Raw genomic sequence first — 60,233 nt, 5'->3', positions numbered from 1 at the left:
TTAAGATCTACAGCAAAATTAAAACTGAACTGTCAGAAAATATCTAGGACACTATAGGGAAAACTGTGTTTAAAGCAACTTGCTGTGCTCTCCCTGAGATTCCTGTGAGGGCAGAAAAGCCAAACAAACTAAACAAAGAAAAATAATAAAGTAGCCCAGCCCAGATTTAACAGAGCAGAAATTATATTCTTATATATTATTCTTGTACATTATTATTGTATTATTCTTCACAATATCTGCTGACTTCAGATAATACCAGTAGAGTAAATCATCCTCCTTTAGAGGGCCACGGCTTTTTGGCCATGGGTGGCATCACTGAACAATCTTGCACCTCAAGAACTTTGCCTCCACCATGCTTCACCCAGGGCGGTTGAATGAGGCTGCAACACACTCTCAATTACCAAAGCTACTTTAGTCTTCCTTCTTGACCCATTTTTCCTCCCTTCTCTCCTTTTTTGTGCCTTGTCAGTCCCTTTTCACTCCCTACTACAGACTGCAGGGCTGTGCCAGCCCCTTCCCACTCACAGTTTTTTTTTGGGGGATAACTTTGGGGGATATCATCACTGCCTCCCACAGGGCAAACTTCTAGTCCTGGAATTGAAGAGCAAGGGAGGAGGAAACTACAGAAACTAAACACAGCCTCTTCTGGTCACACACTGGAACAGGCCTTAGAGCTTCCCTGGTTGCTGAACTGCAGAGTTGTGCCTGGCAGATCCAGGAACAGCCAAGGAAAACAATGGAGGTTTTTCCTAAACATAATAAAAATGCATCAGCATCTTAAACAAACATTTAGGGAGATTTTATTGCTCTGCAGCCCTTGTGGCAAATATAATATTGCTGTTTAATGCACACATAGCTTGCTGAGAACCACGCCTCTTTTGATGGTCATGAATTAGGTCCTTCCAGAATTTTTCTTTGAAATATTTTGTGTTCATTCAAATAATTAAAAAGGTTACAGCCATTGTAGTAATTATCTCAAACAGAGGCATTAATGAATCATTCATCAAAAGGAAGGGAACAAGTGTTATATAAAATGCTTTAGAAAACTTGCCTTTGTTCCTGTAATTTAGCAGCTGGCAGCTGCCTCATCTTCATGCACACACACACAGGGATTAAAACAGTAAGGGAAAAAATGGCCTTAGAGGTATCATGGACAAAGGCTAAGGGGTAAAATTTTCAAAAGACTCTGTGTGGCTTACACACTCACATCCTACCCAAGAGCACAGCTTTGAATTTCCATGACACTTTTCTTGCAAAATTATCATGCAGAAATCCAGTTCCCCTGTTGGCACTGCAGCCCCAAGGCACAAAGGATACAGGGACATCCCCACCCACAACCATACTGCACAGGCCCAGGAGTATGGGATCTTCTCAGAGACTGGTCCCTACAGAGAAAAACCACTGTGACTGTTGTACTGCACTAAATAGTTATTTAGCACAAAAGCACCCCAAGCCCACAGCTGCTTGTCCAGGCTGAATGTGAGAGAATTTCAATCCAATACCGCAACTGAAATGCTCCCTCTGCCAAAGGGTCAGAGCTGCCCACTTATCCAGTCATATTTGTTTGCCTCATACCTGTGCTCTATCATCATTAGCTGCTTAAACAGAAGGCAGATGGCTGCCATTGTGCTGGCTGGGGATTTTTCCATTTCTCCCCTTAGTGTGATGGGTAGCGTGTTATTGAATAAACAGACAAGACAGATCCTGGGAAAGGTCAGAATTCATTATGAGTAAGAGGAAACAACTTATCCCCCACATGCATCTAATTGGGGCTGACTTCCATTAACACCAGGCAAACAGGCAGCTTCCGACCGGGTGCCTCGAGGCACTGCTCTAAAAATAGCTGCAGGCTCCATCAAGTTTTTTCAGCCAGGAGTGAAGGCTAACACAATAGCTAACAGGGAACCACAAAGGAGATTAGCAAGATGTGCAAAGCAGACTGCAGGTGATTGCCTGCACTCCAGACAAACATTTCCTCCATTCATTTTTACTGAAACAATATTACTTCTTGCTAGTACTCACACGTTTTTGACATTATTCTTTCCCTGCTGTTAGTTTTCAGACAGTCAGAGTCCAATTCAGTAGTCAGCATCCCAGGAGGATCAGCTGGTCAGATGCCTGTTGGCTTTTGGAGAACAGGAGCACCAGCACGATTGTTGGTACAGCCAACCTTCCACACTGGTGGGGCAAAGGCAATTGAAACTTTAAAAAGTTAATTGAAGCCTTAGGAGGCCCCTGGAGAAGGTGATAGGTGATGGCAACGTTTCACCAGCATGTTTCCGATTTGAACTGAGACAAAAGGGAGTGAAACTCAGGCATGACTCACCACAGAGTTTGCAAGGTGCCCAAATCCAGCTCAGATCAGGCACTAAATGCACTATTGTAACTCCCAGGATAAACAGCTGCCCCTGCTTAAGCTGTTTTAATTTAAGTTTGCTCAGCAGATGTTTCAAAACAGTGCAAGCACTCGGTATGGTCAAACCAGCCTGGCTTTGTACCAACACATCGGAACCGTTCTCACTGAGAGAGTCAGTCGTGGGAGGACAGGGCAACTCAGTGTCAAAGGTCTGGGCTTTTCCTGGCATTCTCAAAATCTCTTCTGCCTCTCCACTGATTTATTTTGGACAAGGACAAATGCAGCAGACTGGATTTCACTCTGCATGGGTCAGAGGGACTGCAGCTATTGTGATGTGATATTGTGGGAATTGTGAGCTCGCCCACTTCCCTGGGCATAGAAGTGGCACCAAAGGAAAGTGGAAGCACTAATCAATTGGCAAGACTGGTAATTACAATTGACAAAATGGGTGATAAAATGATGGGAGTAAAGTACAAGCCCTGACTCCTCTCTTAGCTACTACAGGGAAGATTCTCAACATTGCGAAAGCTGTTGAGATGAGAGCTTCCTGCAAGTTTCTCACTGACAACAGAACTGGTAGATTGGACGAAAAAAAAAAGTGTGTGTATCTATGTATATATATATATGTATATATCTGTCTTATAAAAATGTCATAAGAAATCCAACACAACAGTATGCCAATGGTAATTGATTTGAGATATTACTCTTCCCTCCAAAGCACTTTGGTAGCTTTCCCAAGAGAGGTGTGATTTTTTTTTTAAATCTTTAATGACTCTCAAGTCACACAACAGGCAGTTCATGTAATTCATTAAGTTACATTGCTGCTTGTCTTGCCAGCAGCAGGCAGAAAAACACAGACTTGCCCTTGCTCCATTTCTGTGCCTATTGATTATATCATTAGGTAAGCAAATTGGTTACCTCACTTCAGACTTGATGCTAAATTACAGTCACTAAGGTTTGCTATCACCTTAATAGGGTATTGACTGCCATGAAAGTAATATGTTGAAAACCCCTGCATCCCAGGAGAAGTGATTGTGAAGGAGTACTCCAAGCTCAGATACACTCTCCAGCATGAGACACGTTGTAATAAGTTGTCATTTATATCAAGGTCAAAATTCAAGTCATTGTATGTACTGCAAGCGTTCATTTTAACAGATCAAGTAAGCTACCCATCAAATAGAGATTTCCCTTGGTTAAATTGCTCTGTCAATGGATAGGACACTGGCCTCTCTGCAGAGAGAAGCCCTCACATTGTGCAAGTGATGGCTGAACATCCTAAGAAACAGACATAGAGCAGATTTATGGGAGCCTCCATCTGCAGGGATTCTTCTCTGATCCTGCAAGTCTGACTCTTGGGTTTTATCTCCAGCTCTGCCACTCCGTTTGCTGAGAGTTTTTGGCTCTGATCACCTCTGTCCTGGTGAGACAAGGGGACTGTACTGCTTTCACCCACCTGTGAAATAGTCTCAGTGAGGGAAAAATTGGTCCAAGTGACTAAACCTTACCAGGTACAGGAGTGGTCTAACCCCAGGTCTGGCTCTTCCTCCTTCCTTATCTCCTTTGAGCTGGAGATATAGCCAGCAAATAATCTACTCCAACCAGTCCTCAGACCCAATTTTCACCTTATAGCATACATATATATAATGGGACCGTTTGGTTTGGGGTTTTTTCTAGTCTAGTCTGCTTAAAATCTTTTAGCAGCCCCAGAAGGATAGAGCAAGTCTGGGCTGAAAGCACATTGTCATTGCTCTGCAAAATGCTCCAGCCTGCATTAAAGGGACAAAGTCACAAGGCCACTTTTGTTAGGTCCTGACAGGAGAAAGACGGGCAGAGATGGCTTTTGATTGGGCTAGGATGATGCCAGCATCCCAGAGGTAATGTCTCCATGCAAAGCAAACACACACCCTTCTTCTGCTGGGTTCCTAGTGAGAAAAAGGTAGATAGAGTCTTCTGAGAGGACCTCTGTGTTAGTCACAGAAAGTGTTCATTGATTTCCATCGGCTTCTAGATTAGGCCTTTAATTATTATTAATTTTGGCTGGGGATTGTAAAGCAGCTTAGAAAAGCAGCTTAGCAGCAAAAAGGCTGGCAAATACTCAAACTGCACTGTCCCTTCCTGATTAGGCTCAGTTCAAGTTTGGGGCAAACATTCAGTTTATTGCCTGCTTAACCTAAAGAACACAGGTTGTCTGCTTTCTGGCCCTGCTGTGCATCTCACAAATCAGCATTCCTTCTCCATGTACACATCCATGTACTGTTTTCCTGGAGTTCTAGCTGTACAAGAGTTAGCCAGTGAGTTGTTTGCATTTCCCAGGAAGCAGCATCAACAGTGTGTGACACCCCTGCCTGCAGCCTGGGATTACAGTGCCCCCCAGAAGGCTTCACAAGCAGGTTATACACCACAAACCCCACAGAGAAAGCAAGATGTAGAGGAAAGAGGTGGACATGGAGAACTTTGCACAGCTGTGCTGCTAAGCCTGGAGGAAAGCAGCCCCTTTGGCATTCTCCAGGATCTCAACCTCCTTTTTTTCCAAGAAAGAAGCAAAACTGTGATTTTCCCGGTGCAGTTAGAAAAATTGGTGGAAGACAACAAACGAGTAGCTCCCACCATGAGAGAGGCCACATGTCCAAGGCAGGATGTTGAAATGAATACACCAGGGAGGTGCCTCATCCCCTGCAGCTTCTCCCCATGCTCAGAACAGACATTAGGAAAACCCATCAAGAGCCTTATCACAACTACATAAGCCCTGAGTAGTTTATTGCAGGATAAATATAGCCTTGGCTCTCTGAACCACACTAACTGGATGATTATAAGTATAGTTTCTTTGTAAAGGTATTAAAAACTCTTGTCATCATCTCAGGCATTGAATTCAATGAAAGATTCACTCAAGCACAAACAAAATTCTAAGTAGCTTCAAGGAAAATAGATAACTTAGAAGACCTGACCTGGACCACAAGAATTTAAGTGTTTGAGGCATATTTATTAGTGGAACATATACTCCCAAAAGAGTGGCCTAGTATTTATTGAACTAGTGTCTAAATAGCTTTATCAATACTGGGTGTACTTAATGGATATCTTTTATGATTAAATTTCCAGGCAAGGATCTGTGGATCCTGTCAGAAAACAATTCTGAATGTCAAGTTGATACATATCAGATGTGCTTATTTCCCTGACATTTGAATTCCAAAGGAAATGCATTTTTTATGCCCCTCATTTTGTTTGTTTCCACATTTCCAAGAAGTTGCAAAGCTCAGTGCTTTTTCTGGCAGGGCAACCTCAGCCCAGAGCAGGGAGAGTGTCCTTCGTGCAGTCTAGAAAGGAAAATGCAGGCAAGAGCACCTGCGCAGACAATCTGCAAACACTAACTTCTCTCTTAAAAATACAGCAGGAGACAGCAGTTGTAAGAACTGTGCTGCTGCCTGGGGACGTGATTGTTCCTCAGGCTTCAGCAACACTCTGTGCCTGAGCCTGAGTGGTTCTGTAAGGAAGCCATCTCACTCACAGTTCATTGCTGCCCTGAGGAAGATTGCAAGGACACTTAACCCACTAACTGGGCACTGGCATGAGGAATTCATCTGTCACAGACATCTTTTGTGAAAAATCCTTTCTTGGGATTTTGCTCCCTTCTGAGAAGCTGTGGCCTCAGCAACAAGATGTAAACAATGGTTATGTGCTGCTGTGGAATGCAACAGGTGGATCTGTGACTGGTCTCCTGTGGATGTCTGGATTTACTGACCACTCACGGCAGAGCTGGGTCTCGCTCTCTGCCGGGACGCAGATCTTTGTTATTCATTCTTTTCTATTCTTAGCTTAGCTAGCATTCTGAGAACTTTTCCTTCTATTTCTTTTTAGTATAGTTATAATGTAGTATATATATCATAAAATAATAAATCAAGCCTTCTGAACATGAGGTCAACATTCTCGTCTCCTCTCTTCAACTGCAACGCTTGTGACCACAGTCACATTCATCCCTGCTGGAACGTGGGCCAAGGCTCCCTGTGTGCAAGAGTGGTCATTCTGCCACCTGACACAGTGGTTTCCATGAGCCACCAGTGGTTTCCATGAATCCCTGTTTGCAGTGAGGAAGCTCCTTCCCCAGCTCCAGCCAAGGACAGTGCACAGGTCTGGCCAGGCTGAGCTGCCTGGCTTCTGAGGGAAACCTCTTTACATTCCTGTAATGTCAAAGGCTCCAGGATCCAACCTGCTCACTGGGCTGGTGGGCCACAGTTGAGCTCACAAAGCCTGAAGCTGCACATTCTTCATGTATGCTGAAGACCTCACAGCATTTTCCACTCCAGGTGCTCTTTGCTGAAAGAGTCCTTAGAAAAAATCACAGCGAGCATCTTTCTCAACAGCGTCTTGGGATGTTTCACAAGTCCCAGTTTCACAAAGTGACATGATTTGGTGTGTCTAGGCCACTGAGGTGCTTTAGAATTCTCCATCAAGAGATTTTTTTATTTCCAATCTTAGGAAGCAGAAATTACAGCAGCAGGGGGGTGCCTGCCCCTGGATGACAAGGGATGATGTGAAAGGGATGCAGGAGTAAACAGTGCTTGCAACTCAAGTCCTGAGAACCCTGTGCGGAGAAAGTGCCGGCCTCAAAACTCACATTGCCAGGAGAAAATTAACAAGAGTCCACAGATTTTGCCCAAGACAACCATCAGGTGGATCAAACAGAAATGGATAGGGAATTCTATAGACTTGAGGAAAGGCATCAGCTTGGAATCAACTGTGAAAGATGGATGAAAATTCACAGGACTGGGATGAGAATGGTCACAGCAGCAGGTAAACTTCAGTTCAGCATTGCCAGAGAGTTACAAGAGTTAATTATAGGAGGAAGTTTAGGCACTTTTAGACTCTAATTAGCATCTTGAAAGTATCTAGTCCCATGGTTTACCTGTCATGCTGCCGATACTAATGCTCACCAATTGTTGGTTTACTAGATAACCATCAGTGCTTCGATCCTGATTTGATTTAAACCATGTGAGCCAAGAAGTTGTTCCCTACAACACACCAGAAACTTTCTTGACTGCAGGGGACAGCATAAGAGGAGGAACAGGCTTCTGGGTCCAAATCCCAAATCCTTAATCATTTCTGAAAGCATGACTCACCCAGCAGTAATTGTCCCCATCATCTGGAAGTTTAGAGCACCATTTCAGTGCTTCATGGAGTGCTTTGAGATAGAAGATGCCATATAAAAATATTTTATGTTTAACACTTTGGCAGGTGTGACATTCCTTCTCATAAAGGATAATCAGAGTGGTAGGCAGGATAACATATTACAATTTTACCTTATGAGTCACCCAATCAGAATTTAAGTGCTTATCTAGCAAATAGGATAGAGCAAAACCAGAAACAACCCAGAAGGGTTGTTTTAATGTTATATTTCTCTTTCAAATCCTTTTTTTTTTTTTAATTTTTTAAAAGCTGAAAGAATTTGATATGTAGAATAGATACACAAACTCAGATGTCTTTTCAAATGGGAGCAGATAAATTCAGAGCTCAGATTTTAAAACCTACATAAACATTAGGGGTTTCTGGAGCTTCAAGTAGAACCATATCACCATTTATGCTCCATTCATGGCAAGACAGATGCAGTCTCAAACCCAAAAAGGCCTGGATAATACAGATTGCTCCCATTCAGACATTTTCTGGACTTGTGCAATCAGCTGTTTCTCTAACAGAAACTACTTGGCAGGCTTTTTTAACACACATAAATGACCCAATCTCAAAATTTTATTCTTGTGAATTTGTGAGTGTGGCTGATCTCAACCCTCGTAACTATGTGTTGAGGTTCTTTTCCTTCAGTTAGTTCCTTACTCTCAATATTTTGGGTAGGTTTTCTTTTTTTGTTTTTGTTAGGGTGTTTTGTTTTGCTTTTCCTTCCAGGGCATTTATAAAACTAACATTAAAAAAAAAAAGAAGGAAGGGAGAAATTTGTACACATAAGGCAGTGTATCCACTAACTATCCACCCAGATTTGAAATGTGATGCAGTGATATCTGCAGGTTTTTCCATGTTGGAAACAAACTGCAGGAGAAATCTGGCTCAAGGCTATGTCTGCATCACAGGGGCAGGGATAAACATTGGGAAAGCACAGGAGTCTCTGGTTTGTCTTCTGAAGCTTCTCTGTGTCCTTCAAGATTGTAACCAGACCCCAGGTAATGGAGTGCAACAAAATTTGTTTGTTCCCACAATTCTTTCTTAAGGTAAGGCCTAAAGCTCTACAGTCTTGGATGCACTTCCATAAAAAAAGAGAGTGTCTTTCCAAAAGGCTTCCTTCCAAAATGTCTTCCTTGGCTTCCTACAGAACTAAATGCTATGCATGGTCTATAAAGCTGGATACCAAACCCACATTTCAGTGGTGAACAAAAGGAACAGACCCCCTATTTGCTCACAGATCATGGATGTACACAAATGCTCAATGCATTGCCAAGCCCACTAGAGACACAAGGTCACGTCTGATACCTGTCAGCTACCAACAAACTTTCAAATCACCTCTTTTTGGACAAAATCAGCACAGCAGATCTAGAAAATTCATCCTTATTCTCTTGATCGGAACATTCAGACCAGCTGGCCACCACTAACAGAAGAAACACTTTTTATTTTTCATGGTTTCATGGAGTTCTGGCCATTTCTTTTCCTTGACTTGTGCAAAGCAAATTACATTTAATGTGTAGCTTTTTTCCTTCAAGCTATGCATGTGAACAGCTTTTGCAACTCTTTCAAGAACATCTTCAGAGCATAAGTTCTTGATAAAATATTTTTTAGACAGGAAATCTACTTTAAAGATAACTACTTACCAACAATTCAAGGCAGCCCATTTAGTGTCCAGGACACCAAATTAGAGAAATTATCATCCTTTTCAGTACCCAAGTGTCCTTTTATTTATACCATTATTCCTCTGGTGTAATCCCTTACCTGTGCACACACAGTCTCCCACATCCATAGCTATTAATGCCCACAAGAGGATTTCTCAGACAACAGCCTATTTAGAGAGCCCAACATCTTGTGCCTTTTTCTAAGAAACAGCCAGTAGTGCCAAGAAAACTCACACCAAGGAAGAGACAGCAGTGCCAGCCCAGAGCAAACCTCCCTGGGAGCTCAGGGACCAGCTCTGGCAGGGGAAGCAGCTCATCCCCAGGGCCTTCCCAGTGTCACACAGGGCCCCCAGGACTCTGTCCTTCAGGCACTGCCAGCACAACAAGGACTCCAACTTCCACCCACAGATGAGCAGAGAAAACATAAAGAAAATAATTCCCATTTTACTTGGTGCCTTCATGGAACTTCATCTCCCCTTGCTTACCCCTTATTTTTGAGACAAGCACGTTCACAAGAAAAAGAACTACCCATGAGGAGTGCTACAGCCCATGGTCCACCTCAGGTCACAAATTCCTGCCTCTGATTTCTTCACTCCTACATCAGACTCCCTTCTGGTGCATGGTTTCCACCAGAAATGCTGATAGTCCAGGGTCTTGGGTTCTGCTTTTTTGGCACATACCACAACTAGCAGCAAAGCACAAGGCAGAGAGGTGCAGAAAAACCAAGCAGCGTATTTGAAACTGCTTACAACCCAAACAAGTTCCAGCTGCTACATAGCCAGCAACACTGTCATTTTGGTAGTTCACATTTCTGGGAATAAGACAAATTTTTTTTAATTGTTGTTTCTGTTCTTGTTGTTGCAACAGAATAGTACACTTAACCCCAGGAACTGGAAAGTTTTGATCTCCTATAAGAAGGAGAGGGTCTAGCAGATCCCATAATGTATTTCCTTTCCAAGCATGATCACTTCAATTCCATTTGATTTTTAAATCCAGCAATTTTAATGGTATATGTTGCTAGAAAAGGTGGTCTAGGAAAAGAAAAACAAAAATAATAGGACGTTTTCCCTGTCCTAGTCTGGCACCATTTTATGTATCCAAAGCATTTTTTAAAAATAATAATAATAATCTGCAGAGGGGCTCTCTCATAGCTGAACTTTTTATTAGCAAATTCATCTCTCCCAAGCTTTGGAAGACAGCAGAGAGACCTCTTGTGAAAGAAGGATGCACTGCAAGCACACACACCAGAACACCTTCTAGGCAACCTCCTTGGCTTTTCCCTCTTTCCATACTAATGGGCTCTTAAAGTGAACAACCCACCACAGTCTTGTCCTCAAATAACGGAATGAAACAACCTCCTACTTCTCCCTGTCTGCCTGTTTGTTAGGACATCCCTAGAGGAATGTCAGTTTAACTCAAGAAAGGGAATGAATCCATCATAAAAATTTAGATTTATTTCTACAGACTTGAAATCAGACCCATGTACATTTGCAAAGTGTACCCTGCCAAGCCCAGTGAGGCCATTTCTGACACAGGCTCAAACCCTGGATTCAAGAGCACTAAATGTGGGACAGGGACCTGCAGTCTGTCCCTCAGTGCTGCCCTGCAGCAGCAGTACAACAGCTGGAATCCATGACTTGGGCGATCAGGTCCCAAAACTTTGGCTAAAATAACCCAGCGGAATTCCTGACGTGGCCCAAATAATCAGGAACCAGAGGTGGCTGTAACTGTTTTACTAGACATTGCAAGGGGAAAATACATACCTGAGGATCCCCAAATACACTCTGGAAATAAAGAAATAGATTTGTTGTCAGACTCTGGCTGTTCATCACTTAAGAGCAGCAATGAGCCATTAAAGGATGGCTTCACACAGACAGTCTAGTGTTTCATGTTGGTGTCTTGTTTGGTTTTGTTAGTGTCACCTGTTACAACAGTAACACCAGTGATTGATTGGTTTGGTTGGGTGTTTTTTTGGTTTGGTTCTGGTTTTTGCTTTTTTAATATAGGGGCAGCTGGTTCCTGCAGTAATTTGGAGAGGCCAGTGCTGTTGCAGCACCCGTGCCATGCCCAAAATGAAAGGTGGTGACCTCGTACTGGGCTGCCAGCAGGAAGAGAATTGCTCACCAGCACCTCAAAAGGTTTTGCTCTGCCTTTTGAGCAAAGTGCCTCACCTTCTCGTGAGGGTGCTGGGGACCATGAGAAGAAGCTGAGTAACTTGAGAGGAACTTGAAGAAGCAAAGTGCTATAAAAATTCAGTATCTCACCTGAAGAGAAGTAAAACATCAGGGGAAAAAATAACCAAAGGCTGAGGAAAGGGAGGTTGCTGAGGTCCCAAGTCCTGCTCTGGCACTCTGCCTAGCAACAAGCTCCCATTTCAGCTGAACTCCTGCCTATCCCAGCAGTTTCAGCTGCTAGGGAATGGCTGGTCCAGGACCAGTAGCAGAGGTCAGCTTTAGTAATAGAGGAACAAAGCTCCTCTGCTCTGACTCAGAGGAAAGCAAACAGCCCACTCTGCTCAGTAAGACAGAGAACAAAATAACACATTTTATCTCCAGCATCTCCACCCACCCTCAATCTATTTGTCACTTGGGGACATGACTTACAAGACTGTCCCCTGTTCATCTCCTCTTGGATCCTTCTTTGTATTCTGAGGTGTCAGATGGCACATCAGTGACAACAGCTCTACTCATCTCAGCCATAGGCACGAATCTTGGATTTCATCTCCAAAACAGACAAGCTGAATGGGAGGTGAGAGCAAAACAGTGGCCAAAACAGCCAACTCTTCAAATTGTGAAAAACACAGGGTGCCATTTGCTGCCAAAGGGTGACTACTATATGTCGCAGACATCTTTTCACTAAAAATCCTTTCTTCGATTTTTTTTCCCTTCTGAGGGGCTGAGGCCTCAGAAACAAAATGTAAGCAATGGTTATCTGCTGCTGTGGAATGCAACAGGTGCGTCCATGATTAGTCTCCTGTGGATATTTGGATTTAGTGACCAGTCACGGCAGAGCTGGCTCTCGGTCTGAGCCAGCTGCCTTTGTTATCATTCATCCCTTTCTATTTTCAGCTAGCCATCTGAGAGGAAACCTTTCCTTCTATTCCTTTTTGTTAGTTATAATGTAACTTATGTATCATAAAATAATAAATCAAGCCTTCTGAATATGGAGTCAGATCTACATCTCTCCCCTCATCCTGAAAACCCCTGTGACCACAGTCACAGCTACAGGCGCGGTTCGCAATGGGAAACCATGCCAGGAAAAAAAAAAGGGCTGTAGAGTTTTCCAGCCGGGAAGACTTAAAGGATTCTCAGTAGGAAAAGGAGAGAAGACTACCTTCATTCAGGGTGTCAGCCCAGCTCCCACAAAGGCAGCCAAGGGCTGTAACTGAGCACTGGCTGCAGGGACAGCTGGGCCATCCCTGCTGGGAGTTCCCCCAGGGCAAACCCTTGGGCCAGAACACCAGAGAGCTTTCCCAGGGAAGCAGGCAGAAGGAAGACATCTCTGCATCTTTCCCCTGGGGAGATTTCAAACAAAACCACCAAATTTCCACACCCACCACCCATGGCAGCTATGGTGCACAAAACAAAGTTATGCCAGCACAACTGATCTCCCAGACCTCTCTTATGCATGAGTCAAGGCATCATCAGAGCCACCACACTCTTTCTGAGGGGGTGTCAAGAAGATTCCCATTTCAAAACTGGTCTTTTTTTCCCCTTTGGGAGACATTGTAAGAAGATATCTATATTTAAAATTATTTTCCTGGACTAATTTCAAAATCGAGAAACTTCTGTGCATCCTGGAGAGGAACAGCTGTTGGTGTCGAAGTTCATTTGTAAATTTTTGCTGCAGCCAAGCCCAAACATTTACAGGGAGCTCAATCCAGAGTGGAGAGCAGCATCCCAGGCTCCTCATTTCTATGCCAAGAGCACCACCCGGTGGCATCCCCGGCCATCTCTCCCTCAGAAACCTTGATAAAACTGAAACATTTGAAGGGGAAGAGAAAAACAGAAGCCTGTAGCTGCGCACAGAGCTGTATGGGTAAGGTGAATATAAACCCTGGTGTGCATATTGAATGAAACACAGCCAGAATAAGAGCAAATTAAAAAATCCTGTGTTACAGGTGTCTTGAAGAAGAGGAAAGTGTCACAGGGTGGGTTTTGCTGGGACCAGGTGAATGTGCAGGGCTGCAGAGGCTTTGGGAGAGCAAGCCATGGTCCTGATGTGGCTGTCACTCTCCTCCTCCTCCTCCTCCTCCTCCACCTTGCCTCTCCAGACAGCAGCCCTGCTGCTCGTGGGGGGCAAGTACCAGCCCCCCAAAGGTGCTGCACTGCACAGCAGCTGTCCCTGCTCCCTGCACCCTCAGCCAGCCACGACAGCTCTGGTATTGCTGACCCGGGCAGCGATGGGCCACCACCTCCCCTTTCCTACCCTCCCTTCACTATCAGTTTACTCCTACCCAGTGTGTTTAACAGGGTCACATCAAGTTTTTGTGAAGCCTTGATGATCCTGACACCTAAAAGTGAGGATTTAACACAAGTTCATGAGTAATTTTCCACATACTGCTCACAGGCTTTGGCTGTAGTTGTGCACTCATTGGGTTCCCTGGGGCATGCTCACCAGAGAAGGCCTCCCTGAGCGCTGTGGGATCTCTGTGTGCATCCTCTGCTGCCTGGAGCAGGAATACATTAAATAATTCAGTGCTGGCAAGGAAGACAGCCCTGTGGGAAACAATTTATACAAGGGTTATTGGCTCTTAATGGGAATCTTTGGGAAGGAAAGGAAAATGTACACTTCTATTTGGATGAAAAAGGAGCTTGTCCATATAACAAATAATTCCCAGTAGCTATGCCTTGAGGCCCATGTGCAAAGGATAAGAAAGGTCCATTGCTTTTAGTACTCTGTTCTGAAGGTTTTATATAAGAGCTGAATGGATCAGAGAGAAAATTAGAGAGTGTTGAAAAAAGTCATGTTCTGTCTGGCACTATAGACCTTCTCAAGCAGGCAAGTGAACTCACCAGCTACCTGAAATATTAACAAATAAAAAGAGCTCACCACAACATGAGCAGGAAGGAGGGAAGGGTCAGACATGGCTAATTTGGGAGTGAGCAGCCTACACCAAAAGCCCATGGGCCCAGCCTGGCAGCACAGCCTGATGTGTAGGACCGGATCACCCGAGGCACCTTTAGCTCAAAGATCAAAAGCCACCTGTCAGCTGAGACAGTCCTTCACCTCTCTTCCTGCTCTCACTTCTTTTATTTTCCTCATGGGTTTAGGAAGAGCTCTTTGTCTCCTCTGCAGGCAGACCAGCTGGCAGGTCACACAGCCATGGCTATGACAAATACTCCAAATGTGGGATGAATACTTGTCCTGCTTATCTTCTGGATGTCACTTTGTCTAAATATAGCTGCACCATGAGAGGTGTTTTCTTGCTAAAATATCAAAGCTGCTTTAGTAAAGACAGAATTACCGAAAAGGCTCTTCACTTCCAGAGACACTTCAAGACACCACTGTAAACCTTTATCATTTTAATAGAAAAATCCTCTCAATTGTTGTGTACTGTGAGTGGTATAGTTTCTGGGACAAGTCAGCATCACTGGAAAAAATAAGTACATGTGCATGAAGGTGTTGTGTAACAAAATGTAGTGTCACTTTCATTTCCTAAAATTGCAAGGGCCCAATTTTATTGAGAGGCACTGGAAATTGAAGCCCACACTAATTAGAAATCTAGAGTGATATTACCTGTGTACATACTTTTTTCCAAGTTTACCAGATGTTTGATGAACATTACCTAAATTATCTGTCTTATGCTTAAAGCTCTTTGGAAATATATTCAATTATTTTTGTTTAACAACCTTTCCTTTTTTCGTAAGAAGTGGATGAGCACAAAAGGAACATCTGTGTTTAAAACATAGTAACATTATTGGATTTTACTTTGACATAAAGATTCCTGATATTACAATATGCAAAGCAGCATTTTTCACCTGTTAATACAGCTTTGTGAGTCATGTCCTATTGTAGACATCCTTTGTCAATTTTTTTTCTATCTGAAATGAATTTCATATTGTAATCCTTGTCAGCTTGAAACTACAGCCATATCACTTTTTCAAAGCTGTTTGCAGATTGTAGAAAGGGATGCAGGCAAGAAGATGGTTTCTCTGCAACACTTGCAAAAAATTACCTGCTGTTTACTTTCACTGTGGATTTCTACAAGGATTGCTTTCAGTAGTGAAATTTTGAATAATGGCATTGAATTTTTTTTTTTTTTTTTTTTTGTTTCTAAGGTGCTCTTTAGATTCTACTTATACATCCCCTACCACAATAAAGAAGGTCTCTGGATGCTGCTCCACAGAAGGTATTTTAAATAGTCTTTATTAGACGTCCTTATTCTTAAACCTTATAGCACTCATCTAAGAAAAGTAGCTAAAATATTCATTTAAAGTACCACTAAAACTCAGTTCTCAGAAGTATTTCTCCAGCAGCAATATCCCAAGCTATAAGGGTTTGCTTGTGTTTCCTACACAGAAAGGAATGAGACTGGTGCAAAATAGGAGGAAAAAGACCCAATCTGGAAAGTGTATGTAGATTACACACAGCTCTGTAATGAGGCACAGACAGTGAAGGAGGGTGAAACATGAATTCCAGCTTAGACAGCAGTCCCACTGCAGCCTTGATCAACACTGTCAATGACTGAGACAAGGACAAGATCCTTTTCAAGATCAGGCTTGCCAGGGGCCATAAGGAATGCCACAGGAATCTTACCTTGGCAGAAGATAGAGGTGTGACTCCCTAAAAGAATTTTTAGTTCCCTGAAGTATCACAGAAAATGTCTGGAGGAGACATGGCACAAAAGACCACAGCACAACATCTCTTTGAGACTGGGAGTTTCCCTTTGCAACACCTGTCAGCTCAGGTCTCCCATTTGCAACTTTTTCCCCTTCTCCACACCCCCATGGCAATGTGGGCCTGCAGCACATTTAGACATTAACTACCATTCAACACCACAGAAAGAAGTTGTTAGAATCATAGAATGGTTTGGGTCAGAAGAGATCCCTTAAAATCATCTTGTTTCAAAATGCCAGCCTCTTGCAAGGTGCAGAGGGCAGCTGTCATTCTCTAGACAAGGTGCAGATGAGAGAGTGGGAACTCAAGCAGAGAGTAGCATCCCTCAGTGCCTCACTGCTCTCCTTGATTCTGCTACTCGTTGCTACTACTAGGGATTTTCTCTTTGAATTTCTCCTTTTGAAACCAACCCATTTACACAGACTGACTGTTTAATTCTAGGTTATTCAAGCCTCTTTGAAAATAATTTGCAGCAATGAAAAAATAGCTCCTATCTCCCCAGCTGCTTTTAAAACCACCACTGAAAATTGTGCTTGCGTTTACTTGACTGAAGAGTTCCTCTTGCAATGTTTTTCTCCCTGCATAATGCTCTTCCCCAGGCTAACCTTTCTTAAACAGAACTTACTTGAGGGAATCTACCCAATTAGACATTTACATCAATTAGGGTGATTGGCAGGAGGATTAAATCTAGCATATTCTTGATTGCAGACACAAACATTCAGCTGGAAGAAATACCTGCCTCATAAGGACTTGCTGAGGCTTAATTAGTTAATGTTTGTGAAGAGCTTTGAACACATGAAGTGCTGTACCTGCTCTGTTATTCTCTCTGTTCCTAGTAATGGAGGCTTCAAATTTGGACATGGCAAAAACAAGGATGGCAGACAGGGACCTTGACCCAATGCCACAGCTGTGGGAGAGGACAATGATGTCTGGCAGGGCTTTGCTCTAACTAAACATCTCTGCTGCCCTGTGCTCACGAAACCTCTTTCGTTTCTCTGCAGGATGGCAGCAGCTCCTGACCTGCAGACCTCACACCAGAACTTTCCCCACTCTGGAACCACACCAGCATCAGATCAGCAGGCAGGGCATGATTGAATTCTGGATCCCAGTTGTTCTGCATCCTGTTCTCCAGCACTCTTCCCAGGAGGGAATTCAGGTTGTCTGTGCTTTTAAAGTGCCATTCACTAAGGCATCAAGGAACTCATTCCTATAAATAAACAAGAGCTCAAGTTCATGGATGCCTTTGAGGCTGCCCAAAAGCAGCACTGGTATTATTACCAGCTAACACATACCTAGGAAAGCTTCACATTTACAGAAAATCTCCGCATACCTCAGCAATACAAAAGATCTCTTTTCAAAGAAACATACATAAAGTATTGCCCTGAAAACTTAAATTTCTCTGGGCTTAAACACAGATTTAGTTTTGCAAGTTGTATGCTTCACCAAAAAAGACTACACCTGAAAATCTGTAAAATAACTAAGTGCATTAAATAATATACCAATGAAAATAAGTAGGTTTTTTCAGCCCACACAGAACTGTCTTACTCAAATTGCAAATGTGTACATACATGTGAACTGAAAATCTTTAAGTTTGGGACTCACAAAATATAGTTTGGACTGGCATTAAAATAAATCCTTGGGATCCAACCATTGTAGCATACCAGTAAGGAGGTTTCCATCTAAAACACAAAGTGTCCCATTCTTACCCTTTCTCTGTCAGCCCATTTGACATTGAAAACAAATTGAACAACAGTCAGTCCTGGTGCTTTACCTTGCCAGAATGAAGAAGCTGAATTCTTTGTCTGTTCTCCTCCCAGAATCCTTTGTACAGGTGTAGCATTCACATTCTCTGAAAAATCCCTCTGCCCAGGATTTTTCTCCTGGGAAGCTGAGAAGACTCAGAAAAAGGTAAACAATTCTTATCTCATTTGCTTCTCTTGTGTTTTGCTCATGTGGAACATGTTTGGAGATTGTTTACCCACAGGTGATTGTTTCACTGGATTCTGGTGTGAGTTGTTTCGACTCATTGGCCAATCAGGGCCAAGCTATGTCGAGACTCTGGAAAGAGTCACAAGTTTCATTATTATCTTTTTAGCATTGAGTAAGTATCCTTTCTGTATTCTTTAGTATAGTTAGTATAGTATTCTTTAATATAATATAGAATCATAAAGTAATTAATTAGCCTTCTGAGAACATGGAGTAAGATGCATCATTCCTGCCTTCATCGGGACATTCCCAGCAAATACAATATACAGGATCCATCCAAAAGTTCTTCCCAAGTCCCCCTGATGAAGGCTGTTTAGGTTGTGGTAGAATTCATAAAAGTCCCATCACTGATTCATTAAAACAATGACCTGAAGACATTGTCTTTGCCAGCGCATTTTGAGTAATTGCTGAGGATTTTTTCTGCTGTGAGGAGAAGTAGTAATGCTGGCAGATAGCCCCAGGAACCAAGACAACAGAGGGCACACACAGAATTCACATTGATACCATTAAAACTTGTGAGCACACACACAAGCTGGAAACCTGAAAAGCCTCAAGCAATCGTTATTTCCAGCTAAGGGGAAAAAGTCTCCATCACCAGCTCTAATCCACTTAAACAGAGGAATGCCCTCAGAAACACCAGCATATGCTTCAATTTCAAAACATACATTTTTGAAGGTGCTCATGAAGGAATCTTTGCTACTGGCAAGTACATAGGAACTAAGTTTAGTGTCACAGAAATACAACACTAAATGTTTGTTTTCCTTAAAACCTGGATTAGCAAGCAGCAGAAAATATTCTAAACAAGGATGGGATTCTCAAGGCAAAAGCATAAATTGTACCATTGTTTCTCAGGAAGTGATAATCTAAAACCTACATTTGTGTCTTTTAAGATTCCCAACATCAAAGCTTAAAAAAATACTAAAATAAATATTCTATCATAAAATAAATACAGGTTCACTTTCAGCAACCATCACATTCAGTGGTTTCTTTGGAATTTAGAGAACCAATTCTTTTTCCTGGTCATTAAGGGATTTATCTGAATACCCTTGTTCCAGTTTTCCTGATATATCCTGCTGCCTTTCCCCAGGTAAGTCTGCACCTAAACACAGGTTTTGAAATATTCTGATTTTGTAAACCAACCAGTTATCAGCCAGTAATTCATGTCAGGCTTCAGCTGTTGGGAGGAGTTTATTCCTGCCACTAACATCCTTCTCTAACTTCTGTCCCTTCAACATTAACTGTGTGAGTTATGAAACCATGTAAAAGTAAACTTCCATAAAATTCTCCTGTGAATGAATAATTGCTAAAAGTTACTTACATGGTGGAGCAGTTTTACTCTTATTTCTTTTAAGGGATTCTTCTCCTATCCTGTCATTAGAAAACTATGATCCAGGTGAGATAATCCAGTTGTTGCCATAGTATCTGCATGGAATCAGCTATTCCCAGACACACAGAAGTAACTGGGGAACCTCCACAGGAATGTCGCACACCGGCAAAGGCAGACATTTTTAATTTCACTCATGAAGCTCTGGTAGATTTGTCTAGAGCATTGATTTACTTCAGAAAATAAAACATTTTACAAAAAGGTTATGTTTTCCTTCAGCTTTTCCTCCTGTTTTATTTTCCACTTCTTTCTTTCAGAATTTTGTTTGTTTCAAATCACAAGGGGCTATTTAATATGGTGTCTCTCCCTCTTTCTTTATTTGAAGAAATAATACCTTAACAGGACACATGCTGGCTTTAAGCCAAACAGCCAACATGCTCCCATTTTCAAGAACAATTTTATGCTTCCATTGAAAACACTGTTCAATAATACATTTTTCATCCATCACTCACCATGTGAGCAATATTTTGGCCAATATGTTTCCAGGAAAGCTGAAATTATTAAGATGTATTCGACACATTTAGTTTCAGCCGTACACTAGGCACAAAAGTTTCTTCTGAGCTGTTAAATAATACATTTTTATGCTGTAGCAGTGCCATGTCATTGAAACTCCACATTGCAAGCTGGGTAGTTACAAATGCTTAGGTTCACAAAACTGAACTCTTATTGAAAATCCACCAATAACGTTTTCTTGACAATTTACCATAGCAGTTAACAATCATACACTTCCATTTTCTAGGCAAATTATCTTCATTGCTGAAATCCTTTATGTTAAACACTATATAAAATGTTTTATGCTGAAATTCTTCATGGGTAATGCCTTCTTATAGTAGAATGGTTGTCACTGAAATTTAGAAAGCTTTATAAAGACAGCAATGACAATTCAAAAATAATCTTTCATATGATTCAATGCATTTTTCCAGTGGTTATAAGGAGCACCCCTTTTTCAGACCTACACTCCTTATCCAATCTAGCAATCTCACACAGCTCCAATTGCAGCACTTGCTCAGCCCTACCAAGGTACTTCATGTTCTCACTGCACCAAATATTCTTATTGCTTTAATTTTTTTTATTTCTTATTGCTTTAATTGCTGAAACACTCTGGGAATAATTCCTGTATTTCTCTGGTTTTCAAAATGCTTCCAGCTCTTCATATCAGTTTCTGAATTTGGAAAACAAAATATATTTCCAATTACAGTTTAAGGTTATTAGCTTTACTTTTTCTGATTTTTCAATTGCTACTTTGTGAAAACAGTTCTAATTTAAAAAGAAAAAAATCTACAAGAATACAACATCTGATTTTTATGATAATCACACAAATTTGTTGCACTGCTGGACTCCGCCTTCAACTGCTTCTGACACAGAAAACACATCTGAATCCCACTCCTAACAGCAAAGCATTAAATCAGATTTAATTAGCTGCCTATACAAATTGTTAAAATGAAGTGCAATAAATTTGTGTGATTATCATAAAAGTCAGTCATTCCAAAGAGTTTACGGTTATTCTTAGAGTAACGAGGAGGCTGTGGTGTCTTTAAGGACCAATATGCAATAAAATTTTTTCCTTGGCATCCACTTTGTCATGCATGCTCACATGCAGAGAAGGTAGCTTCTTCAAAAACACCATCAATATCCTAGACACAGTTTTGTTTCCACTGCTTCAGGAGATACTGCAGGCGTGCAGGAAAATACCATTTTTAATAACAGAACTGAAATGTACTCAAGCCACTAAGAAACAGTCTCCTTTGAAAAAGCCACTTTTTGCAAGCAACTCCATTTCAAATAGAATGCCTGTTTCCACAAAGAAAGCACACCTTTTTCTAAACAAACTTGAATTTTACAGAAAATTATTTAATGATGGGAGAAATCAATCCTGTATGCATTAAGCATAAGTGAAGCTGAGTCTGCTTGTTGTGATGGCTCTAACAACCAAGCTTACATGAATAAGACAATATGGGACAAAAAATGTGGCAGGATAAATCTCAGCTCCAGTTCTGCAAAGATTTGTGCTGGTTTTAATGGGATTACATGCAGCAGCAAAGAAAAACACAGCCGTAAGTATTCAAAGGACTGCAGCATTAGAATAGGTTGTGCTACTCAAAAATGAAGGTATACATAATACTTACCAAAATTGCAAACCTTTTAAAACAAGCATTTCCAACTAGATACATTGCCAGAAGGTTAAAAAAAAATACCAAAACAAAACAACTCAAAATACTTGGCCACACTTTTGTTTCCCAATTTATTGGAAAGAACTGAAACATAACATTTACTGTATAATTTACCTTTATTAGAGGTCAGGGGGAGGAATAACAACTTTTCTGCTGAAGTCTACAATTTATTTTAATTTAGAAAATTACACCTTCAGCCAAGTTACAAATAAACCATATTGTAGAACAAACAGTGCCATTATACACTGTCAGCCCAGTTAAAGTGCCCATAATTCCTTTCAGGTACAAGAATGTCAACAGTGAAGTATTAGTTGTGGACTTAAAAAAGACAGAAAAAAGCATGCCCAGAAACATAAAAAGCATTTTCCTTAAGTTGCTTAAATTAAAAGAAATCCAGGTGACAGAAGAAATTATAGGAAAAATATTTAAGAGTGTTACTTAGGTGTCTTTGGGAAAATCACTTTATAATCACAGCAAATTTACAATCATTTCAAGCAGACTGAATACCTCCCCAAATCTGGGTACTTGCCAAAAAGCAAGAAGTTGACTCCTGAAAGTTCACTTTAACGGGAGGACCAAACCCCAAGAGGCCTAAGCTCAGGGGATAACATCCCACTATCCCTCCATCACCTTACAGCCAAAAATTGCAGTAACAGAGATTAGGAACTCTGGTAGGAAATCCACCTATAATTCCAGTCAGAAACGAAGTGGCTGATTTGATGGTGTTTGAGTTCAGCTATTGCACACACTGCTAAACAATCTTAGATTAAGAAGGTCCCTGAATAAAAGTCTGTGTCTCAGAGGAAACAGTCTCTGCTGTACTGCCAAGCTTCAAACACAGGTCTCCTGGGCACACATTTTTAAATATTAGGAGACTAAATATATGAGCAATGACCAAATTCCCATTGTACATTTTCAGGCAGTTATGCACCATGCAGTGTGAAGCACCAGTCTTTTGCAGTTTCACATGCCCAAACATTTCCCAAGTTTTTTGCTCATTCCCATTTCTAAGGCCAGAATTTCCTGAAGAAAAGCATATTAACATGTGAAGATTTCACCAGGTTTCAATAATGGGAGTGATCCAAGGAGATAAGAGGCCAATGACAGGAGGCAGATGACAGGTGATAGAAAGTATGTAGGTGAGGTCTAGGGCCAATGAAATGTGATAGCACGTGGGAAAGTGAAGAAGCTGACCATGGTGGCAAACGGAGGGGATTATCCAGGGACCACTTTATCTTCAGGCAGCTGAAAAGCTAAAAAAGCAACTCTGTCTATTAGGCATGTGTTTTACTACAAAATGAAACACTGATGACTCAATTCTATATGACTGGATCTTTGTGCTTGCTTCAAGTCTGAGGAAATGAAAATATGCAATCATGCTTAAAAGCTGCAACCAACTAAAGAAGGGCCTAGTCAATGATTAAGGATGATGGAGAGCCTCTGGTTTCTAAAAGGAGAATATTTTTTGAATAGTCAATACCAGGTAAAGAAATAACCCTGGAATAACTAGAACTTGATCAGGATTTCCATTATGAGTTAGGAACCAAACAATATCTTTTAAGAGGGGTGAAAGGATTCTTACTCAGCTGATTTGCTAAAGCTTGCAGCAAACAAACAGGTTCTTGCCTTCTATTGCCTTAGGCCCAGCAAATCCTCTGGAAGTAGAACTTTCCTATTGAGGTCTGCAATATTAATTAATATTTTGTACTTAGCTCTTGGGGGTCGGTTTGGTTTTCCTGGTGATATATTCAGACTCTCTTCATTGTTAGTATTTAAAGAGATGAGGACACCATAACTTGTTTTATCTTCAGTGGAATACAAAGCCATATGAGAATCTAATCCAAAAGGACTTAAGGAAGGGCAAGAAGGGATATTTCTTCTTCCTAACAAATCAGCAAGAATTTGCTCTGAGTCTTTAATCTCCCCCAGCTTTGAGCTTCCTCAGACATACTGTAGAGAAAGGAACCAATCAAGAAATGAAAAAAAAGGGGAAGATGACTCCAGAACCTAAGGAGACAATATACATTAGAAAAATATACATTTCCTTACATAGGAAAGGAAGAACAGTGATAATCCTCAATCACAGAGTGTGAACATGGTTCATATATTAGAAACCCTCTTACAGAGCATAAAGATCAGGTCTGCATTGGAATGTCACACAGAGGGAAAAGAAAAGCCTGAGAAAAGGCAGTAGGAGATGAGAGGGGATTTTCACCATTTTTTTGTCTTAGTCCTGCCTAATATTACTTTCAACACCAGCAAGCAAAGCTTGAGGCTGAGCTCTCCAAAATCATATGGGTTTTTATTGCTACAAATAAATTAAACCATAATGTCTGGGGACCTGGACTCCCTTGGACAACACAAAGGCAGAGCAAGAACAGTGGAAGCAACAAGAGAAAAGAAGGAATAATGAAGTAGAAGAGAAAGAAAGAAGTAAAAACCCTGAGAAGCACCTGGAAGCTTTTTCAGCCTCCAACCTGAAGGAGGAGGGCCTAATGCCACACATCTATTAGCAACAGTGACAAACCTGTGCCTCAGCACTGCCACAGCAGCATCTGTACCTACAGGTGCCCTGCAGTGACCACCGGGCACAGACCATGTTTAGCCTGTCTGGAACACAGAGAACGTGAAAGAAAAACCAAATAATTGAAAGAATAATTACTTTTTTATAATCATCACAAGCAAATTCTCCATCTTCTGCACTATGAATAAGGCTGCAGACAGGTTCTTAAAGGTGAAAAAGGCAACTTGTAACACAATCTCCAAACTCTCTGATTCATTGTTGATCAAATACTTTTTGTCACTTCAGACTTTATTCCTAAACAACTATATTAAAAATAAGATAATTACAAAATATAATATTGCACATCAGAACCTATTTTTCCACAGTTTCCTATCCAAAATAGACTTAAATTGACAGAGGATACATTATTACTAGTACTCAATTACAATGTAATGCTTTTATAGTATTAGGTTACATTAGGTTCCCTTCACTCAGGGAAGCACTTAAATCCATTCTTGTTTTCAGGAAAAGGAAAAGTCTTCCTGACTCAGAGACTCCAAAGCAGAAGTATGACATATCACAGAGCTACTACTTGGGCATACAGAAAAGATTTGATTGGTTTGTTTCACCAATTCTTGAACGCCACAGCAAGTCATATTCCAGTAAGTATTAGAAATAAGCTAATTCAATTTAAAGTGCAATTCTCCTTTAAGAGTCAAGTGATCTCTACTTTTATACATAATTCTTGCAGAAAAACAGTCACAAGATGAAACAGAAACGTGATGACAGCACCCTACACTTTTTGGTTATTCAGCAACTTCACACAAAATATTAGCACTCACCAAAAAATAATATTCTGGTTTTATATAGTTGTGAAAATGTTCCACTGATTCTGAAATGCTTCTGACATTTCTCACTATGAAATACATAGACAGAGCAGCAGCTCTCCAAGTGTAAAATACCTTCCTTCATTTCTACAGGCTGTGTATTCAGTGCCAACACTACTGACATTCTAACATCAATATCATTTGCTAACACATAGAACTTGAGGACAAAGAATTATAAAATGGAAAACTCAAGTGCTTTTTCAATTTAATTAATTAATCAAAAGTTCTGAGATTCAAAAGCTGGTTTAGGTCATGCCCCCTCTCTGGGCTGTAATTTTCCCCTACAGAATTTCTTTAAAACTGCATCCAATAAAAATATTAAAAACCATATGCAATAGAACATCTGACGCTTCCCCTGGGAGACCTTTCCACAACCAACAAGTTGTTTTTCCTCAAGCTGGATTTTCATTTAATTTCATCCCATTGCCTATTCTCATGGACGCAAGGAGAAAAGGTCACAGGAAGGGCAAGAGATGGAAAAACCCAACCAAACAAACAAAACAATTGCTAAATTACACTGGAAAAGTGGGATGATGAAAGGGAAACTATGAAGGCAAGGGTTAACTTTAGTCCCAAGTTCCAAGCTTTTTCTTCTCCACCAGCATGGAAAAGTCACAGATGCACATGGATGCCTCCAAGAAGGAAAAAACTCAATATGGAAAATTGACTGAGTTACCATTCCATAACTGTGATTTTGGGAAAAGAAGCAAAGTGCCCTTAGAACTGCTTAACTTCCTACTGCCCAGAGGAGGAAGAAAACCTCTTTGAAACTTGTTATTATTTGAATCTTGAAAAGGTATCAGCCATATCTTCCATTTTCTAAAAACAAATGAAACCTACATAGTAGACAGCACCACCTTCTGTAAAAGGAACATTGTACCATCTATTACCCTGAACAACAAGTGTGAAAGATGTTACCAAAGGAGATATCACAAAACATAAGATTTAGTCAAGGGTTTGTATTCCCTCACAACCTAATAAATACAGTACCTGGCTGTTCATTTAACACTTCCTACAGCTCAACAATTTATTTACTTTTTATTCTTCCTTCTCTGTGGCTAGAAGGAATTAGTGAAAAGACTCTTTAAAGAATTAGTGCAAGCTGTGTATGCACACAGCTATTTTGAAAACATTACAAACACAAAGCTCCTGGAGGATATCATACAAAAAGGATGAGAGAAGATTCACCACTAGTGTGAGTCACAGAAGCAAACGTTTGTAAAAGATGTAAAAGCCCTAATCAGTACTTAAAGAAAAAGAACAAACACCCTCCAGAATTCATCTAGTCCCCGCTGCTTTCAACAGAGAGAAAGCAAGTAACATCAGAGGAGGTGGATGTGAATGTGATCTCTGTCCTTCAGAATCTCAGAATCAAAAAAAAAAGGCATGGCAATAGCCACCAACAGCTACACATTAAATTCCCAATTCATTTAGAAAAGAAAACATAAATGATTGGTTAATCAATAAAAAGAAGACAAAATGAGCTTGAAAGATTTCATGTGCCCTCATCAACAACTTCCTTTCGGCGCTGGGCCCGGAAATGGCGCTCGATGTTGATTGTCACCTCCCTCTGCAGATTCCTGCTGTTGGTTTTCCCGGCTGTCCTGATCCAGGGGTGCTGAAGTACCTGACGTGCTGTGTAGCGCTTCTGGGGATCCACTATCAACAGCCTGGTGATGAGGTCTTTTGCTGCTATTATGGAAGAAAGCAAAAGAGAGAGGGGTGAAGCACGGTGGTGTGCAACATGCTCCAGGATGTGCAATCCTGTGCAATGTGCTCCAGCACGACCCTGCTTGAGCAGGGTGTTTGAAACATATCACCCACTGTGGTCACTTCCAACCTTACCATTCTGTCATGGTGACAGTTATACCCACACAAAATGTCCTTCTTGCTTTTTTCATTAGTTTTACCACGGTTTTTTTAACTATCCCCAGGAGCTATTCTAAAAGCTGCAGTTAGAGTTAGTGACAGAAAATATTAAATCTCCATGACTGATGTCATTATTCCCTTCAGAAACAGAGGAGAAAGTGAAGGGACTTTAATCTCAAAAGTGTGCTGGAGGCATCTGGCTGAGTGTTCACATTCACAGGAATGAGCACTGGCTATCTCATCTATTATGAGGCATAAATGTTGTAAAATGCTGTGGAACAAGTCCTTTAAAGGACTGTACAGGGATTAAAGGAGTTCTTGGGTTTCTGATTTTGAAGAGTCCACAAAAGACACTGTACTGGCCTGTGAGAAAGAAAAAAATACTATGTGCAGACCCCACTGTCAATAGGAAATTGACACTGTATTCTCCAGGACAACAATTTGATTCTCAACTTTTGATATTTTTTTATAACATCTTTAAAATCTAACATAGCCCTTGAGAGTATTTTGACACCTTTTTCTGCAGAGACACATAAGATGAGAAAATCCTTGCTTTTGCTTACAGAGGGAAGAACTGAGGACTCCATTACAGCATGCTGAAATAATATGCAGAAACACAGCCATTGATAGCACCAGAGCACTAAATTCACATTTAAAGCACAGATTCACACAAGGGAGATCCATAAAACACCCCAAGTTGATCAAGCTCACTGCCCCGAAAAAAGGGAAGAAGAATACCACTTCTCAGATCTACTGTAAGTGCAGAATCTTACCTGCAGAAATATTGTCCCAGTAAGGGGACAGGAACTCGTAGTGACCCAGCTGTATGATCTGAAACAGCTCCTCTTGGTCACGGTCCTGACTGCGGAAGGGGGGAAAACCGCAGAGCAGGATGTAAAGGATCACACCAGCTGCCCACATGTCTACTTCGAGGCCATAGCCTAAGGAAGAAGGGAGAAACCATTGTCTTGTTTTAGAAAGAAATCTCACAACTTCAAGGGAACTGTTTCTTGGAAACAGAATGAAAAGGAAACACAGAATCTCTACTCAGTTCCTCAAAAAGAAGAGGTGATCAAATGAAAGAGTGGCTGGTATACCATGCTTACAAGCTGCCCATTATTAGCTACAGCACTCACAGAGTCTCTCTTTTCCACAACATGTTTCACAAACACTGTCTCACAAGGCCAGTGTCAACTGGGGACTAATTGAGAAAACAGGGCACGTATTTCTAAAATAGTCATCCTCAGATTCCCTTCAAAAAAGAACTAAGAGTGCCAAGTTTCCATTGAAATTGGATATAACTGGAGATGTGTGACCCAGCTCCACAGAACAAAAGCCAGAAATAGATTTGTTTGAGTCACCAACAAAACTGACTTCTTTTCAGGTTTGAATCTTTTTGGAGATGAAATCTTTAAAATTCCTTGTGATGCAAAACATGTTTTGAAATGTTAAATAATTTTAACATACATGTTCACAATGACTTTGCATTATCGGGGGATTTGGAAATTGTTTGGATTACAGTAATGAAATGGGGCTGGATACTCTTAGGTTATAACATGAACTTTTGGTCATTTGCCCCCCTTCAGCTATTATTATCTATGATATTTTATGGCTTATCTGCTTGGAAGTCAGTGATATATTAGCACAGACACTAATAATGCAAATGTAACTGATGTCATGCTCGTGTTTGTTAAAAACTAAGAAGTTTCCTTTCCCAAATTACACTGCTAGCCAACCTCCTACCCTGAAAAGATATTTCAGTAGGTTGAAACCTTCTGGACTACTTCCATTATTAGAAAGTTCAGCATAATTGAAAGATTTATGACAAATTAAAAATATATACACTCACCCTTCTCAGCAAGTATTTCAGGAGCAACATACGTTGGTGTTCCACAGACAGTAAATATGGGTTTTGTAACCTGCTTAGCAAGGCCGAAATCTGCCAGTTTCAGTGTAGTAGATTTATCTGCATTGTGCTGAACCTATGTCCAAACAAAATATATATACACGTTTAGTCCAGATGCATTTTAAAACAGCAAAATATAAAGGAAGCAGAAAATTAAACAGGAGGGAGTTCTAATAATAGTACTAATAATAGAAACAGTCTTCAGAACATGGCTCTTTTCCCCCATACACTAAGAGGGTGAATTTATTTAAGAGGATAAGTATTTATTTAAGAGGATAAGCAATTATGGAAAAAAGAAAACTTTGCTCTACAAACTCTGGCAGACTGCAATTTCTAAGAAATTAATAGAAGGAACACAAAAAATAACTGAGAGTCAATTAAATGCAATTATTTCCTCTTGAGAAAATAAACTGTTCTTTTTTCCGGGGAAAGCAAAGAAGAATGCTGTGGACTTAAATGCAATGAGCCCATGTAAACTACTGATTTTGTTTTTTAGCCCCAGATAGCAACTAAGTACCAGACAACTGCTCAGTCACTCATCCCTCAGCTGCCCACAGTGGGATGGGAAGGAGAACCCAAAAAACAGTGGGTTGAGATAAGAACAATTCAATAATTGAATTTATTAAAGTATAATAATAATAATAATAATAATAATAATAATAATAACAGTAGGAATGGTAACAACTATAATGAGAAGGGGGACAGGGAGAGAGAGTCAGAGCAAGAGCAAGAGAAAGGAGTAAAACCCAAGAAAAACAAGTGCTGCACAATACAATTGCTCACAGCCCACTGACCCCCAGCTCAGCCTGTCCCCCAGCACAGCCCAGCAACTCCTGGCCAACTCTCCTCAGTTTATTTATTGATCATAATGTTCCATGGCATGTAATATGCTTTTGGGTCAGCTGCCCTGGCTATGCTCCCTCCCAACTTCTGGTACACGTGCCACCTGGCAGAGCATGGGACACTGAGAATTCTTTGACCTAGGATAAGCAGTGCTCAGCAACAACCAAAACATCAGTGTGGTATCAATGCTATCCTCATACTAAATCCAAAGTACAGCACTGTACTAGCTGAAACCAAGAAACATAGAAAGGGTATCTCCATCATGCTGGTCTAACGACAAAATACAGACCAACAGAAGTTCATGTTCTTTAGAAATTACTCTGCTACTCTACTTGCTGCCCTGAAACTAGGTTATTAATGGTCACCACACAGCAAGAGTTACAGAAATAGGTTCATGCAGAATGACCTTCTAATTGGGTCTTTTCAGCAGTTCTCATCTCCTACATCCACCTGGCAAGTAGTCAAAACACCACCTCCAATTCTAATTTTGTATGCACTGGTCTTTAGCGTTACTTTATAAAGCAGTTAATGAAGGGTTATTTTAAGAAATGAAATGTTAATGACATAGACAGTGGGATTGAGCCCACCCTCAGCAAGCTGGCAAGCAACATCAGGCTGAGTGATGAGTTTGACATGTCTGGAGGATGGGATGTCATCCAGAGGCACCAGAACAAGCTCAAGAAGGTTGAGCCTTGTGAGGTTCAACAAGGACAAGTGCAGGGTCCTACAGCTGAGCTGGGGCAATCCCTGGTATCAATACAGACTGTGTTATAGATTGACAGCCCTGAGAAGAGCAATTTGGAGTAGCTGGTGGATGAAAAACTGGAATGAGCTGGCAATGTGCAGTTGCAGTCCACAACACCAACCATATCCTGAGCTACACCCAGAGCAGCGTGGCCAGCAGGGCAAGGGATGGGATTCTGCCCCTCTGCTCTCCTGAGATCCCACCTGCAGGGCTGCATCAGCTCTGGGGTCTCAGCACAGGAAGGACATGGACCTGCTGGAGCGAGTCCAGAGGAGGGCCGGGAAGGAGGGTGGAGCACCCCTCCTGTGAGGAAAGGCTGCAAGAGTTGTGGTTGTTCAGCCTGAAGAAAAGAAGGCTCCAGACAGAACTTATTGTGGCCTTTCAATAATTAAAGTAAGATGGGGACAGGCTTTTTAGCAGGGCCTGCAGCAATAAGACAAGGGGCAGTAACTTTAAACTGAAGGACAGTAGATTCAGACTAGGTGCTAAAAAGAAATCTTTTATGGTGAGGGTAGCAAAATACCGGAACAGGTTGCCCACAGAGGTGGCGGATACTTTATCCCTGGAAACATTCAAATCAGGCTGGACAGGGCTCTGAGCAACCTGGTCTAGTTGAGGTGTCCCTGCTCATAACAAGGGCTTGGGCCAGATGACTTTAAAGGTCTCTTCCAACTCAAAGCATTCTAAGGTTCCATATTCAAAGGCAAAGTCATTAACAATGCAGCAGTATAATTATATAAATCAGCATGCTTCATACCAGTGACTGACACTCAAATATTTTTGAGAGGTAAAAAAGTCATTAATTTCCTTGAAATGAAAAATTGTTTGTCCCTGGAACTATGGGCAACAAATCAGCAGCTAAAATGTCTACAAAAAAGCCAAGTAAACCGGGACTTGGTTTTGAATGGACAAACTGGAATATAATGTGACAGGTGTACTCCGTGCTTTAACACCTCATACTTCACCATCATGGCTTAAGAAAGCCATGATGGGCTTTCTCAATTCAGGATGGTCTCTATTATCACATAACTAAAGGCACAGATGTTACAACATTTGCTCTTATACATTACAGTTGACTAATCCCCATTAATCATCTTTATGGAAACTGTAAGCACGCATCCAATTTTGATTGAGCAAGATGGGTTCAGACTTCTTGGTGGGTTTTCTTCTTTTCTTCTTTTTAAGAGATAAAAAAGTTTTGCATTACAAAACAATACAGTGAAGCCTACTAATCCATTGTAACCTTTTTTTTAAAAAATGCACAAAACTAGGAGGAGTGAGTGATGCCCCAGAATGCCATGTGGCCATTTAGAAGGATCTCAAAATACCTGAGAGACAGGCAAGGCAAAACCTTTTGAAATTTAACAAAGACAAATGCAGGCTCCAAAACCTGGGCAGGAACAACCCATGCATCAGTACAGGCTGGGAGCTGAACAGCTGGAAAGCAGCTCTGCAGAGAAGGAGATGGGGGTCCTGGGGGACAAGAAGTTTTCCATGAACTAGCAGTGCCCTTGTGTACTCTTCTGGTTTTGATTAAGCAAAATATTTTGGCAGGGGTTTTTTGCTGCTCTTGCATGAAAAAATATTTTTCAGTATGAAACTGAAAATACAGTTTACTATAACCATGCAGTCAAAACTTCTGCAAGAAGAAGCTGAAATGCCACAGCCATTTTCTCTATTATATTAGGAAACTATGTGACAATCTTCTGCTATCATGCGCTGTGGACACAAGCTGACAAAAATGACCAAAAAATTATAAAAGTAACACTTGCTTTGTAGAACAACATCTATCTACAGAATTTATATTCTACCAATAGGGGTAATAGTAGTAAGATGTTACAAAAATTCCCAATTGAAATGGTCAATTTTATACACAATACAAAAATATGAGCAAGAATGTATTTTCCTATTTTTTATATATATATATATATATTATTATATAAGAAAAGCATGTCACATGGAATTTCAACTCCCTGAATGCTATATACTACAACAAACGATACTGAAATGTTTATATACAATTTTAGAAAACAGCAAGGTCATGGGAAGGGTGGAGAACACAATGGTCTTAATCCCAAAATCTTCAGGAGATTTCTTGCTTTGTAAAATGCACCGTTGCACTTTTTCTTTTCTCAGAATGCCGAACACCTAATCTCCCATTACAGCACAAGGTGGCAACACAGCACCATCTCTTCTTTCAGGACAAAACCACTGAGCTCCCAGTTTACTTCACAAGGGAGCAGGTAGGAACAGCGGGCACGGTGGGGATATTTCCACAGTTTTGTGACAATCACTTCAGAGACAGCATGCAGCCAGTCAGCAAGCCTGAAAATCTCACCCCAGAACCTCTCAGCAGCTTCACTAACACTGTGCTCAGAACAACTCAGCTCAGAGAATTCCCTTCATCCCAAACTTCCTACTGTCTGGTCTACCTTTCCATCAGCTGGCATCATCTTGAGCATGCAAATATGCTTCACTGTAGAAACAAAAGCTTCTCAGCTTCTTTTTAATCATTCCCAAGGCCAGACTACCTCCTCATAGCAGTATTACAGTATTACCGCACCTGAGTGGGCGCTGCTGGTGATAGAGAGACGGTGAATCTTGTATCTTGATCAGAAGGCTTAATTTATTAAGATATTATATATAATACATTATTATACTAAATAGAATAGAGAGAGAGGTTTGCAGAGCAGCTAGGCTAGAAAAAAATCGATAGAAAAGAAATCTACAACAAAGTTGTGTTCAAGGACTCAGTCCCCTAGCTTGCACTGGTGATTGGCCCTTAATTATAAACATAGGAAATGAGCCAATCAAGGTGTCCCTGTTGCATTCCCCAGCAGCTGATAATAATTGTTTACCTTGTCTTCTGAAGCCTCTGGCCTCCCGAAGACGCAGAAATCCGAAAGAAAGGATTTCTGTGGAGAAATGTCTGCGACATTACAGAAATGAACAACATGCTCAAGAGAAATCAAACCCCTGACATCCACGGTATGCATTCCATGCAATGGTGAGAACAAAGCAAAAATAGTGCTGCCTGCCTATAGACTTAATTGAGGAAAGGAGGACCAGTACACTTCACACACTTTCTATAGACAGCCAACTTAGGCCATACAAATACAGCATCTGGTGGCCTTGGGACTAAAGGCAGTCAAGTTAACTGCACACTACTTACTCAAATACAGATGACATGTCAGAATATTAGAATATTGCCTGTGGATTTCTAGCTATGCCAGCCATACAAGAAGAAGATTATAATATAAGGGCAAATTCATCTTCAAAGAGAAAAAAAAATCTTTCTCCTTCTTGTTTGATTTCATATTTACCTTGTGAAATTCATCAGTGTGTTTAAGATAATGATTTAAGACATTAATAGTTCTCTGTATGCACATGTATATGGTAGCACAGATTCTTCCTATGGACACCATGAAAGCCAGCTAGCCCATGTGACATTTTGTATATGGGAAACAGAAAGAGCTTAAGAAAAATTACTGCTTACACATTTGAGTTTCAGACATCCCTTGCTGCTAGCTAGAAGAATCTCTATGAAGAATCTTACAGAAAATTCTGGAAGTTATGACAGGTAAGTGGTTAAACAGGAGTTTGACTCACATGCACTCAGGAAACTGGCAGTGCTTTGTATATATGTAAACAGTGTTAGAAAATAGACAGTCCTTTGTATATATGTAAATAGTGTTGGAAAATGGACAGTCCTTTGTATATATGTAAATAGCGTCTCAAAGTTCAAAGGCAGAAAGGCTATTCTTGAAGTTCTCAGACACGAAAACTTGCAAGACAGAAAAAGCTGCAGGGGGGGCAATCTCAAATGCATAAAAAGCTATAACATTTATGAAGTTGAGTGTTGAAGAATTAGTACATTAGCATGTGAGGGAAACGTACAATGAGACGAGTACACAATGACAAATACAGTCCTCTCCCTTCCCCCTAAAAAGGGGTGACTTTATGTCTTTTACAGCTACAACATGGAAAAACACCACATTTTGGGCATTAATTTCTCACTCACAAGTGAAGAAATGCCAGCAGCTGTAGAATTAAACAGTCCCTTACCAAAAACCTTGCCAGAAAATCTTGCCCCATGAGGTAGCATGAAAGAAGTGACTGGCTTCGTTTGTGAGACCAAACACACCACACTGCCCATCCTTGGCAGCAAAGGTTTCCTTGCTGAACACCTAGTCCTAGATAAGGTGATTCGGCTAGCAGATGGGAGGGAGCCGTAGCAGCTGTCTTCACACCAGCTGTCAAACAGATTTTGTTTTTGTAGCGCAAGTCACCACCCTTCTGCCTCACAGCTACGCTGCGAGGAGCCTGATCAATGTGGGCAGACACGGCAGTGAAAGAGGGAGGGGAAAAAGCAGAGAGCATGATGGTGGCCTGGCACAGAAGTTTATAACTAAAGGAAAGCTCCATAAGAGAAACTGAAGTGCAATGAAGTAATAGCTACAACCAGGTTTCCAACTTTCTCTTGTGCCAATAATTTTACAGTTTACTAGACTCAAAGTATATTTCTATCTTTTCTTCTGTAAGGACAGAAAAGGTTTTCCTTCTTTCCCTAGTTGCTTATTTACATGAAACTTAGGGAAATATTTTTTTGCAGATTGCTGCTTTTTTGTCATCTCTTATGACAATTAACCAGTATGTTTAAAAGTCATTAGGAAGAGGGTTAGATTCTCACACAAAGCAGGTTCAGCACAGACATACACATTTCCTTAGTAAAATAGACCAAGGATCCTTACTCTTCCACTTTCCATTTTCTTGAAGGGGAAAAACAGTAGATGAAGACTACAAGATCACCTGACCAAAAGAAGACCCAAAGCAGGACAAACAAGTCAACAGCCTAAGAGTACACACTTACATTTTGACCTTTGTGCACAAAGTCTAGGTAGACTAATTCAAATTTAAACATTTTCAGTGTAAAAAGAGGTATCCCACAAACAGGGACATCTCTGCAGGATGCTGGAACTTGAAGCACTTTGCTTCATCTCCTGATGCTCCTGCTCCACCAACAGCCAATGGACCCATGACATTTGCTTCAATGCTGTTTGTTACAGTTCAGCACTGGCTGATGGTAAGATTAGTGGCAGCTCTCCTTCTTACTTTACTGCCCCAGCCACTCTAAGGAGAGAGAGGCAGCACACTAAAAAGAAAGAAACCCCAGAATCTTGCTCAAATGGACTGTCTTTACAGGAATACTTATTAGATAGCAAGTGACCTATCCAATACTATCAAGACCTTATAAACTCCTTTGCATGGTTGAATAGATTTGCTTTTCAAAAGTATACTTTGTGTACATGGTATCTAATACTGGTGTGCACAGAAAATTAATAGCAATGTGAAACTAGAACAGGTAAAATTTTATTTCCTGCAGTGTTTAGGTAACACTGTTCTTGTATGACAAAATACCTACAGTCTGGGAGCTGCTCTGTCCTTGAAAATTGTATTCTGACTTTCAGAAGGGGCAACATGATATTTCAGAGCTACACAATGCTGCCACTGCCCAGCATTCTCTATTTTGCAGTTCTGTGATGTAAATGTGAAAACAACTGGAACAGACCTTTATCTTGCCCTTCTTTGCTTATCTACATCACTGTAATGATTATGTATTATAGGGGGAAATGAAGCATCAGATCTCAGGTGTTTCATTGAGCACTAGCTTATTTTCAGCAAATAGGAAAAAGCAGGACCTGGTTCATAATGTAAAATCAGCTTCTGGAAAAAGCCATGCATTTCTATGTGAAGTTTTGCTCAAACTTTGTGCAAACAAAACACAAAGGCATGGCCTACAAGCCCATTTCTTTCTGCAAAGCAGCCAGTTGCATTTACTTCATTCAGAGTTGCATTCCTTCTTTTATTTACAGAGAGATCACACACCAAAGACTTTCATTAAACTAAGCAGGATTCATAGCAGGACCTAATAAAGATGCTATTGCTTAGTTTAAAGGTTTGGGAGCAAACTGTTCCAGCCTAGCCTTGTGCAGCCTCTGCATAATCCTTGAGGCTACACTGCTGCTTTTCTCCAGAAATTCACACTGATCTCTGTGCAAAATTAATTCTCTTAAAAGCACTGAATGGCCCATAGGACTATAATAATCTATTACTTTTTTTGTTTAGCTAACCTTGAACTTCCAAAAAGTTGATAAAATCCAATTTTTTAGAGGTTGGCAAATACTTGCTATTTATCTGTTTATCAGGAAATCTGGAACCCTAATACAAAAGTGTAACACACACTTAGGGAGAGTTGGAGAGTTGTTTGCTATTACAGTCCACAATGTGAAGTTCTACAATTGTGAAGTGTCAATACTACAAACATTTCTATGCATATTCACACATGTCAATATCTCTATTGACTTTAGTGCTGGATGCAAAGAATGCAGCCTCAGAAATGTGATGGAAACAAGAATTTTTCTCTTTGGCATGAAGTTACTGTTTGAGCTGACTTTAATGATGTATTCACCAAAACATTTTACTGTCAAATCATTTCAATCAACTGCATAACATTTCTGCTTCTAAGCAAAGAAATTGTCACAAGATAGAAATCATTATATTAGAGAGGACTAGCACACTAGTCTGCAAGATATACAAATGCAGTGGACAAAAAGTCCCACAAATAAATAAGGTAATTTAGCAATTTTAATAACCTTTAGTCTACAAGGAAGATGCTTTATGATTCATCCTTTGACACCTAAAAGTCAGATGCTAAGTAACAGGGTTGATTTCCAAAAAATACAAATGCTCACTACCCGTGAACATCTGATGATTTTTACTTTAATTCCTTTCTACCACCACTTCTTTTTGCAATGCACAGCAGATCTATGTAAAGCAAACTGCAATTGTAATTTCACTCCAAAATTGTGTCCATTTTTTTAAACAGTCCTGCCACAGCACATTATTTCTGTATGGGATTTGCTTAACACAATTCAAAGAACCGTAATTGGAAGGAAAATAAATTCAATTCCTGCACAAATGCAAATTTTTGACAATACTTACCAAGAGATTCTCTGGTTTGAGGTCCCTGTGGACAATGTTCTTGCTGTGAATATAAACCAGGGCTTCACACAGGTCAGTGATCATGACAGCAGCATCATGCTCTGTGAACTTCACACTTTCTATGATTGCATCAAATAAGTCCCCTCCTGGGACATACTCTAAGATTAAGTAGATCTCAGCTTCTGTCTCATACACCTCAATTAAGCTGACTATATTGGGATGAGAGAGACTCCGAATAATGAGGATTTCGCTTTCCATCATGTCCTCCTTCCCCATCAGCTTGGATTTATCAACAATTTTCATTGCATAGATCTGATTGGAATCACAGTGGCGGCATTCCTTCACCACTGCAAAGTTCCCATCCCCAATAGTTCTGCCAATCTCATAGTGCTTTTCCACATCTGTTCTGCTTTTAATGGCGTGCCTCCGGCTTGTGCTTTCCAATCCCTGAGTTTTGTTGTCCTCCTTACTCACCCTGCGCTCCCCTGTCTTTTCTCGTCGAGTCATGTCACTGTCTCTACATGTGCCATTCCCCTCTCTTCTGGCAGCTTCCTCTTTAGCCCTTTGTCCCTCTCTGCCCTCTCTATGTGTTTTAGACATTTTCTCAGCATCTTTCAGAGCGTCTTTCTTTAGCCAACCATTATCTTCCTTCACCTCATGAGATAGCTGGAGCCCTTCTACAGCATTCTTCCTGATTTTTACTACTTCCTTCCCATGGTTTTCATGCTTCTCGACATCCCTTTCTTTCTCAACGTTCCTTTTTTGTTTCTCCAGCCCTTCACTGACAATCCTTTGTAGAGGCTTCCACATCCTCCTACTGCCATTATCTTTCCAGCCAACTTCCTCACCCTCCAGACAGGTTTCGGGAGACTTTCGGCTGTTCCTGACTTTTGTATTTCTTTCCACGTGGTACCTCTGACACACGCCTGTGTTCAAGTCTCTATTCTCAAACGAGGCCTCAGCCTGCCTTTCCCTCCGTAACATTTCTCTGGCCTGCCTTTCCTGTTCACACTTCTCACACCTCAGCACCTCCTCAGAACTGTCTTCTAAGCCTTCCTCAGAACTCCTCTCATGCTTAAGGTACCTTTCACTTTCCCGTGTTTTCCTAGAAGGCTTCGCTCCATGCTCACCACCCCAGCTCTCTCTAGTCCACTTTTTTTTGGTTCTCATTTTTTCCTCTTGCTTTGTCTTGGTTTGACTTTTTCCTTCAGGTCCAGCTACCAGCTGAGAAGACAAGCCATCACTGCAATTCTTGGTCATTTCTGTCTCATCAAAGCCACTGTCTACTTTTGAGGCCTTGTCATACAGCCTGCTCTTCAGTTTTTGGGACTGCTCCTCATTTGTCTGAATGGCAGCACTGGCAGCATAAGGATTTTCAGGATAAAGTTCTTGTAACACCACCTCCAGGTCCTTCAAAGTGAGGGGCTCCTTCCCCATAGCTATGAACGCATCGCCTTCCCGGAAGAACTCAGAAACGCTTCGGATCTCTCTGCCTCTCAGATTGTACAGCTTTCTCACACGGTCGTTCTTCCAGCGAGGAAATCCCAGAGCTTCTGAAATGTCAGCCATCAGCTGCTCAAAGGTCTGCACTGATCTCCTGTTGAGAAGCAAGGTTATCCTCCGGAGCGTGCGCCCCCCGGGTTTCACCACTGTAATTATCCTTGGCTTCACAGGACTGTGCTCTGAATGTATCGTGTGAAAACCATTGTGGGGGCTGAAAAATGAGGACCTGTGGCTGCTTTCACCCAAACATGGTTTTTCATAGTTTCCACGACCAACAGGAGGACAAGTCCCATGCAGCTTCCTCTCTTTTACTTTTGAACCTGCGTTGCGTGGCGAATGGTCCAACAAGCCTTGGCGTCCTAAGGCAAACAAAAAGCAGAAATATTTATCAAATTGCATCATCAGACCTCTTGCAGCAAGTTTTCTACATGTCAGTGCATGTGACCTCAGAAAGTAAGGATAGGTAACTTCAAGCTTTATAAAGAACTTTTAGCTACCATTAAGGAGTATCTCCACATTGTTGGAACTCCGACATTGTCAACTTTGTGAGAAAATCTACATTCATTTCGTGACAGGAGAATGTCATTAAAACATAATAATATTGAAGAGAAAAAGATATTTCTTCTAAATCCTCACATCTTTCAGAAATCCTCAAAGACTGGCAGGATTGCATCCAGATTGTTTAGTATTCTCTTATTAATACATCTCCCATAAACTCACTCAATTCCTTTCTGAACCCAATTGCAATTTTGGCCTCTGTAAACCCTGTGGCGACAAGTTGCACAATTACACTGCATGAAGTAAGATAAACTAATTACTTGTGTTTTAAAATTACTACCAGATGGCACTCTGTATGCAACCTTACATTTTTATAAATAATTATCTACTCTTCATTTTCCCTGGACCTTCTATAGCAAGTTAAATAAATTCTTTTTAAAAAACATTACTTTTGCTATAATTTTTTCCGTAATTTTATAGGTCATCTAACAGCAATGCAATTTAATCTTTTGCCTTAAAGAAAGGCCATCTTATTTTTGTTTGATGATTGGAGTCATGGTTTTCAAAATTTTGGGTTGACTTTTTTATTCTAAAAATAATGTGAAGTCACACAAAGTTCTGAGTATTCTCTGGGGACATTGACATTTCATCTTAGAACATCATCCAAGAAAATGGCACCATTTGTTATGCATAATTGCAAAACAGAAGAACTGAAAACATAACATATGGTTATGGACAAACCAAGCCATAACACAATTCCCTGTCTATCAACAATAAACTCAGAATAAAAACATCCCCCAAAAGTATTCTAACCGGTTGTACTTGCTAGGATTAAAACCTGCTTACAATGCATTTATTTTCAGCCTCAAGAAATGTACTTTCAGAATGAGATTGCAGAGTGTTTCCACCTCCATTTAATAGCCTTGCTCTTCAGCTGGGAACAAACATTCAGTACATACAAGCTAACAGGACCAGGACAAAAGGAAACAGCCAGAATGTTTAACAAATCATTACAAAGAAATTTCTGTACACCAATGGCTTATCCCCCAGAAAATCAGGTCCATTTTCATAATTACTGTGATTCCAAAGTCAAAGTGCAGGGGCCAAATCCTCAAAGGAAAATCTGCACATATCAGCATCTCTCTTGATGTTAGGCTCATGCCTACTACATTTTGGGTTCCAAGTACAAAAAGCCATTTTCGGTATTTCACGATACATATTTTCATTTGTCCTTCCCTTCAAGGCATAATAGAGTGAAGAAGAAATACACCACCTTTCCTAGAACAACAAACAAAAGGGAAAACTGCAGAAGTGCTGCAGCAGAGCATTTACTTGCTCCTCCTCAAAAAATACCCAATAGGCCAGGGCTTGATTGTGGAAATCACAGGAGACACAACTATAGAATCCACTCTGCTGTTGCCTCTGCTTGATGCAGGATGATGGACACTTCTTGGTTGTAATACTCTCACCAGCTAAGCACTGTGTGCCCCCCAGCATGTCCTGTAACTCTTGGCTTCATTTTCTTCCCCGGCCAAATGAGATGTTCTTCTCCAAACAAATATTACAAAGAAGCCCAGCTGCCAGCATGCTGACTGAAGACGTAAGCATTATATAAGAGCTACGTGTGACTAATGCTTGGTGGTTGTACAGGTTATTTCTGTCTTCATTCTGCTTTTTAAGGATGATCTCTTGTTATCAAAAGATGACTACGTACGTGTTAGTGATTTCTCAACATTCACGTATTTACATTCCACCCAGAATAAAGCTTGCTGTGAATGGAGGGGAAAAAAAATCAGCTGTAATAACAGTTCTCTGAAATCTAAATCAACTCCACAACATGTTAGTTACCAGGAACTAAGGAAGCTCTGAATTTAATCAACATTTCCAGGTTCTTGCGTACCCACTGCCATCAAAGCTTTATCTTGCTTATGGGAGCTGTGAATGACATTTTTACTGCTCATAATCTTGGTACAACATAAAAACAGTGATGCACAAATAATGACTTTTCCCAGAGATTATGTTCCTCCCGGTTATGCTGCTATTATCATATCTTTCTATAAACCATTGATTTTAAGTGCTTGGTTGTACTGTTGATTGTTTCAATTACCCAGGCATCAATTATGTTTCCTTTCCTCGCTAAATTGGCTAAGCCTTAAGGAGAAGACAAGCTTATTTTTTAATTCTGTAACTAATGGAGTAAGAGCAGTTTTATGTCATTATTAAGAACAATACAGGAATGCTTTGTTCTTTCTAAACTAACTTGATTCCTAGCCAAAAACACTTTGACAAAAGCCACAAGTTGATATATAACAATGTTCCTTATAAGAGTAGAATTGCATATTCTTCTATGATGAGAAAGGAAATAACTGCTTAAATCACTGCATGAAAGAATCTTCTAATATTTTCCAAGAAAAGGGGAAGTGTCAAATTTTGTCAAAGTGGTGGTCACAATGACTATACATTACATACAATTAAAAATTCACTTCAGTTGCCTGTTACAACTATTTCAGTCATAATTTCTGTTATTTTCCAGTTATGCTATATTTAACTGATACACAAGAAGCAAGCCTCAATCTGTCAGGAAAGCGCATATGCTTAGAGCGGTAACAAGCATTTCTAGAAAGCCTTCAAAGGTCACACACATACCCAAATCCTATAGCTACAATTTATATTGCTTCAAAACCTTGTTTCCATATTTATATACAAGTGGGAGAAGGAGGAAGAAGGAGGTGGTATGAGAAACACACTTCAATGAGTTCAAGCACTGGCAAATTATACCTCTGTGAAGAAAATGTGCTTTTTCTTTTGCTGTCCTCCTGAGAGCTAATGATTATTAAATATAAATATTCCTTAGAAATGCTACGATGGATCGATGAGTGTGTCTGGCTTTATCTGTATACACATCTATCCATATATTCTAGCACATTATGGATTATCAGTGGTGCAGCAAGGCCAAGGAGCATGCTGAGGCTGCTGCTGTGGATGGCCAGGGGCAAGGCAGCACAGCTGGTCACCCTACACTGTGCACATGGGCACAGGAAAACAAAAACTAGAGCCCATGGAGCAACACAGAGCTCCACATGATGAAGACATGATGGTCTTGTAGGGCAAACACTGACACCAACTCTCTAGAGAAGCATGGAGGATGGAACAAACTGCCATTTGGGGGCTCAAACATGTAGCAGAAGCAAGAAATTTAGCACCTATGACCAAAGAACAGATGCTCCCTAAAGAGAAAATGTGCCCCCCTGCAGGGAGCACAGCTTCTGTGACTCATTTTTAAAATTTACAAATCACTTGTGATCATCACAGTCCATCCCACTGTGGGGGTGGGGAGGGTGGGAAAACACCGGGAGAAGTCACAAAAATTCCTCTAGAAGACATTTCCTTGGAGTGTTTTGGATCATAATCTGGACATGGAGTAAAATTAAATGAATTCTGAAGACTTAATCTCCAAAGAAGTTGTGTATACAGAGCATCAACATCTGTATCTTAAGGAATTGCCTGGCTACACCAGCTAAAACAGCAGAGTAACAGGGTTTGCCAGAGGTCACCCACTGCAACTAAAAACACATTGCTGCCATTTGTCTTTCAAAACTTATCCTTTCCCTTGGCCAGTCCACAAGCTTTTGTTCATTAATTAAAATATTGCCACTCAGCTTGCATTCTTCTTGGCTCTCCTGCTGGATATCACAGTTTCAGTAATTAACAGAATGGTTCACCATTCTGCTATAAAGTCACAGGTTGAAGGGGAATTAAATTTTTACAGGGAGTTTTACAACACAAAACAGAAGGCAGCAGTGAAATAGGATCTAGGCACGGCATTGCTGTGAATAAGATGGTGTTATTTGAGCCCTCCAATTTTTTTAGAAGGCTTCCACTTACAAAAGCAATTATAAAAATGCCCCAAAGCATTAGCAGCAACTAAACTTGCACATGACAGAAACCCTGTGTCTGGGAGTTGTTTTGATATACTGGTCCAAATATAGGATAAACAAAACTCTGTTTAAGTGGGCAGAGAAAGGACAGCAGTATAAATGCCTGTTTTTTCCTTAAGAAAATTCCTGCTGAGGGCATGAAAAACAAAGACCATAGGGGGAAAAAAGGGAATGATCTTACTTGGTACCGAAAGGATTTGATTCCTTTCACAGTAATAACAAGTATCTTCAAGTACTTGAGTATGAAGAATGCCTCTGGTACTGAACTCGGAGCAGCTCACACAGGTTACCAATGTGCATCAGCAGTCAGCTCCAGGATGCAATCCAAGTCCTCTAGAAATGTGCCATCTTGATCTCCTCTCCTTGCTGTAAATTATTTAAAGCTGCAACTTCCAGGGCTAGTGCACACTGTTAGTGCCCAAGACTGAAGCAGTAACACAGCAAGTCTTAGTTCACTAGATCACATGCACAGAAACAAAACATGATCACAGGCATCCTTTTACAGCAAGTAAATTTTACATTATCTACAGCCCCACTGCTGGAAACACTACTGGTGAACTTTTCTCTCAAGACTCATACCCTATCTTTCCTCCCCTGCCATGTTTTACATCATTTTAGGGCAGAGATTTTGTTTGAGTCAGGACTGGTGGTTATTTCAGCAATAACACTTAAGGCAGACACACTGCATCAGTTCTGACCACATAAAACCCTGAGTAGAAAAAGTAAGTCAAATTTCACAAGGGCTGGATGAAGAGAGCATCAAATGTCTTGTTACTGTTGCTGTTAGTTGGACAGTTGCTGTTAATTCCAGCCTGAGACAGCTCCAAATGCTCACTCAGTTCAGAGGCTTGGAATTGAAAATAGAAAAGGGAACCTAGTGAAGAACTGAACGGTGAGGATAAGAGCAAAGAGGAATTGTGACTGCAGAGAAGGAAGCCAATAGTGCTATAGTCAGGTACTGTCTGACACACTGTAGTTCCTACAAACTTTTATACCTGCTGATAGCAATTCCCCTGGCCTTTACTGACACAGTTGAAGCAGATGGAGATTGTAATAGGGAAGCAGTAAAACATGAAAATAAGAGTGGATCAAGAAGTCAGATAGAATGCCAAACTTAGACAAAGAGATGGGATTGGAAGTCAGCAACAGAACTATCCTCTAATGGTCTACTCCTCTGCAATTCTCAATAAAGAACATCTACCTGCTTTTGCTGTCACTTGCCATATTAGCTTACACCAATTTATATTTTTTTAAATAACAGGAAGAACTACATACACACAAAGAGGGGAATACATTCAGAGAACATTAGCAAGGTCCTCAGTGAGACAGGAGAAAATTAAGAGTTATCACTCACATCCTGCATTGCATCAAAAGCAGCATGGCCAGCAAGTGCAGGAAGGTAGTTTTCCCCTGCTTTTCCATTCTCATGACACCTGGAGAGCTGCACCCAGCTCTGGGGCCCTTGACACATGAAGGATGTGGACATGCTGGAGCAACTCCAGTGGAGGGCATGACCATGACCAAAGGGCTGGAGCACCCCTCCTATAGAGACAGAGTGGGGGATGTTCAGCCTGGAGAAGACAGCAGCTCTGGGAATATCTTAGAATGGCCTTTTAGTACCTAAAGGGACCTAGGAGAGAGCTGTAGATTGATTTTTACAAGGGCATGGAGAGATAGGATGAGGGGGAGTGGCCTTTAACTGAAAGTGGAGATATTTAGATTAGATATGAGGGAGAAATTTTCACTGTGAGGGTGGTGATACAGGTTATCAGAGAAGCTTTGGGTGCCCCATCACTGGAAGTGTTCAAGATGGTGCTCCGAGCAAGCTGGGGGCAGTAAAAGGCTGCCCTGCCTGTAGCAGAGGGCTTGGAACTTAGATGATCTCTGGGGTGACTTCCAACCCAAGTAATTTCTTTTGTGAATTCACTTCCTCCTTGCATACAAGACAGTTTAGATATACACACAATTTTTCCTGTACACTGGACCCTCTTTTTCAGGTAAACTGGATTAAGGCCTGTGTTGTAGAGAAAATTATGTAACTAGAAGAGCTGAAAGTGTGTGAAAAACAGAGGAAGATCAGTTTCTCTGCTTAGGGCACTGCAGCCCTGAAGAACTGGATTCTGTCTCAACCACTTCCACTGAGTTTCAAAGCAATAGACTTAATCTATACTTTCCAGAGAGGATCAGAGTCTGGTAGCCAAAACAAGATTCTGAGACCTGGTTCACAAACCTGCTCAGTGTTCACAGCTGCAAGGGCATATACTGGAAGAGGTACTTCAGACCACAAGATAATATAACACAACACATAGATAACATTAAATTCAGGACCTGGGCATCTCAAGTTGCTTTCTTGCCCAGATTAAAGTACTTTTGACTTTATTTTCTGCACCTTGGCTGCCACTGAATGCAGTACAAACCTTCCCTTTGGAGGTATCACAGACAGGCTAATTCATATTTGTTACTGTAGAAATAACCATGACAAAAAAGCCCAGAAGCAAATAAGCCTGTATTCACAGCAGGGCTGAAAAACCACACAGCAGGAGGCATGAAGAGCCAGGGCAAACAGTAGAGTAGAGGCTCATTAGGAAAGCTTTGTCCATCACATACACTGATGGAGACAGAGTCCCTGGGGATAAAAAAAGCAGCACCTGATAATGCAATAATGCATACATCTTAATGCATAGGAATATGGGTTGGGGGAACAGCAGTTCTAATCAATAGTCATAGAAGCTTGACTTTGTAACCTGAATAATATTAGATTTTAACTACCTGGCCTCATAGAAATAGACTTTTTAATACATTGAAGAAATACATCAAATAAGCTTTACGTGCTCAGAATACACTTGATGGTAAGGCAGTTATAAACTATACTAGGCAATAAAATATTATTGTAAAGCATATGGTATTATAATCATAGTTTACAAAACAAAATAAAAGATGCACGCTCTTTTTAGAGACCAAAGTGTATTTTATTCAATTATGTTAACTGAATTTGAAAACAAAAACAAAACAAACCACAAAAAAAAAAACCCAAAAAACCCAAACTCATAGTGGTATTTGCATTAATTCTTATCCGCATTAGCTGCTGCAGCAGAAGGAAAACAAAATCATGTTCAATATCATTTATCAGCTGGATTCTTTCAAAAACAATTTTAATAATATAACAATGAAAAAAAAAAAAAGGGGGGGGAGGGGAGAGGGATCAGTTTAATTTCTATAACATCCCTTCTGCTACCCTAATGGGCATTTCCAGTCATACTCATGCCAGCACTTCCATGTCTGATATGCACCAGCGTAGGGGAGATCAATCACTGACCCAGTCTAACCCAATTTGTAGAAAATGAAAATCACTCAGCGGTTCAGACAGTGTTCTAAGTTCACTGAAGAAAAACTAATTTGGGCTCACATACAAAAAGAAAAAAAAAATCAGAATAATATCTCTATCTCATAAATATACAGTCTTAGCCCTAAAAGATCATATAAAATTAGTATGATGGGATTCCAAGTTCTTTATCTTTCACAATTTCACATCAAGCATGCTTAAATTCACATGCAATATTATTTTTCCTTTAACTGTCAGCCCTGCAAACTCAGCTATGTGTCAAGTTGGGTTCCTTCTGTCCCACACGTCACCAACAGAACTAAAGTTTCTCCCGGCCAAATGTGTCTGCTCCCATTAGGTGAGTTTCCAAAGTGTCAGCTGCAAGGAAAGAAAATGTTCTTAGTGGCTACACCTGGACTGCAGGACCACGGGAGACATGTACCTCTGGCCTCATGAGGGCAAGCAAGAAGACTTCAAAACTTTGCATTGTACACCTTATCTTCAGCACATTTGCTTTTTATTTTAAGAACAAACATACATTGTGTTATGCAAACTGCAAACCGGAGATCCTTAAATCCTTCGGTCCCATAAGTGTCCATTCTCATTCTTCCCCAGTCTCCCACACTAGAAAGAAAGAAGTGAGTCTACTCTCTTCTTCCAGGCCCTTTATCTCACTCCCTTTTTGGGACATAGACCTCAGAGTTAATGGGAGACCCTGGAGGACAAAGAACACCAGAGCAGCTAAAATCAGACACTGTAGCAAAGAAGTTCCTAAGATGAGAGAAGGACTGTCTAGAATGACAGTCCGATGGAAAAACTTTGCACTTCAGCAGAGGAGGGAGCCTGAGGGATGCCCACATTGGAAAACCCTCCCTCGTGGCTAAGGGAGCTCTGGACTTTTCCATTCTGAGGACGGATGTGCCTCTGTGACACCCTCAGCCCCAGTGTGTCATCCCACAGCCAAACACTTGTGGGAGGCTCAGCATGCCACCACATGTGACCATATTTACTGTGTGAGAATCACGATGGAGAAGTGACATTTAGCAACCACCTTTCCTTATTTCTCCTCAAAGATAAACTTAGAGTTTGCTTTGCCTTATTCCCCCCACCCCCTTCTCCCTCACTAAATGTTCAGAGCCCCTTTGGAGTCTGTGCTGGTGTTCTCCTGTCCGGCTCCTCCAAGAAGGGAGCAGCAGCGATGGGACTGCTGCAGATTGCTCTCTGTGTTACACTCCCCCTTCCAACCTTGCAACAGTGCTTGGGCAAAAATTATTTTCCCAGGTGCTTATCTTCTTCCCCTGCAGGCCCACAGCCACCCCACTGTACCACTGCAGGTTTTCTAAATCAAGCCATTTGTAATTAAAAAATAAAATATTTACAGCAAACACAGATGGTTCCTGCCATGTGTTAGTGTTAAACTGAGCTGAATCACACCCAGAGCAGCAGATGAAGGTAAAGATTTCATGGAGACTGGTAATGACTCACAAGTGCCATCATATTTACTTTTTTTTGGAGCAGAATCCCACTTTCATTATCTTCTTTCTGACATTTTAAGGGTAGCAAATTAAGAAGCAAGCATAAAGAGAAGTCTTGTAGAGAAGTATACAGATGCATAATCTGTAAAGAACTATGTGAAATGTAAGACTGCACGTGAAATGAATCAGTGCCTTTGGAGGTGTGAGGCTTGGTTTAAGCTGCATAAAACCAAAAAAAGAATATTATGAAACTGCTCATTTATTTAATTTCTTTCAAAGATGACAGGCTGTGTATTTTATTTGGAACAGGCATGGCTGCTTCCTGTAGTTTTCCTGCTTTAGGGTCTGCCCCAGTAACCAGGGAAGTCACTTCTGCAGTCCAGGACCTTCCATCAAGGATCTTTCAGGAGAGGGGTAGAACTGACAGAGGGAAACAAAAACATCTTACACAACTGTGGCATTTGCCAGAATCCATCTGGCAAAGCCCTCCATGTGCTTCTCAGGGCTCACTGTACAGGGAGCTCTTGACTGTTGATGCTCTTGACTCCTGAAGTACCATATATTTCAAATTAATTATTCACGTTTCATTACAAAGTAAGCTTTCAGCTGCTTTTTAGTCCTGTTAGCCAACAATGCCTCAGTCAAAGGAGCAGGATTCTGTTTCTTCTTGTGGGAGACATTATTTGCGTCGCTTCCTAAATCTCAACTTGATGACTAATCGGTTGCAACTGAGCAAACCCAGTGAAAATAAAAGAGCCTGCAGAGGTGTCACTGAGAGTTTAATTAAGCTTCCAGATCCTTTACTACCAATAACCTCGTTGCATAACTAAAGGAAAGACCCACCAGAGTCTGATTCTCCATCTGGTTTGCAAAAGGGGAAATCACACAGAACTTTTCTTTGTAAATATAGCACATTTAAAAGATGTTAACTCACATACAAAAGCAGAATTCCCAACCCCATTATTACAGAACTACTTTTTCAGAAGAGATTCATATATTGAAGTCAACATTGCAAAACAAATTGTTTCACAGGACTTCTAAAGGAAGATGGGTTTCTCAGGGAAAACTGTAAGCCAGCACTAATTAGTCTCAAAAGCATGATGACAAGCAGATCATGATTTTCACATCACCAGACATTTCCCAGCATTTCCATTAACTACATTCTTTGGAGTGATGAGAAAACTAAAACCTGGAGAATACGTGCAGGCTAGCACTATTGATGGAGTGGGAGATGGTGTTTTCAGACTGTCTGCTGAGAGCTTCCTCCACGAACATGTGGCATAATTGTTTTGCATTCTTACAATAATTAGACTGTGTAAACAATGCTAGCAACAGAGAGAAGATGGTAAACATGCCTGACTTTCACTTGCACTGAAAGCCAACTACTGCTAGGTAAGAGGGACAATGTGCAAGCATTACCAAAACTCCAAATTTACATCAGAATCAATCAAGGCAGTAACTCCCACTCTTTTTTCAAAACAATGAGTTTTTCAAAACAAGGAGTTTTTCCTCATTGTTTCCAGAATCTAGTGAACACTCCAAAAGGACAGAGCCCATATCCTGAAATTGAGACAAACATGGAAAACAGTATACTGTTATAAAGAGAAATGTCACATTCACCTCTTCAACTACCATATTTTCAGCTCTGATCCAAGTTGCATTGAAGCTAATTAAAAGTTTCACATTAGCTTCAGTGAGATCTGAGGCAGCTAAAATCACCATACTGTTCTGATTCTAATTATATTTACAAGAAAGATTCTAATTTTATTTACAAGAAAATCTATGTAACACTAATTCCAAATGTTGTTAAATGTCAAGGAATCATTAACTTAAAGGAAATGAGAAAATCAGTGACAGAAACCAATTCAATTCGCCCTAGAGCTGTTGGAAGAGAAGGAAGGACCATGAACTTCCTTTATTTTTACAAAACTATAGATGTTTCTGCAGAAAACAAACCAAGCTAGGTAATCCTGGAAATGGGGAAATGAATCCCACACAACTTCCCTTAGTCACCACGCGCTGTAAGTCCAGCTGGTGCCAAAATCGTGACGCTTTGCGGAACATGACCAGAAAAAGCAGCAGTGAAAACAGATACAAAGCTTGTAGTGACACTACCAGATACACTCAAAAAAGTCAGCCTAGCACGCCCAAGGGAATTAACCTGAGTATTAAAAAAACCCAATCTAGACAAGGTAACTTAAATACCACTCAAATTCAGAGGTTGGAACAGCTGCCACTAACTTGAATTAAACCAACTTATCTTTGCTGACAGTTTAAGTCCAATTAGCCAATTCAGGATAATAAGTCACAGATGGAGATTTATCAGAAGCTAACTCTCAGCTGATGTGCCTGAACATCCTACAAAAATTTTCATGGAAAAGGTCATGCTATTTCAGAAGATCCACACCCATTATGCTGCAAGAAAGGGACTAAACTCAGCAGGATCAGTTTTATCTGGAGAGCTGAAGGGTGCCTTCCTGAGATACAAAATTCAGTTACCTCTTGAGAAGAGCATGAGTCGCTATAATAACTGCACTTCTACTACATAAAGCAGCTGTAATATGTTTTGTAAGCTTCATTTCACTTGCTGACTGTTTTGGGAGTCTGCTGAGTTCTCAGCATTTCAAAGTGTCAAAACTGCATTCAGATCATAGAAAAAAACCACAAGAAGCAACAACAGAAAAAAAGAGGGGCTAGAAGAAAAGGAAACAAGAAGGTGGAAGACAAACTTGTATAGATGCATGTTTTCGTGTCTCTATATAAAATTAATATCAAAAGCATGCATAACAAATTATCAGGTTCAAGGAGAAACTCTCAGTTTATACTCTCACACAGGATGGGTTTCAATCTTAATGCTCAGAGGAAGGAGCTAGAAACTTTTTACACTATTGCAAGGCATTGGAATTTTTTGTTGGTTTGGGGTTTGTCCTTTTTTAAAAAAGGAAACCTTTTAGTACTCAGTGCAGCAAAAGTTTCAGTTTATGGGGCTGTTCTCAAGTACCGTGTCTCTCAACCTGAAAACTGCTCCATTAGCTCAAACCAGTGGCCCGTCCTGTCCTGCTGACACTGCATACTCAATGTACCCTGAGGAAGGCAGAAAATAATGCTGCACAGGGAAAAGTTATGGAATAGTTCTCCTATAAATACCTGCTCAGTTATTAAATAGAAGCAACTGATATAACTACAGAAGCCAGGGGATGCAAGGCCACAGCCAGCATTCTCCCCGATAGAGGTCTGGCTACCACATATCACAGAGCATCTCCATCTGACACAAGAGCCCTCCCCACTCTGAGCCCCTGCCTGTAACCCGTGCACCTCCAGCCGTGGTGATTTCCCAGCTGCGGGAAGACTGATCAGCCTCGAGCGGGTTTTAACACACACTTGTGCAATGGTTTAAAGCCCTTACACTGCATTCTATTCACTTTCCTTTGCAGAGCATCAGTGTGCTCTGAGCAGCCCACGAGCATTCGCTCCCAGTGAAGTACTCTCATGCCGACTATCAGGAGTGCAAGTTACTTCAGATCCTCAATTTTCACGGCAGCACAGACGACACCGTGCCCGCCTTTCCGAGCGGCGAACGCTGAGTTCGCACTCAGCCTCCAAAGCTTGCCCCGGTACCGGCGGGCTGCCGCGGCGGCTTCCCAAAGCAACCCGCTTCCTTCCCAGCCAGCCCACTCCGCTAGTCTGCCCTACAACACAAAGCTGTGGGGGCGAAGGGGCTCCTCTTGAATCCAAAATACAGCAATTAAAGGAGCACGGTGAAATAGCCACCCCAACTCCGGACCTTCGGGGACCTCTCTCCCCCTCCAAAGCCCTCGGGCCGAGAAGCATCCCACCTTCCTTCGTCAGTCTCCAGCCCTATTTTCCAGCCCAAACGCCCGCGAAAGCTTCCCCCGCTCCCCGCAAGGACCTGGGCAGGAACTTCGGCCGCCGCCCCGCGTCCCCCTCAGCCGGGGCGCCGCGCCGCCAGCTCGCCCCCTCCTCCCGGAACCTGTCCGAGCAGGGTCCTGCTGGGGCGGCTGCCCGCGGGGAAGGGGCCGAGGGAAGGGGAAGGGGCTGAGGGAAGGGGAAGGGGCTGAGGGCAGGGGCACTCACCCTGGCAGTGGCAGCAGGCGCCCGCCGCGGGGTGGAGCGGGGGCGGCGCGGCGGCCGGCATGGCGCGGGGGCTCGGCTCGGCTCCGGCCAGGGGCTGCCCGCACAGCTCCGCACGCTCCCTCCGCGCCGCCTCCCGCCTGCGAGGGCAGTCGGGGAGCGGGAGAGAGGCAGGGAAGGAAGGAGGGGACCCGGCGGAGAGGAGAGGCGGCGCCGCACACCGGCGGTCACACCCCCGCAGCCCTTCCCGGGCTGCCCCGCCGGCGGCACCGCCCCGCCGCCTCAGCGCCCGCCCGCCCCCGCCCCGCTGCTCGCCCGCCTCCCGCCGTTCCCCAGCGCCCGGCTCGGCCCCGGCCGCCGGGGTGTCCTCGTTTGCCCCCCAGCCGGGTGCCCGCCCGCCGGGCACCGGTGTTTGTTGCGTGCCCGGGGGCTCCCTCCGTTCCCGCGGGTGTCCCCAGATGGCGGGATACGGGGCATCGCTCCCAGCCCGCTCATGAGTGAAAACGCTTTTATTGTCGCCCTGTAGGTGCCAAGTAGACTTGGTAAATCATTCACAGAATCACAGAATATGCTGAGCTGGATGAGATCCTTCCTCAAGTATCATCGAGTCCAGCTGCTGGCCCTGCACATCACCATCCCCAAGAGTCACACCATGTGCCCGAGAGCATTGCCCAAATGCTCTTGAGCTCTGTCAGGCTGGCGCTGTGACCACTTCCCTGAGGAGCCTGTTCAGTGCCCAACCACCCTCTGGGCAAGAACCTTTTTCTGATACCCAACCTAAACCTCCCCTGACACAACTTCAATTTCGCTTGGATTAAAAAAGACAAGCACTAAGCAATGTAAATAAAGTGCACGCTGGATGCATGAACAACTGGTTGCCCAACATCTATATAAAATACAAGAAGGAGTTTATTTCATCCAGACTGCCCATGGATGCTGGCTACATGGCCGGCACACCTAAAAAGATATGCAAGTGAAGTGATGAGCCACTAAGCTTATTTAAGGGTTGTATAAATAGAGATTGGTCCCCATACCATGCTACAAAAGGAGATGCAACTTAACTTAATAACAGCACACACATACCTTCATAGGGGAAAATACCACAAACTAAAAGGCCCTTCATATTTGTAGTTGAAATGAACAAGAAAGTCAATGTCTGGGAGCTGAATGTGGGTAAATTCAAATAAGAAATGTTATCGATGGGAGTGAATAATCACTGGCACAAATTTGGAGGGAAGCTGTATTCTATTCTTTGGAAACCTCCTAATAACATAAGATGTCTCTGTGGAAAACAATATGTAAATATTGTACGAATAACTGGTAAATAGAGTATCCAAACAAAGAAGTTGGACTTACATGCAAAATTTAGTGGCCCGAGATATCCAGTAGGTCAGACGAAAAGATGTAGTGTTATGTCATTCTGGCCTCAAACTGAACAGAACGAAGCAAAACATGCTAAATATTATCTTATACTTTTATTTTTGTCATTTACTGAAAGTATTGTCAAGCTGACCTCTTTAATTGCTGGTCTTCTATGATTTTACTTCCAGGGTATTTCATCATTTTGGGAGCAACAGAGTCTAACACAACCACCTTTGTAAAAGTAGATCTTGAACAATATCTTCCCTGAAATGTGTTTCACTGCACTTATAAAGAAATGGGTATAAAGCTGAAATATCTTTACTCACTCTTTGACATGGAGAATTAGTATTTGGCTAGACTATGTAGTAAGTGAAACTATGTAAAATAAAACCATAGAAAAAATCTGTCTTATAAACAAGTAAAAACTCAGTTTGTCAAAACCCTGCAACACATTATAATACCAAAAAGATAGCATAATTTCACCATCTTTTGAAATCTTCATATTTGTTTAAAATCTCAGAAACTTTCAAATCCCAAACTTATTTTCTTATTTTTGCCTTACTTCCTTATCTAGAGCTCATTGCTTGCTACAGTCATGCAATCATCATTATCTTAGTTTTGAACAAAAGATCTTCAGGATTAGAGCTGCCTGGAGGAGCATAACCAAGGTGTTGCTTTTCAGTCATTTTCACACGTGCAGTTTGTGTTGTGTCACAACACAAACCTCTTCTCACACCTCTTCTGACACATCCCATGCCCATGTGAAATCCTGGCTGCAGTAAAGGCAATGCAGGTGTCTTCTGCTATTCCCCATCTTTCACCAAGTCCTTCAAGCAGTGTTACAGCTGATTTCTGCAGTTGTTGGCATCTCAGTTATTAACCCTGTCTTAAGAAATCAGGGACTGTGTTCAGTTCCTCTCTCGGACTCCTCCACCAGGTCATTCAACTTTTCTGTGTGTGACCTTTTCAATGTGAAATGTCAATAACAACATCAGTTAAAGGGATTTGCTGTTTTTGGATGCAAAATCCTTAGAACAGCTAAGTATCACTCTGCAGTTGGCTTCCAAAACAAGAATGCAACATGACCCAAAAATAAACACTAGGTCAGTGGCACACTCATTTCTTATCCTAAAATGAAAAACAGATGAGGAGTGAATACAGACTTCTGAAGACACCTCATTTCTACTTAGCTCTGGAAAATTGTCATCTCTGCCTTCATCAGAGTTCTGCGAAGGGGTTTTTCCTTTAATCCACTTTTTAACCAGCCAGTGACTTCAACCACTCCATTCCTCTGTTAAACTATCTGCTGCTTCCTTGCCATTTCTTAATAAGTGTAATCAAGAACCACGAGATTTGCTTCTCAATTATACCTTTTTAACCTGTAAGAAAGCTGAATTTCACAGATGAATCAGCAGGAAATTGCCGAATACACGTATCTGTGTTTTGCCCACCAGCTCACACATAGTATCTACAGATGGCTATGACTGACAACAGATGAGGTGGTACACCCTTGGAAATGGGATATTCAGTCTCTTTTAGTAAGAAATCCTGCTTTCTTTTGGCCTTGTCCTAAAATCAGCAATTTTCTTCGGCCTTAGAAACCACCTCTTCGTCTCCCTTTTCTCCTCCCTTGAGACTCAGGATTCTGCTGGCACCTGTTCTGTTTCAAGGGTGTGCTTAAATTAAAGGAGATATGTAAAACAAAATTTCCACCTGATCTTCTTGAGGAATTATTCTCTCTAGGTGATCATGCTCGGAAATTGCATTTTGTTTGTTTCTTGTTGTATTCTTATAAATATATCACTAAAAATAAATCCACATTTTTCACAGTGGACCTATTAACCACATAGGATCATCTGGTTATACTCCAGATAGGATCATCTTTTCTGCTATCACAATACATTGCTTTAAAAGTGATAAACCACCTATACACACCATACAAGTGAGGAAGAAGTCGCAAGAGCTACTATATATATTTATTTGCCTCTGTTTTGCATAATTTAAAAGATATTACAATTGCTTTGTGACAAGAAAAAAATCAGCTACTTTAAATTTAATCAGTTTATTCACAAAGTCTGATGAGAGCTGTCTTCCAAATGTCCAGAAATCTAATCTAGGATATTGAATAAATTGGCATAGAAATATCAGTTTCATAATGTGGTTTCAAAACCAAAAATGTTCGTCTATCATTTTTATGTGAAAGTCATTCATACACAGTGGGTTTCCAACTTGCTAATAGTCCCTGAGGTGGCAAATTAGGCTTGAAGTCTCAGAGCCCAATGCTATAATGTAATTTTGCTTTAGTTTAGAAAGAAAAGTGTGTGTATCATTTTCAAACAAATATGAATATCCCATGGCACTGGGATATTCCAAACACCCAGGAGCCAATGGTTGCTTGGGGCGCATTAAACTTTGTCACATCATGTGGTGTAAGGCAGCTTCCACTGACACAGAGGCTGAAATACAGAGGCTGAAATGCTGTGACAGGCAACCTGACACTGCTGCTTCTGGCAGAACCATGAGGGATTATTTCATATTTGCCAAAAATACCTATATTGTAAATAAGACAGCAGTTAATATAGCTCCTTAAAAAAAAATGAAACCCAGTGCATTTAATATAAGAACGAGACAAAAAAAAAACCCTGACCTTTACAGAGGACTAAAAATAATACTGAGTTCTCTCTAAACCACATTTCTATCTCATCTTCTATGGCTTGAGTATATGAAATACAAGGGGCAAAAGATGAAGGAATTAATCTAAATGAAGGTGAGGGTAGCTAACAGTCTGCTGCTGTTAGAGCTCCATAAGCTAATATTTCAGACCTCTTCAATAAGAAATCAAAAGCCATCAGTAAATGTTGAAGTGAAGGGAGACGACCCATTTTTGTTGATCAGCATCGACTCTGATTTATTGATCAAATCAGTCACCTTTTATAACAGTGTTAATTAACTTCATGCATATTGCAAAATCTGAGCTCACGATAGGTTACAGAGAAAACTCTAACCCCTCCTTTTATTTACAGTACCTGTGGTTTGTTTATTGAAACTAAGATTTGTGTTCTCACCGTGATATGAAAAGTTCTCAAAACCTTCATATCTGTTCCCAGAGCAGCCAAGGACAGAATGTTTACCTGTTATGAGAAGACTATCTGAGAATCCTGCTGTTTATAAAAAATGTGCCTGAGAAGCTAGTTATTTACAAAATCAAGCCTTTACAGCTGCCTTTTACTTTTCCATCAGCTGTATACTTTCATGGCCTCTTTCTTTAAGCCATGTTTGAACCAGGCTCTCCACAAGTAAAATACCAAAAATGACAGGCATTATTCAAATCACAAAAAACAAATGCCAAGCTATATGTGAACAACACAGGATTTACCCTCCACTCTCAAAACTAAATCTAAAAAAAAATCTGTTTATATGCATGCTCCTCCTTAAATGTCATGAAGGAAAGAGTTCCCAATAGAAACCAAATTCTAATACCAGAGTGGAATCAAGACAATGTATAATTTTGCCAGAACAGTGATACTACGGGCATTTGCATAACAACAGCACAGAACAAATTCACAAGATCAAACAAAAAACTCAGGATTCAAAGCTTCCTCAGCCACAGTCAGCAGGCCAGCAGTTATCCAAAGTGAAAACTAGACTTTGGCAACTTATTACCTAACCAAGAAAGAATATAATGAACACAATTGACTATTTCTTTCCAGAATTAACTTTTTATTTAAAGGGCATATTTAGAAAAGAGAATTGTATTCTCACCAAAGTAAGGTCTGTTATCTTCCTCTAACATACTCCCTTATTTCAGCTTCTAAGTCATGAAAATACTTAATCAGTGTCAAATTCAGATAATTAGAAACTGCAATGAAAAAGGGCATTGATAATAGGTGTACTATAAATGGCAATGTTTTGATGATGTAGGATAATTCTCCATGACTCGTTTTGGAAAGTGTTCATGTATTAAAGAGACACTCGTTGGTATCAAATGAGTAGAAATTGTGACTGCCTGACATCCCCCGACACTCCAGATTTCAGCTTTACCTGTGCTAAGCAATACATACAGAATTACAACTTCTAGTAAAACTCACAGAATGGCATGCTTATCATTAAGACACTTCTCTAAGGAGACATTTTATATTTTATTTATATTTTACATTTAATAATGTCTTCCATTCAGGTATTGCAAAGGTCATCAACATTCAGTGAAACCTTGCACAATGCACAATAAGGCACGTAGGCACTTCATCAATAGATGACCTGATCAAAACCTAGAGCAGGAGAAAAATAGTGAAGGTACATAAACTGTATTTAGGTACCTTAGATGAATATTAAAAGCAAGATGTTTCAAACATGGAGACACTCAATGAGGGTCATATAGCAAGTCACAGAAATAGAATCCAAACCTCAACTGCCTGACTTTGAGTGCCTCAGTATTCGCCATTGTTATTACAATATTTGATGCTGAATGTGGTTTTTTTTTGAAAATACCCTGGGTATTTACACACCTACATAAGCTCTCTATGGATTTTTTAGAAGTTCATCCCCTGGCTGGCAGTATAGCTTTAAAAATATATTCCTCTCCTTGCTTAGAAGTTATTCTCCCTTCCTTGCTTTGAAGTTTTGAACATGGTTCCTGCTGTGAATACTTATATTTGCTACATATCAGCTTATTTCATGCCTCATGTAAAGTGAAGAGGAACCTTAGCTTCTTGGAGACACTGGTTTTCACTGCCACTGATGGCTCAGACAACAGAAAATTTAGCTGCAAACAATGTGAGACAGTGTTTGTACAGATACATTTTTAAATGACACAATTCATAGTGTTTGGAAGCAGGCAGCTCATACTTACTAATTATGTCTGTATTGTTACTGTAGAAATGGAACACTACCAGAAAAATAGAGATGGGTGGGAAAAACAGATCAGTAAACCTGAAATAGCAATACCAATCTGACATAATGTTTTACCCCAAGGTCATTTAATCTACATTGGTCAGTACTGATGAACAGGCTGGACTTGTGAGTGACGCCAGAGCAAAGGGGCTCTACTGGGAAAGGCAAGAGAAGCATCACTGATTTTCAGGGCACCTCTTCAGGTAAACTGAGGGGTAATACATGTTTCTCTCCCCATGTTCAGCAGCTAGGCTTAATGAATAAATTCTATTCCTCACTTCTGCACTGAATGAAAAGGCCAGAGCAAGGAATGTGTTTCTGTTTTCAGGAGTGGTTGAGGAGCACTCCAGGTGCCCAGCCTCTGCTGCACCTTTGGGAAATGTGGCCACAACCTGTCATGTTCATACATGCAAAAGGGAGGATCCAAGATACTGCAGTCAGTCTTCTGTGTAATATAGCTGCAGATTTTCCTTAAATTCTTGCTCACTTCTCTTTTGAAATAAGGACTTCTCATGCAAGCAATGCCTGTGGTTGGTGGGAAGAGAAAGAATTTGAAAACTGTAGATTTTATCTGAGAAACTTTCAAAATAATACAAAATGTGGACTTTAGCGTCGTTATAAGAAAAATCCTCTACTGTGCTTTCCTTAAGAATACTTGAAAACTGTCTTTTGTGCAATCTCCAGTCTGGTTAATAATGCTTATGATTCTTAGGGAAAATGGATAAAGGATCCATACTTTCCTTATCACTCCTGAATACATTCCACTGTAATTAAAATTTCTGACAGCAAACAGGGCACTATCACCTCTACTTTCTGCTTGCTTGCAGCATCACTTTTGCATTTCTTACCCAGGACAGAACTTGTTTCTTGCCCATGCTTTTGCAGAGTCAGCCACAACGGTGTTCCTGATGGCCTCCTCCATCTCACCATAAAAAGCACGCATGACATGGAGGGAATCCAGGGACGCAGGGATTCGGCATTTTGAAACTTCTCCCCAAGGAGAATTCATGGGGAAAGCCTACACAGGTGATAATCTCATGGACAGAGACCTCAGTGGGACTCCTAAGCAGTCACATCAGTCAGGTCAAACCATCGGGAAAGATAGGACCAGACTGAAGAGAGCCAGATATAAAGTCCTTGCAAAAGGCCTTTGTACTCAACAGAGAGGAGAATTTAGAGCATGTAGCTTACCTTCCCTCTTACTACACTAACTCCCAAAAGACTGCCTTGCAATCCCAGTTATTCAATCCATTATTGTCATAGCACAGTGATATTCAGAGGTGACAATGTAAAGTCGCCCCTGGAATTAAATTAATGCATTGCAAGACACAGTTCTGACACTCTGATGAGCTGGGTCCAAATTTACACTTCAATAAATTGATGATTGTCACTTACAATAGGAAAAAAGTACAAGGTTAAGCCACATGGAATAAGAATGTTTCTAATGGATTACAGCACGCAAAAGAAGTTAACATATTTTTGTTTGTATGATTCATAGCCACTTTCACATCCACAGGAACCTGCTATTTAGTCCAGAAGAATACAGAAACTAAGACCATTTGTCATCCAAGTCAGAGAGAAAGAAAGAAACCTTCTACAAGATAGAAAAGCATATTAAAGAACAGAATGTGTTGAGGATAAAACTTGTCACTTTGACAAGGCCAAGAGACAAGCCAAGCCTGTGCATGGTAAATGCATGGAGTGTTCACACATTTATGCTAATGACAATGTAAACACAAATGTATTTATTAGGAATGTAATTTTCATGAGAAGTCACAGCTGAATGACAAATCATGAGTGCCTGAAAAGCATGCAATGAAGCAGAATCCTTGAAAACAAA

At 41.1% G+C, this 60,233-nt stretch overlaps 1 protein-coding gene across 1 annotated transcript; it reads right to left on the bottom strand.

Moving 5' to 3' along the window:
* Positions 1–20,884: 20,884 nt before the first annotated feature.
* Positions 20,885–52,290, bottom strand: DCLK3 (doublecortin like kinase 3). Its single transcript, XM_063157144.1, has 5 exons — positions 52,145–52,290; positions 37,314–39,175; positions 28,667–28,799; positions 27,591–27,758; positions 20,885–26,640 (listed from the first exon to the last, which is right to left on the bottom strand). The coding sequence occupies exons 1-5, from the start codon at positions 52,203–52,205 to the stop codon at positions 26,444–26,446; spliced, it is 2,421 nt and encodes an 806-aa protein (XP_063013214.1). The 5' UTR covers positions 52,206–52,290; the 3' UTR covers positions 20,885–26,443.
* Positions 52,291–60,233: the final 7,943 nt, after the last annotated feature.

The sequence above is a fragment of the Melospiza melodia genome, chromosome 1, assembly GCF_035770615.1.
Source record: "Melospiza melodia melodia isolate bMelMel2 chromosome 1, bMelMel2.pri, whole genome shotgun sequence".
Classification (NCBI taxonomy): Eukaryota; Metazoa; Chordata; class Aves; order Passeriformes; family Passerellidae; genus Melospiza; species Melospiza melodia.
Note: the sequence above shows the minus strand (reverse complement) of the source record. Positions and strands in the feature narration are given on the sequence as shown.

Coding starts and splice junctions, on each gene's coding strand:
- DCLK3 (XM_063157144.1), bottom strand. CDS start 52,205: ATGCCGGCCGCCGCGCCGCCCCCGCTCCACCCCGCGGCGGGCGCCTGC. Junction 28,800..37,313: donor TCAAACCAGAGAATCTCTTG/GTAAGTATTGTC, acceptor GTTTGGACATAG/GTTCAGCACAATGCAGATAA. Junction 27,759..28,666: donor TGAAATACTTGCTGAGAAGG/GTGAGTGTATAT, acceptor CTTCTTCCTTAG/GCTATGGCCTCGAAGTAGAC.